This window comes from Nicotiana tabacum, chromosome 12 (assembly GCF_000715075.1).
Source record: "Nicotiana tabacum cultivar K326 chromosome 12, ASM71507v2, whole genome shotgun sequence".
Lineage (NCBI taxonomy): Eukaryota > Viridiplantae > Streptophyta > Magnoliopsida > Solanales > Solanaceae > Nicotiana > Nicotiana tabacum.
The window spans coordinates 17,209,915-17,282,003 of record NC_134091.1 but is presented as its reverse complement, the minus strand read 5'-3'; the positions used below and the strand labels follow the sequence as shown (position 1 = coordinate 17,282,003).

General features: G+C 40.0%; 1 protein-coding gene across 1 annotated transcript; it reads right to left on the bottom strand.

Annotated features, from left to right (window-relative positions):
• Positions 1-41,076: 41,076 nt before the first annotated feature.
• On the bottom strand, positions 41,077-43,111 carry LOC142167025 (uncharacterized). Its single transcript, XM_075227176.1, has 3 exons — positions 42,713-43,111; positions 41,750-42,160; positions 41,077-41,163 (listed from the first exon to the last, which is right to left on the bottom strand). The coding sequence occupies exons 1-3, from the start codon at positions 43,109-43,111 to the stop codon at positions 41,077-41,079; spliced, it is 897 nt and encodes a 298-aa protein (XP_075083277.1).
• Between the last annotated feature and the right edge of the window lie 28,978 nt (positions 43,112-72,089).

The following is a 72,089-nucleotide window of genomic DNA, read 5'->3' as shown; positions in this document are numbered from 1 at the left end:
TGAAATAAAATAAATACATAGTCTCTTTGAAAAGTACATAAATAAAGTCTTATAGATCTAAGGCTACCACGAACAAGAGGCAGCTACAACCGGGACGCAAGTACATCTTCAATATAGCTCCCATCAAGCATAGCAATATCAGCAGCCAACATCTGCACACAAGGTGTAGAAGTGTAGTATGAGTACAACCGACCCAATGTACTCAATAAGTACGAAACCTAATTTTAGGTTGAAAGTAGAGACGAGCTAACACAAAGGTCGAGTCCAACACCAATATTCCACAACAGTTCATAATAACATAATACAGGTAATAAAAGAGGTATCTTAGAAGTAAGATGCTCAGCGCGTTCACAGTTCTAGAATAATGGGCATGCTTTTCAAGTATCTCACTGAAAACTCAAATCTTTTACCGAATATGCCAAAATACGAGTAAGTTTGAAAACTGTGATTTTTCCAAAAAATCTTTTCAACAATAAGTAACATGTTTCATTTTCAGATAGCATGAAGAAAGTACGTCTCTATGCCTACATGTCAAGATACAGGTAAAATCATAAATGTCCCAAAACTAGGTAGTAGAAGGAGATGTATCTCAAGTACGCATATCATATGTGATGCATCTCGATGATGAGCTCATGTACTCACACTCTCATATTACTCAATCTAACAATCTCGCATCTTCTCTCACTATGCTCAATGCTCAGCACACTCAATCACTCAGCGCTGTACAATACCCGCTATGGCGTGCAGCCCGATCCACATATATATAGTCGACTGCGCTCACTGGGGGTGTGCAGACTCCGAAGGGGCTCCTTCAGCCCAAGCGCTATATCGCTGCGGCGTGCAGCCTGATCCCATAAAATATAATCAATATATCGATGCGGCGTGCAGCCCGATCCCATAAAACGTAATCAATATAACATGCTGCAGCGTGCAGCCCGATCCCATAATATCACTATCACTCAGGCCCTCGACCTCACTCTGTCATCAATCTCTTCAGTCTCACTCACGGGCTCACAATGTCATGAAACTAGCCCGACAATAATGATATGATGTATCAGTATCACAAAAGCCCAAAATCCCAACCCGGGCCCGTACCTTGGAACCCGACAAAATTTATAAAATCCAACAACCCATTCAATTACGAGTCCAAACATACTAGTTTTACTCAAATCCGACTCCAATTCAATATTCAAAACTTAAAAATTTATATTATGAAACTTTAGGCCAAAACTCCCAATTTCCTCTTTAAAATTCACAATCCAGTTACCAAAAACGAAGGTAGATTAATAAAATATAATCGAAACCGAGTAGAGAATACTTACCCCAATCCTTGTGATGAAAATTTCTCCAAGAATCGCCTCAATCTGAGCTTGGAAGTGTTAAAATAAAGCCAAAATCGCGAACCCTTGTATTTATCATTCTGCTCAGCACTTTCGCACCTGCGGCACATTAGCCACTTCTGTGGCATCGCTTCTGCGACATAACCTCTACTTCCACGGAATCAGCTGAGGACTCAACCCTCGTACCTGCGGACAACATATGCGCTTCTGCGACATCGCAGGTGCGAGCCACCATCTGCACCTGTGAAATACCTCGCTCTAGCGCTCCATCACCTCGCACCTGCATATCCGCATATGCGCTCAAATCTCCGCTTTTGCGGTCTTTCTCACCCAGCACTCACCTCGCCTCTGCGACGCCTCTGTCGCTTCTGCGGCCATCGCACCTGTGCAAACCAGCCGCAGGTGCGATCACACCAGAACCAACAGCCTTCAGCAATGCACTATGCAACGAATGTGATCCGAACCTCGTCCGAAACTCATCCGAGCAACTCGGGATCCAGTCCGATTATACCAACAAGTCCTATAACATAACACGGACCTACTCGAGGCCTCAAATCACGCATAACAACATCAAAATGATGAATCGCACCTAAAATCAAAAATCTATGAACTTTGAACTTTTAAATTTTATATCTTGTGTCGAAACACATCAAATCAATCCGGAATGACTTGCAATTTCGCACACAAGTCATAAATGACATAATGAAACTATTCCAATTTTTGAAATTGGATACCGGCCCCGATATCAAAAAGTAAACCCCCCGATCAATCTTCCCAAAAGTTCAACTTTCGCCATTTCAAGCCAAATTCCACTACGGACCTCCAAATAATTTTTTGGACACGCTCCTAAGTCCAAAATCACCCAACGTACCTACCAGAACCATCAAAACTCCATTTCGGGTTCAAATTCACAAAAAGTCAAACGTGGTCAACTCACCCAATTTAAAGCTTCAATAATGAAATCCAGTCTTCCAATTCGATTTCGAATAATTTGAAAATCAAAACCGACGATTCACATAAGTCATAATACATCATACGGAGCTACTCATGCCCGTAAACTACCAAGCGAAGTGCAAATGCTCAAAACGACCGGTTGGGTGGTTACAGGGTTAGTATTAAAATAGTTTGGGATTTACTCTTTATTTATTATTTTTATCAGCCAGCTTAAGAACTCCAACTTGATTAGAACTAATATTTAAGCACGTTAGATTTTTTTGCTATTGAACTTGAAGTTTGATACAAATAGTACAGGGTTCACTCAACGAGCGACAAGGGTTGAGTGAAAATCACGTCGTGACAGAATTGTGTGAATGTTCTCGAATTGTGTGAATCTTTATGTTGAACTGAACTGTCTGAAACCAACTATTCAAGATTTGTTGCGTGGAGTGGGGCTGGTCAATATAAAATCTAAACTAATTGTGTGAATTCATAAATTGTGTGATACCAATTCTGTTCAAGAATTGTTGTGTGAGGCAAGACTAGTAAAAAAACATCTGAGACAAAGATTGGATGAATAATATCTGCAATGTAGATGATTTGGGAAGTACAAAATGAGCTCAAATCCGACTATGGTTTGATGTTGGAAAAAAAAACCCGATCATATTTGGTTTGGTTTTAACTAACAAAAGTCAAACCAACACGACATTATATGTATAGAAATTTAAATATATTTAATATATAAAAATATTTATGGCAGTGTAGTTTATAAATATTTCTTAAGGTTTTTCATAGTTTTATTTTTTAACGTATTATTTCAAGCTTGGGCTTATAATTTTTGGATGTTCCAATAAGTTTTATAGTCCATAAATGTTATCAACTCAAATAAATCCTAAGCTAAAATCAAATCAATACTAATGCTAATAAAAGACATTCAATTCAATTGTACTATGAATGAAAATAGTGTTGGATATATTGTTTTTAGTTTTTCCATGGTTTAGATAAAATGTATAACTTATTTTTCTTTTAGTGGTTAGTCATGTAAATAATAGTACTTATTAGTCCTAATTTTAAAATATGTTTGTTTTCATTATGGCTTATAAATAATATTTATTTTATGAGATTTTATTATCTTTATTCTTGAATATTTTAGTACAATGCCATGACTCATCTTATATTTATATTATTTTATTGAAAAACACCTTATATAGTTCTGCCTTACTATGCTTAAAGAAATATTTGGAGCACAAGTTTTACGTTTTGTGCTATGAAGACTTAATGAAAAAAAATGAAAAAATCTGAACACCCGAAAATTCGAGAAAAATCAAGAATAAAAAATTTGACTTTTATTGATTTGGTTTGGTATTTAGATTTAATAACCCGATAAAATTAATTTTGTTTGGTAATTAGAAAATCCTAACCGACTCATGTACACCCCTAGACTTAACCAGCTAAAGAAGCTGGATTTGAAGAGAATGTCAAGACTCGAAAATTCCACCTTCGAGACCGTGATGACGCCTAATATTTTACTTGCTAGGAAAGCCAACATTAGAATAATCTTAACCATTTTTAAACAAATTAAATTAAACAGAATTCCATTATTGAAATATAGTGCGGAAAACCATAACAAACGAATTATCCAAATACATCCCCGAATCGAGTGTCACAAGTACACGAGCTACTAAAATAATACAAATAAAGGTCTGAATAAAATTCATACTATTTGAAAGATAATACTTAGCTAAGATAAGATAGAAGGGGACTTCAAAACTGTGGACACTATGCAGTTATTCTCAAGCCTCCTCTGTTAGCTGAATCCGAGCAAGTCTATGGTACACCGCTGGGAACAACTCCACAATCTGCACAAGAAGTACAGAGTATAGTATGAGTACAAACAACCTCATGTACTCCGTAAGTGTCTAGCCTAACCTCGACGAAGTTGTGACGAGGCTATAACAAAACACGTATGTAAACAACCTGTACAAGTATATACTAATACGAAGCAACAATAATACAATAAATAATAATTTTTAATTTGGGAGGGAGCATGCAAAGGGGGTTGATATGATAATTTCAGCAGGAGAAGTATCACTTAGCAGCCAATTAATTCCTCAACAATAAAATGAGCAACTGATAAAATGAAAATGGCATGGCACCACCCTTCGTGCTTTTACTCTCATTCTGATATCCGAACACTCGTTCTGATATGAGTTCAACAACATATAAATTATCAAATTCCGATGTGAAATGGACCTTCAAATCTTAGATTTCGTTTTCGGAAGATTTTATAAAAATTTAATTTTTCTTCCATAAATTCACGGATTCATGATGCAAATGAGTATGGAATCATGAATTATAATCAATATATGATAATGAACACTTACCCCAATATTTTCCTTCAAACATCTCCTGAAATTCGCCTCACCGGAGCTCTTAAAATCCAAAAATGGATAAAGATGGTCAACCCCTGAATTTATAGGTTCTGCTCAGGGCTTTTTGCACCTGTGACTAATTTAGCCATTTCTGCGGTCAAGCAGTTACTTCTGCGACCTCGGCCTCAACCCATGTCTGGTCACTTCTGCAACCTCGGCCTCAACCCATGCCTGGTCGTGACATCGGACCATCTGCTCGCTTCTGCGACGTCGACCTCAACTCATGCCTGGCCGCGACCTCGGACCATCTGCTCGCTTCCGTGACCTCGGCCTCAACTTATGCCTGGTCGCGACCTCGGCCTCTACCCAAACCTACGAGCTAAATTCTGCAAGTGCGATTGCACCAGAAGGCTAAAATTTCTAAGTCAAAATTTCGATCTGCTAGCCATCTGAAATTGACACGAGTCCCCGGGACCTCAACCAAATACACAAACCAGTCCTAAAACATCATACAAACTTATTCGAAACCTCAAATTACATCAAACAATGCTAAAACCACGAATCATACCCCAATTCAAGCCTAATGAAACTAAGAACTTTCAACTTCTACATTCAATGCCGAACCCCATCAAATCAAGTACGATTGACCTCAAATTTTGTACACAAGTCATAAATGACATAACGGACCTATTCCAATTTTCAGAATCGAATTCCGACCTCGATATCAATAAAGTCAACTATGCCGTCAAACTTTGGAAATTTTTAGCCTTTAGATTTCTAGTTTTGTTAAATGGTGATAATTTGAGCTAGGGACCTCCGAATTCAATTACGAGCATACGCCCAAGTCCAAAATCACGATGCGGACCTACAAGAGCTATCAAAAACACTGATCCGAGTCCGTTTGCTCAAAATGTTGACCAAAGTCAACTCTGTTGAGTTTTAAACCACTATTTCACATTTTAATCTATTTTTCATATAAACATTTTCCGAAAAATTTTCCGAACTGTGCACGCAAGTTGAGGAATGCTGAATAATGATTTTCGAGGTCTCAGAACAAAAGAATGAATATTTAAAATTAAAGATGACATATTGGATCATCACATTATCCACCTCTAAAACAAATGTTTGTCCTCGAACGGAATTAGAAAATTACCTGAACTGGTGAAAAGATGTGGATATTTACTCCGCATGTCCGACTCGGAGTCCCAGGTAGATGCTTCAACTGGTTGACCTCTCCATCGGCCTCGAACTGATGGATAACTCTTAGACCTCAACTGTCGGACCTGTCGCGCTAGAATAGCTACCTGTTCCTCTTCGTAAGTCAAATCCTTGTCTAATTGGACTGAACTGAAATCTAACACATGGGACGGATTGCCATGATATTTCCGGAGCATAAACACATGGAACACCGGATGAACCGCTGATAAACTAGGTGGTAATGCAAGCCTGTAGGCTACTTCGCCCACCCTTTCAAGAATTTCGAAGGGTCCTATATACCTAGGGCTCAACTTGCCCTTCTTTCCGAACCTCATTACACCTTTCATAGGTGAAACCCGGAGCAATACTCTTTCTCCAACCATGAAGGAAACATCACGAACTTTATGATCGGCATAACTCTTTTGCCTAGACTGAGCTGTGCGAAGTCGATCCTAAATAATCTTAACCTTATCCAAGGCATCATGTACCAAAAGGATACCCAACAACCGAGCCTCTCTCGGTTCATACCAGCCAACTGGCGAACGATACCGTATCTCGTATAATGCTTCATATGGAGCCATCTTAATGCTCGATTGGTAGCTGTTATTATAGACAAACTCTGCAAGTGGCAAGAACTGATCCCAAGAACCTCCAAAGTCCATAACACAAGCACGAAGCATATCTTCAAATATCTGAACAGTGCGTTCTGACTGTCCATCTATCTATGGATTAAATGCGGTACTCAACTCAACACGCGTGCCTAACTCATGATGTACAGCTCTCTAGAAGTGCGAGGTGAACTGCGTACCTCGATTCGAAATGATAGACACGGGCACACCGTGAAGGCGTACAATCTCGCAGATGTAAATCTCTCCTAACCGGTCTGAAGAATAGGTAACCGCTACTGGAATGAAATGTGCTGACTTGGTCAACTTGTCCACAATGACCCATGTCGCGTCGAACTTTCTCTGAGTTTGTGGAATCCCAACAACAAAATCCATAGTGATACGCTCCAACTTCCACTCAGAAATTTCTAACTTCTGAAGCAAACCACCAGGTCTTTGATGCTCGTACTTGACTTGCTCGCAATTTAGACACCAAGCTACATATGCAACTATATCCTTCTTCATTCTCCTCCACCAATAATGTTTCCACAAATCTTGATACATTTTTGGCAGCACCTGGATGAATAGAATACAGGGAACTGTGTGCCTCCTCAAGAATTAATTCACGAAGTCCATCCACATTAGGCACACATATATGACCCGACATCTGTAGAACTCCATCTTCCCCCATAGAATCCTGTTTGGCATCACCGTGCCACACCATTTTCTTAAGGATAAGAAAATGATGATCATCATACTACCCCTCTCTGATGCGCTCATATAAAGAAGACCGAGCGATGTGCAAGCTAGAACTCTACAGGGCTCTGAAACATCTAACCTTACGAACTGATTGGCCAAAGTTTGAACATCTACAGTTAACGGCCTCTCACCTACCGGAATATACGCAAGACTGTCCACACTCACAGCCTTTGTACTCAATGCATCGGCTACCACATTAGCCTTTCCGGGGTGATACAAAATGGTTATATCATAGTCCTTCAACAACTCCAACCATCTTCTCTGCCTCAAATTGAGATCTTTTTTCTTGAACAGATACTGTAGGCTACGATGATCAGTGAATACCTCACATGAGACACCGTAAAGGTGATGCCTCCAAATCATCATCACATGAACAATGGCTGCCAATTCTAAGTCATGAAAAAGATAATTCTTCTCGTGACTTTCAACTGCCATGACGTATATGCAATCACCCTGCCATCTTGCATCAATATTGTACCAAGCCCAATGCGAGATGCATCATAATATACCGTATAAGATCCTGAACCTATGGGTAATACCAACACTGGCGTTGTAGTCAAAGCGGTCTTGAGCTTCTGAAAGCTCAACACACACTCGTCTGACCATCTGATTGGGGCACCCTTCTGGGTCAATTTGGTCAATGGAGATGCTATAGATAAAAATCCATCTACAAACCGACGATAATAACCTGCCAAACCCAGGAAACTCCAGATCTCTGTAGCTGAAGTAGGTCTAGGCCAATTCTGAATAGCCTCAATCTTCTTAGGATCCACTTTTATGCCTTCTACCGATACAACATGCCCCAAAAAGGCAACCGAGTCTAACAAAAATTCACATTTTGAAAATTTGGCATACAACTGATTATTTTTCAAAGTCTGAAGCACAATTCTAAGATGATGCTCATGCTCCTTTTGACTACTGGAGTAAATCAAGATATCATCAATGAATACAATCACAAAAGAATACAAATAGGGTTTGAATACACGGTTCATCAAATCTATAAATGTTGCTGGGGAATTTGTTAGCCCAAATGACATCACTAGGAATTCGTAATGCCCATACCGAGTCCGAAAAGATGTCTTTGGGATATAAGAATAAGTAGATCGTGGATCAAATAGAACTGAAGCATCTCTATGGCAAACTGGAACAATACCTGTGATCACTACATTGGATGACTCGGCCTCAGGCCTAGCTGGAAAAACATAAAATCGGGGCTAGGCCCCACCACTCTGAACTGCATCCCTAGGACGGCCTCTAACTGGCTGGCCTCCACATCTAACTGCCTGACCTCCATCTTTAGCTGCCTTACCCCAGCCCCTTGCTGCCTGGGCGGGTGGAAGAACAACTGGTGCTGGAATCATAGCTAGGAACCTTGCTGGTGTGAACTGCCCGATACCCGAGGGAAAAATTTAGTAATGGGTCTCGGATCACCATAAGTATAGCAGGTCCTCGGCTGTTGTGACTGCTGACCCTGGAACTGCTCATGTCGACCAGGATAACCACTCTGATGACTCCAAATCAGAGGTGCATTAATAAGAGTTGGTGGTGCATTGTAAGCTAGCTGGTCGGAATGAGACACATGGGGCCGTGATCACCTGAAGCACTATAGGAAGCCTGGAGCGCTGATTGAAATGGCCTGGGAGGATGGCCTCTACCAAAATTACCTCCTGTCACCAGAGGAGGCACCACTGAACCCACCGAACTAACGAGGCCTCTTATCAGACCCTTGTTCTCTCTCCTATGCAAGAACCATCTCGATCCTCCTCGTAACATTAGCAGCCGCCTGAAAGGAAATCTCACTTCATGTCTCCTTGGCCATCTGAAGCCTGATAGGGTGTGTGAGTCCCTCAATAAACCTCCTCACTCTCTCTACCTCGGTAGGTAGTAAAAGGATAACATGACGGGCTAAATCCACAAAACAGGCCTCGTATTGAGTAATAGTCATACTGCCCTATTGTAGGCACTCAAATTGCCTACGGTAATCCTCTCTCAATGTGATAGGGAGGAAGTTCTTTAGAAATAGCCGTGATAACTTCTCCCAAGTCATTGCAGGCAACCCAGCTGGTTTGGTCAACATATTCTCTCCACCATCTCTTAGCGGATCCCGTCATTTGGAATACAACAAAATCAACCCCATCGGTCTCAACTATGCCCAAGTTTCGCAATACCTCTTGGCAGCGGTCAAGATAATCATGTGGGTCCTCAGAAAGTGTACCGCTGATGTGAACTGGAAAGAGCTTAGTAAACTTATCCAGTCTCAATAAATCCTCAAAAGACATAGTGGGCCTATTACCAGCCTATGTTGCAATAACTGGTTGAACTACCCCAACTGGCGGGGCTACTGGAGCCTAATACTAGGGAGCTATCTGCTCTGGAGCAGTAGTATTGGGAGTTTTTGCTCCTCCCCCATTTTGTGAGACAGCTGGTGCCACTGGAACTGTACCATTTTGGGCCACGCCCTCCATAAGACTTACCAAACATACTAGATCGTCCTGAAGCACTAGAGTAGATATGAATCCTTTCGGAACCTGAACTGGTCCAACCGGTACAGTCCAAACTGGAACCTCCTCCAGAAGATCAACCTGAGGTTCTACAATATGTGCTGCTGCTCGAGCTCTACACTGAGCTCTACCCCTGCCTCTACCTCGACCTCTGGCACGACCTCTACCCCTGGTCATAGTTTCCACCGGGGGCTCTAGTCCCTGTCCATCGGTAGATGTATTATGTGTTCTCACCATCTGCGAGAGAATAAGAATAGAATGGTTCAATCATCGATGATAGAATAAAATAGCACGATAGAGTAAGAAAGAAGTGATATTGTTCCTAAACTTCATAGCCTCTGAAAGATAAGTACAAACGTCTTCGTACCGATCCTTTAGACTATACTAACCTTGCTCGTGACTCGTGAGACCTAGTAACACAATGATATGATATCAACTTGTCACGACCCGAAATTCCCACCTTCGGGACCGTGATGGCGCCTAACATTTCACTTGTTAGGCAAGCCAACATTAGAATATTCTTAGCCATTTTTAAACAAAAGTCCATTACTAAAAGTGCGGAAAACCATAACAATCGAATTATCCAAATACATCCCCTAATCTAGTGTCACAAGTGCACGAACTACTACAATAATACAAATAAAGGTCTGAATAAAGTTCAAGTTGTTTGAAAGATAATACACAGGTAAGATAAGATAGAATGGGACTTCAGAACTCTCAAGTCGCCTCAAGTAGCTGAATCCGAGCAAGTCTATGGTACGCCACTGGGACCAACTCCAAAATCTAGACAAGAAGTGCAGAGTGTAGTATGAGTACAACCAACCCCATGTCCTCCGTAAGTGTCGAGCCTAACCTCGACAAAGTAGTGACGAGGCTATGAAAAAACATGTACATAAATAGCCTGTACAAGTATATACAAAAATGAAGCAACAATAATACAATGAATAACAATTTATAATTTGGGAGGGAACATGCGAAAGGGGTTGATATGATAATTTTAGCATGAGAAGTATCACTTAGCATCTAATTCATTCCTCAACAATAAAATGAGCAACTGATAAAATGAAAATGGCACGGCACCACCCTTCGTGCTTTTACTCTCATTCCTTCCATAATTCGATAAATAATTAACAATAATTAGCACGACATCACCCTTCGTGCTTTAACTCTCTTTTGGCACGGCATCACCCTTCTTGCTTTTATTCTCTCTAAAATTGGCACGGCATCACCCTTCGTGCGTTTACACTCTCTGAAAATGGCACGGCATCACCCTTCGTGCTTTTACACTTTTTCTTATAAAATAATATAAATGGAATAGCATTAACCTTCGTGCTTTCATACTCTTTCTCACCATATTCAACAATAATTAAATCAATAAAAATTTTATGAATAATGATAAAATAATCAATAATAATTACATAGGAATATCTTAATTAAATAAGTAATTATTCAAAATAAAATAAATTTCTCCCGCATGATTTGACTCAACCGCAATGCATAAGTACTCGTCACCTCACATATACATTGTACCCACACGTTAAATCACGTATCAAATAGACAAATAAATCATACTCCCTCAAGTCAAGGTTAACCATGACACTTACCTAGATTTGCAACCAACTCAAGATTCCAATACACCTTTGCTTCGCGAATTCGTGTCCGAAAGCTTCAAATCTAGTCACAAACAATTCAATATATTCAACACGAATCGTAGGAATTAGTTCCATATAAATTTACTAATTTTTCGGATTAAAATCAGAAATTCATTTTAAAAACTCACGAAATCGGATGACCCGTTCTGATACGAGTTCAACCATACAAAAATTATCAAATTCCGATGTCAAATGGACCTTCAAATCTTAGATTTCGTTTTTGGAAGATTTTATAAAAATCTGATTTTTCTTCCATAAATTCAAGGATTCATGATATAAATGAGTATGGAATCATGAATTATAATCAATATAGGATAAAGAACACTTACCCCAATGTTTTGCTTGAAAAAGCTTCTGAAAATCACCCCACCCGAGCTCTTAAAATCCAACAATGGGTAAAAATGGTCAACCCCCGAAATTATATGTTCTGTCCAGAGCTTTTCGCACCTGGGACTAATTTAGCCATTTATGCGGTTGAGCATTCACTTCTACGACCTCGGCCTCAACCCATGTGTAATTATGGCCAATATTTCGGCTAATGGAGTCCATCTCACATAAGCATAAGTATCTTTGCAAAGTGTAGACTTTGTTGGCAGTATTCTTTGGGACCCAAAAATATTGCATTGTGTGGTGGACATCATTTGCACAGGCTGTATCTCTTCTTTTACACCTAAGAGGCCAAGACTTTTTTGCCTATAAAAGGGAAGGCTATTAGTTCATTTTAGATACACCAACAAGACTTGAGTCTTCATTTCTTGTTTCTTCCTTTCCTCCTTTATTAAGAGTGTTTTGTATGAGAGTTAGTGTTGGGAAGCACATGCATGAACACTTTCTTTAGAGTGATCTTGTGAGGTTATTCTCTTAGGGTATTTGGGATTAATTAGAATGTTTACTCTAATTTTGTACTCTCTTTTGTACTCTTATTGTTATAGTAAAATTGCTCCTCTCCGCTGGTGGACGTAGGTCACACTGACCGAACCATATTAAATTGGTGTCTTCTTTATCTGCTTTAATTTCCGTTGTTGTCAACTTCCATTGTCTTTGTTATTGTCATTATATCGTAGTTTAGCTAAATTTTGCACTACTCGGGTTCCTGATCCTAACTAATTGGTATCAGAGCCGGATCTAACCGGGTTAGTTTCAATAGCCAAAATGACTCTAACAAAGACCTATGTTGAGAAATTTGACTGAAGTGCAAACTTCGAAATGTGGCAATTAAAGATGGAAGCTATCCTAATTCAGGATGGCTTAGACTTGGCGTTGCAAGGAAAGGAGAAGAAGCCGAATAAAATGACGGATGAGGAGTTTGCTATCATAGACAAAAGGGCAAAACCAGGTATCATTTTAAATCACTCAAATGAGGTTTTACGTGAAGTTTCTGTAGAAACCACAACCAAAGGCATGTGGGAAAAATTCATAACCTTATATATGAAGAGGACAGTGGAAAATAGACTTTACCTGAAGCAGAAGCTTTATACAATTTGTATGGGTGAAGGTACCTCTATTCTCTCTCATCTTGACACCTTTGATTCCATTCTTTTGGATTTGAGTAATATAGATGCTTAAATTAAAGATGAGGATCAAGTCGTGTTACTGCTTTGTTCTCTACCCCCATCTTATAAGCATATAAGAGATACTATGATTTATGCAAAGGATAATATCTCTTATAAGGATATTAAATCTATCTTAAAATCAAAAAAACATATAGATAGTGATATTACTAGAGAAGCTAGTGGAACTCAAGCGGAAGTTGGCTTGTTTGTTGGGGGAAAATCCGACTCCATATCCAGATACAATAATTTAGAGTGTCGCTATTGTCATAAGAAATGTCACATTATCTCTGAATGCTATAAACAGAAAAATAAAAAAAAATCATAAAGAAAGAAAAAATGAGCACAAAAATACTGACACCGCTGAAGCTAGTGTAGCAACTGATGAGATTGAGGGAACTATATTTTTAGCAACTGAAACTAGTTTCAGATTAGAAAATTAGTGAATTTTAGATTCCGGTTGTTCATGTCATATGTTTCCTATCAAGGACTTGTTTTCTACATATGATTCAGTTCCAGGTGGAGTTGTCCAATTGGGTAACAATGTTACTTGTAACGTTATTGGCAAAGGTACAATTCGGATCAGAATGCACGATGGTGTGGTGAGAACTCTCACTGATGTTAGATATGTTCCTGAGTTGAAGAAAAATCTCATATCTTTGGGAACTTTAGAATCCCTTGGGTGCAAATTCACTGGTGAAGGTGGAGTTCTGGACATTTTTCAAGGTACTATTGTGATCATGAAAGCACACAGATTTGGTTCGTTGTATACTTTATTGGGCTCTAATATTATAGGCTATACTACAGTTTTGGTATCAGACAACTTGTCTGATTTTGATGGCATAAAATTTTGTCATATGTCCATTGCGGCTTTTGCGGAGAAGGTGGAGCAAACTTACTATATCAATCAAAATTAGGCCAAGGTGTGGACTTTGTTGGCAATATTCTTTGGGACCAAAAAATATTACATTGTGTGGCGGACATCATTTGCACAAGCTGTATCTCTTCTTTTACACCTAAGAGGCCAAGACTTTTTTGCCTATAAAAGGGAAGGCTATTAGTTCATTTTAGATACACCAACAAGACTTGAGTCTTCATTTCTTGTTTCTTCCTTTCCTCCTTTATTAAGAGTGTTTTGTATGAGAGTTAGTGTTGGGAAGCACTTGCGTGAACCCTTTCTTTGGAGTGATCTTGTGAGGTTATTCTCTTAGGGTATTTGGGATTAATTAGAATGTTTACTCTAATTTTGTACTCTCTTTTGTACTCTTATTGTTATAGTGAAATTGCTCCTCTCCGCTTGTGGACGTAGGTCACACTGACCGAACCACATTAAATTGGTGTCTTCTTTATCTGCTTTAATTATCGTTGTTATCAACTTTCATTGTCTTTGTTATTGTCATTATACCGTTGTTTGGCTAAATTACGCACTACCCGGGTTCCCGATCATAACACCATGTCTGGTCGCGACCTTCGACCATCTGCTCGCTTCTGCGACCTCAACCTCAACTCATGCCTGGTCGCGACCTCGGACCATCTGCTCGCTTGTGCAACCTCAGCCTCAACTAATGCCTGGTCATGACCTCGGCCTCAACCCAAACCTGCGAGCTAAATTCTGCAGGTGCGATTGCACTAGAAGGCTAAAATTTCCAGTAGTTGTTTAAGTCCAAATTTGGATCCGTTAGCTATCTGAAACTCACCCGAGGCCCCCGAGAACTCAACCAAATACACCAACCAGTTCTAAAACATCAAAAGATGCTAAAACCACGAATCATACCCCAATTCAAGCCTAATGAAACTAAGAACTTTCAACTTCTACATTCAACGCCGAAACCTATCAAATCAAGTCCGATTGATCTCCAATTTTGCACACAAGTCATAAATGACATAACAGACCTATTCCAATTTTCAGAATCGAATTCCAACCTCGATATCAATAAAGTCAACTCCGCGGTCAAACTTTGGAAATTTTTAGCCTTTCGATTTCTAGTTTTCGTTAAATGGCGATAGTTTGAGCTAGAGACCTCCGAATTTAATTCCAGGCATACTCCCAAGTCCAAAATCACGATACGGACCTACCAGAGCTGTTAAAACATTGATCTAAGTCTGTTTGCTCAAAATGTTTACAAAAGTCAACTTAGTTGAGTTTTAAAGATCTATTTCACATTTTAATACATTTTTCACATAAAAACTTTTCAAAAAATTTACTATATGCAATAACCCTACCATCTTGCATCAAAATATACTGTATAAGATCCTGAACTTATGGGTAATACCAACACTGGCGCTGTAATCAAAGCGGTCTTGAGCTTCTGAAAGCTCAACTCATACTCGTTTGACCATCTGAATGGGGCACCCTTCTGGGTCAATTTGGTCAATGGAGATGCTATAGATGAAAACCCCTCCCCAAACCGGCGATAATAACCTGCCAAACCCAGGAAACTCCAGATCTCTATAGCTGAAGTAGGTCTAGGCCAATTCTGAATAGCCTCAATTCCTTTTAGGATCCACTTTTATGCCTTCTACCGATGCAACATACCCAAAAAAGGCAACCGAGTTTAACCAAAATTCACATTCTGAAAATTTGGCATATAATTGATTATTTTTCAAAGTCTGAAGCACAATTCGAAGATGATGCTCATGCTTCTTTCGACTGCTGGAGTAAATCAAGATATCATCAATGAATACAACCACAAAAGAATCCAAATAAGGTTTGAATACCCGGTTCATCAAATCCATAAATGCTGTTGGGGCATTTGTTAGCCTAAATGATATCACTACGAATTCGTAATGTCCATACCGAGTCCGAAATGCTGTCTTAGGGACATTAGTTGCCCTAATTTTCAACTGATGGTAACCAAACCTCAAATCGATATTTGAAAACACCTTGGCACCCTGAGGTTGATCGAATAAGTCATTAATTTTGGGGAACAGATATTTGTTTTTGATAGTGGCCTTGTTCAACTGCCGATAATCTATACACATCCGCATAGAGCCATCGTTGTTTTATACAAATAACACTGGCGCACCCCAGGGTGAGACGCCAGGTCTAATAAATCCCTGATCCAGCAAGTCTTGTAACTGCTCCTTCAATTCTTGCAACTTTGGAGGGGCCATACGATATGGTGGAATAGAAATGGGCTGAGTGCCCGGAGCTAAATCAATACAGAAGTCAATATCTCTTTCCTGGTGGCATGCTCGGCAGATCAACATGAAATAAATCTGGTGATATCATAGTCCTTCAATAGCTCCAACGATCTTCTCTACCTCAAATTGAGATATTTTTGCCTGAACAGATACTGTAGGCTACGATGATCAGTGAATACCTCACACGAGACACCGTAAAGGTAATGCCTCCAAATTTTCAGCACATGAACAATGGTTGCCAAATCTAAGTCATGAACATGATAATTCTTTTCGTGAACTTTCAACTGCCACAACGCATATGCAATAACCCTACCATCTTGCATCAAAATATACTGTATAAGATCCTGAACCTATTGGTAATACCAACATTGGCACTGTAGTCAAAGCGGTCTTGAGCTTTTGAAAGCTCAACTCACACTCATCTGAACATCTGAAAGGGGCACCCTTCTGAGTCAATTTGGTCAATGGAGATGCTATAGACGAAAACCCCTCCCCAAACCGGCGATAATAAACTGCCAAACACAAGAAACTCCAGATCTCTGTAGCTGAAGTAGGTCTAGGCCAATTCTGAATATCCTCAATCTTTTTAGGATCCACTTTTATGCCTTCAACCGATACAACATACCCAAAAAAGGTAACTTAGTCTAACCAAAATTCACATTCTGAAAATTTGGCATATAATTGATTATTTTTCAAAGTCTGAAGCACAATTCGAAGATGATGCTCATGCTTCTCTCGACTGCTGGAGTAAATCAAGATATCATCAATGAATACAACCACAAAAGAATCCAAATAGGGTTTGAATACCCGGTTCATTAAATCCATAAATGTTGCTGGGGCATTTGTTAGCCCAAATGACATCACTATGAATTCGTAATGTCCATACCGAGTCCGAAATGCTGTCTTAGGGACATTATATGCCCTAATTTTCAACTGATGGTAACCAGACCTCAAATCGATATTTAAAAACACCTTGGCACCCTGAGGTTGATCGAATAAGTCATTAATTCTGGGCAACGGATATTTGTTTTCGATAGTGGCCTTGTTCAACTGCCGATAATCTATACACATCCGCATAGAGCCACCATTATTCTATACAAATAACACTGGCGCACCCCAGGGTGAGACGCTAGGTCTAATAAATCCATGGTCCAGCAAGTCTTGTAACTGCTCATTCAATTCTTTCAACTCTGGAGGGGCCATACGATATGGTGGAATAGAAATGGGCTGAGTGCCCGGAGCTAAATCAATACAGAAGTCAATATCTCTTTCCGGTGGCATCCTCAGCAGATCAGCAGGAAATACATCTAGAAATTTACGGACAACTGGAGCTGAATCCAAAGAAGGAACTTCTACGCTGGGATCGCGAATATAAGCCAAATAAGCTAGACACCCCTTCTCTACCCTACATCGAGCTTTCACATAAGAGATAACCTTGCTGATAGAATGGCCAAGACTCCGTTTCCATTATAGCCGAGGTAACCCCAACATGGCTAAGGTCACCGTTTTGGCATGACAATCCAATATAGCATGATAAGGTGACAGCCAATCCATACCCAAGATGACATCAAAATATACCATGACGTTAGAATATCCACGTCAGGTAGAATATCCACGATAGACATGATGTACCATAATAGAATCTCCCACCGGTGTGGACCCACACATAGAAGCACTGAGAGAATCACGAGGCACAACCAGATATGAAGCAAAATAGGAGGACACATAGGAATATGTAGATCCTGGATCAAATAAAACTGAAGCATCTCTATGGCAAACTAGAACAATACATGTGATCACTACATTGGATGACTTGGCCTCAAGCCTGGCTGGAAAAGCATAAAATCGGGGCTAGGCCCTACCACTCTGAATCGCATCCCTGGGACGGCCTCTAACTGGCTGGCCTCCATCTCTAATTGCCTGACCTCCATCTCTAGCTGTCTTACCCCGGCCTTTAGCTGACTGGGCGGGTGGCAGAACAACTGGTGCTGGAATCATAGCAGGTTCTCGGTTGTTGTGACTGTTGACCCTGGAACTGGCCATGTCAACCTGATAACCATTCTGATGACTCCGGATCGGAGGTCCATTAATAGGAGCTGGTGGTGCACTGTAAGCTAGATGGTCAGAATGAGACACAAGAGGGCTGTGACCACCTGAAGCACTGTGGGAAGCCTATAGCGCTGAATGAAATAGCCTGGGAGGGTGGTGTTACATCTTGTGTTTTCCTACGTTAAAGTTTCATCTTCAGATAATCGACGTAGACTCGGGGATGAGATTATCTTGAGATTATAAGCATTTATGTTATTTATAATAGGCGATAATTAAAATTTCGTGAAGGTTAAAGGGTAAATGAATCAAAGAAAAGGAGTTTCATTGAAGATTGTCGATTTGGAAAAAAAATATGGTCCGAGCTAATGTACCCGGTATTTATGGACTAGTGCCATACAAGGTACTACATGACCATGGTAGTAAGGTGTATGAAGTTTGTTAAAATTGAGTAGTATTTTAAGTAATTTGAGATTAGTGGGGGATTATTAAGTTGATTAGGGAAAGGAGTAAACTTTTTGATAAATGTAACACACCCCCAATGTGGCAGCCCAAAGAGGTATTTATAATGAGTCTTAACTCACAAAACAAGGTGGCATGTTAGTGGCCTTTAGGCCAAAGCTTAGTAAACACTTAGTGGGGGCCACACCCCCCAAAGTTTAAAACATCCCTCTAAGTCACTTAAAGAGATGGAATATCTCTGCAATATGAGGGATTAAGACATTAACCAATTCATACAAGGGTTCAGGTGGTAGTAACGTGAATCTCTTGAAACAAAAACTCAAACGAGAATTCTTAGTATCTTAAGCAACGTGAGATTTTGCGATTCAAAGGGAGTACGATGCAATCTTTCTCAACTCCAGGTATTTTAAGGTTAAGCCCTTCCTTCATTTTGGCATGATCTCGTAACTACATGTGTTTGATAACGAGGCATAAAGAGAAGTTCACACTCCCGAATTTATATACATTATCCTAGTCTCATAAGTTACAGCATTCTCTCTTATTGGGACTTTATATTCAATTGAGTACTGTCTTCTTCCAGTCAAGAGAGCAGAGGGTCTAAATATATACACAGTATTATAGTACTTTCACCACCATCGAGCTATAATCAATGGGCAGGCCCCTATTGGGCAACCTCTGATCAGATGGTAAGTTATATATCGAGGCTATTGTGGCCGAGCGTCTATAAGCGAGCCCAGCATGGCCGAGGTACAGAGCCTAGTATGGCCGAGAGCCTATGAGCAAGCCTATTACGGTAGAGTAGTTACATGTTCCGAGCCTTATAGGGCCGGACATCTATTTTATTTACTATATTGAGAGAGTTGAGTCGGTATCAACAGGTAAGTATATCTCTAGATCATCTTTGACTCCTAGTTACTTTCAAATATTATATTATCAGTTCAGTTTCAGCTTTCAGTTATTTTATTGCCTTGCATACTCGGTACGTTATTTCGTAGTGACGTCCCTTTTTCTGGGGACGCTGCATTTCATGCGTGCAGGTTTAGACAGACAGACGGGTAGACCTCCTCAGTAGTGTTGCCTGAGTTCAGCTTTATCAATAAGCTCCATGTCTTTCGGAGTTGCCGGGTCTAGAAGTTTTGTGTACATCTTGTGTATATGTGTATATAGATTATGGGTAGGTTGGGGCCCTATCCCGATCACGGTACATCCATCAGTAGAGGCTTGTAGACATAACCTGTTACTTAGTGTAGTATGTTAGGCTTGTAGGCCATATATATATATATTTTGTTGGTTTGTCAACTGTAGTAGTTATGACGGCCTTGCTGGCCCAGCTTTATATTGATGTTTAGTCAGCATTGGTTTCCATTCAGTTTTATATTTTTCTTCGCAAATTGTCTTGCAATGTGGCCCATGGCTAAAGTATTACATTATATGTTCAGATTCCCCTAGTCGCAAGTTGGTACGCAAGGATAGGTGAGGCACCGGGTGCCGGTCTCGCCCCCCCTCCCCCTAGGTTCAGGGTGTGACAAAAGTGGTATCAGAGCAGTTCTGTCCTAGGGAGTCTACAAGCCGTGTCTAGTAGGGTCTTGTTTATAGATGTGTTGTGCACCACATTATATAAGAAGGGGACTACAGGACATTTAGGAATTGGTTACCCTTTTTTCAAATCTAAATCGTGCTATAGAACTGAGTTATAGGAAATTTGAGTTAAATTTATGTGTTGGCATTTGCATGCACAAATGACGGTGACTAGGAAGACTACGGCTAGTTAGAGGAGAGATACAATAGTAAGTGAGGGGACAGCAGGGTACCCCCAGTAGATGGGGCCCAATTAGAGGCCCAGTGAGAGACCCCTACCCAGCCATTACCGACTCCTCCACCACTTGAGGAGATTCCTAGGGAGACAGCACATCCAGTTCCCCCTCCGCTTGATCGGATTAAGACTTGAGGAGTGCAGTGTATTTGTTTACACAGTTGGTAGCTACCCAGCAACAGGCTAGGGCATCCACTAGTGCAGGATCTTCTGAGGGGTCTGGGAGTTCAAGGGTCCGATAGTTTATTGCTTTGAGTCCCCCGGAGTTCACGGAGACAGATCATAGGGAGGACCCGTAGGATTTCATAGATCAGCTTCACAGGATCTTTCGGGTTATGCATGCCATAAAGAAAAAGGTAGTTGAGCTAGTAGCTTTTCGACTCTGAGATATAGCTATCCTTTGGTATGAGGGATGGGAGAGGTCAAGGGGACGTGATGCACCTCCAACTATTTGGGAGAATTTTTCAGATGCCTTCCTTGACTAGTACTTACTGCGGGAGATCCAACAGGCTCGAATCGATCAGTTTCTAGCCCTCAAGCAGGGCAATATGAGTGTTCGAGAGTATAGTCTCCATTTTGACTCATTGGCGAGATATGCACCATCCATAGTTGCTACTATGCGGGACAATATTCATAGGTTTATAGCAGGGTTAGCCCCAGAGTTGACCGAGGCATGTGCCACCGCTGTATTGCAGGATATTATAGATATCTCCCGGATTCAGGCATTCACCCAGAATATAGAAAGGGGTAGGCGTCGGCAGCAGGGTACAGAGAGGACTGAGTCAGTACAACGTAAGAGGATGAGATTTGCCAGGTCTCAGGAGCAGTCTCAGGGTAGTTATAGGCCCCAGTACTTCGAACGGCCACCTAGGCCTCCGCCACCTCAGTTATAGGGTTACCGGTATGACCGCTATACTCAGTCCGGACCAGGTGAGAGCTCACGGATGTCGGGTTTGTAGCGACTATGAGGTTCAGGGCAGACATGGTCATTTCCGCCGCGGTGTGACACCTGTGGTAGAGGATACTTGGGAAAATACCGAGCCGGTTCCGATGCTTGTTATACATGTGGACGTCCGGGGCATATGATGCGAGATTGCCAAAATAGACATTCGGGGGGTATGGCACAACCAGCGAATTCAGCAATAGGGTCATCTATGTCCATGTATCCTTCAGGGTGGAAGTCTCAGTCTTCGGTGGGTAGAGGTCGAGATAGAGGTAGAGGTTCCAGTTCAGGTGGTAACCAGAATTGTAGATATGCTTTAGCGGGTCGACAAGACTAGGAGTCTTCACCAGACGTTTTGACAAGTATGTTGACCATTTTCTCTCACGATGCTTATGCTTTGATAGACCCAGGATCTACTTTATCGCGTATTACCCCATTTGTCGCGGGGAAGTTTGGCATAGTGTCTGAAATAATAAGTGATCCTTTTGCGGTATCTACACCGGTCGGAGAATCGATTATTGCTAGAAGGGTTTACCAAGGTTGTACGGTGACAGTTTGTAGTCGTCAGACCTCAACCGACCTAGTTGAGATAGAGATGTTGGATTTTGATGCTATCATGGGCATAGGATGGTTGGAAGCTTGCTATCCCACAGTTGATTGTCGAGCAAAGACAGCCAGATTTCATTTTTCGGGTGAGCCAGTCCTTGAATGGGTAGGTAATACAGTGACACCCAGAGGTAGGTTTATTTCCTATCTGAAGGCGAGGAAAATGATTGCAAAAGGGTGAATTTATCTTATTGTGCGAGTTAGAGATGTAGATGCCGAGATACCTACACTTCAGTCTAACCCAGTAGTCAAAGAGTACGCATATGTATTTCTAGATGAACATCCAAGTATTCCTCCAGAGCGAGAGATTGATTTTGGCATCAATTTGATTTCGAAAACTCAACCAATATCCATCCCTCCGTATAGAATGGCACCTGCCGAATTGAAGGAGTTGAAGGAGCAGTTAAAATATTTGCTGGAGAAACGTTTCATCAGGCCTAGTACCTCACCTTAGGGTGCACCGATATTGTTTGTACGGAAGAAAGACGGCTCGCTGAGGATGTGTATCGATTATAGGCAGTTGAACAAGGTAACTATTAAGAATAAGTATCCACTTCCAAGGATAGATGACTTGTTTGATCAGTTACAGGGAGCTAGATGCTTTTTAAAGATAGATTTGAGGTCGGGGTACCACCAGGTCAGAGTTCGGGAGAAAGATATTCCCAAGACAGCTATCAGGACCTGATATGGCCACTTCGAGTTCCTTGTCATGTCCTTCAGGTTGATGAATGCACCTGCCGTATTCATGGACTTGATGAATAGCTTATTCCGGCAATTTTTAGATCTGTTCGTGATAGTATTTATTAATGATATTCTGGTTTATTCACATTCAGAGGATAAGCATGCGGACCACCTGTGAGCGATACTCCAAACCCTCCGTGATAGTAAATTATATGCTAAGTTTTCTAAATGTGAGTTTTGGTTGAAGTCTGTAGCATTCTTGGGGCACATTGTATCCGATGGAGGTATAAAGGCAGACACTCAGAAGATTAAGGCTGTGAAATCCTGGCCTAGACCTACAACTCCGACAGAGGTTCATAGCTTTCTACACTTAGCAGGATACTACCGGAGGTTCGTAGAGGATTTTTCTTCTCTTTCGGCACTATTGACGAAGTTGACGTAGAAAGAAACTATGTTTCAGTGGACAGAGGTTTGGAAGCAGAGTTTCTAAGAGCTTAAGAATAGGTTGACCTCAACGCCAGTTCTAACACTTCCAGAGGGTCCAAATAGTTATGCCATGTATTGTGATGTCTCAGGTATCGGGTGAGGATGTGTCCTAATGCAACATGGGAAGGTAATTGCATATGCTTCAAGGCAGTTAAGGAAGAATGAGCGGAATTATCCAACCCACGACCTCGAGTTAGCTGCAGTTGTCCATGCACTTAAGATATGTCGGCATTATTTATATGGCATTCATGTTGATGTATTTACAGATCATAAAAGACTGCAATATATCTTCAAGCAAAAAGAGTTGAATTTGTGACAGAGGCGATGGCTTGAGCTATTGAAAGATTACGATGTTAACATTCTCTATCATCCAGGCAAAGCTAATGTGGTAGCAGATGCCTTAAGTCACCGATCTATGGGTAGCTTAGCACATGTAGAGGCCGAGAAAAGACAATTAACTAGAGAGATTCATCAATTGGCTTGTTTGGGGGTTCGGTTAGTATACCCTGGCAATAGTGGTGTTGTACTCCAAAATATTGCAAAATCATCTCTCACAGCTGAAGTAAAGGAAAGGCAGTACGAGGACCCAGAGTTTGTCGAGTTAAGAGAGCAAGTTCCACAACAAGTGAAGTCGTTGTTAGAGCTCAAGGGAGATGGGGTTCTTAGATACAAGGGTAGTTTATGTGTTCCAGATGTGGCAGAGCTAAAGACAAGATTATGTCAGAGGCACATTATTCGTGGTACTCCATTCATCCTGGGTCGACGAATATGTATCATGACATTAAGGAAGAAGAACATTGCTGAGTTTGTCGCTCAGTGTCCTAGTTGCCAGCAGGTGAAGGTAGAGTACCAGAAGATGGGAGGGCTAATGCAGACTATAGAGATCCCGACGTGGAAATGGGACACGATAAACATAGACTTTATCAGGGGTTTATCTCGTTCTCATCGTAAGTTTGATTCCATATGGGTGATAGTCGATAGTCTCAAAGGTGTCACCTATGAAGGGCGTGATGAGGTTTGGCAAGAAAGGCAAGCTTAGCCTACGGTATATTGGGCCTTATGGGATCATTCAGAGAGTGGGCCGAGTAGCTTATGAGTTAGAATTGCCCTCGGAATTGGAGTCTATCCATCCAGTTTTTCATATATCTATGTTACGGAAGTGCATTGGCGATCCTACCCGAGTGGTGACCATAGATGATGTACAGATTACAGAGGACTTGTCATACGAGGAAATTTCGGTTGCCATCCTAGACCGATAAATCCGCAAGCTACGGAATAAGGAGGTATCCTCCGTGAAGGTCTTATGGAGAAGCAATAATGTGGAAGAGATGATGTGGGAAGCGGAGGAAGAAATGAAGTCTAAATACCCCCACTTATTTCAAACTGAAGATATGGCTCGAGGTGGGATACCTCAGCACAGCTCTATTCAGGCCAGTAGGTTATTAGGTAAGCTCTTATTTTTGACTTTCAGAATTTATAACGGACAGCTGTGTGAGGCCAAGTGTTTCTATTTATAGACATTGGCCATGTGTGGCATGTATAGTATGTTTTCTGGCTGTGTACAGGTTGATTTTAGTCTAGTGTACGGAAGATACTCTGGCAAAAAAAAAATTCCCAAAGTCTCTAAGAGTAAACATTTGAGGACGAATATTTCTAAGGAGGGAAGGATGTTACATCTCACGTTTTCATACGTTAAAGTTTCGTCTTCAAATAATCGACGTAGACTCGGGGATGAGATTATCTTGAGATTATAAGCATTTATACTATTTATAATAGGCGATAAGTAAAATGCCGTGAAGGTTAAGGGTAAACAAATCAAAGAAAATGAGTTTCGTTGAAGATTGTCGATTTGGAAAAAAAATACGATCCGAGTTATAGTACCCGGTATTTATGGACTAGTGCCATACAAGCTACTACATGACCATGATAGTAAGGTGTATAAAGTGTGTTAAAAGCTTGTAGGATTTTAAGTAATTTGAGATAATTCTTAATTGTGTGGGTAATTGGTTAATTATTGGATTAGTAGAGGATTAATAAGTTGATTAGGGAAAGGAGTGAATTTTTGGATAAATGTAACACCTCCCCTCCCAACGTGGCAGCCAAAAGAGGCATTTATAATGAGTCTTAACTCACAAAACAAGGTGGCATGTTAGGGGCCTTTAGGCCAAAGCTTAGTCAACACTTAGTGGGGGCCACACCCCCCAAAGTTTAAAACATCCCTCTAAATCACTTAAAGAGATGGAATATATCTACAATATGAGGGATTAAGACTTCAACCAATTCATACAAGGGTTCAAGTGGTAGTAACGTGAATCTCTTGAAACAAAAACTCAAACGAGAATTCTTAGTATCTTAAGCAACGTCAGATTTTGCGATTCTAAGGGAGTACGATACAATCTTTCTCAAGAATATCATACGGATTTTTTCCTACTCCATGTATGTTAAGGTTAAGCCCTTCCTTCATTTTGGCTTGATCTCGTAACTACATGTGTTTGATAACGAGGCATAAAGAGAAGTTCATACTCCCGAATTTATATACATTATCCTAGTCTCATAAGTTACAGTATTCTCCCTTATCGGGACTTTATATTTAATTGAGTATTGTCTTCTTCCAGTCAAGAGAGAAAAGGGTATATATATATATATACACAGTTTTACAGTACTTTTACCACCGTCGAGCTATAATCGATGGGCAGGACCCTATTGGGCAACCTCTGATCAGATGGTAAGTTATATATCGAGCCTATTGTGGCCGAGCGCCTATGAGCGAGCCCAGCATGGCCGAGGTACAGAGCCTAGTATGGCCGAGAGCCTATGAGCAAGCCTATTACAGCAGAATAGTTACATGTTCCGAGACTTATAGGGCCGGACATCTATTTTATTTACTATATTGAGAGAGTTGAGTCGGTATCAACAAGTAAGTATATCTCCAGATCATCTTTGACTCCCAGTTACTTTCAGTTATTATATTATCAGTTCAGTTTCAGCTTTCAGTTATTTTATTGCCTTGCATACTCGGTACGTTATTTCGTAGTGACGTCCCTTTTTCTGGGGACGCTGCATTTCATTCGTGCAGGTTCAGACAGACAGACGGGTAGACCTCCTCAGTAGGTGTTGCCCGAGTTCAGCTTTATCGGTAAGCTCTATGTCCTTCTGAGCTGCCGGGTCTAGAAGTTTTGTGTACATCTTGTGTATATATGTATATAGAATATGGGTAGGTCGGGGCCCTATTCTGATCACAGTACATCCATCAGCAGAGGCTTGTAGACATAACCTGTCAGTTAGTGCAGTATGTTAGGCTTGTAGGCCTTGTATGTATATTTTGTTGGTTTGTCAGCTGTAGTAGTTATGGTGGCCTTGCCGGCCCAGCTTTATATTGATGTTTAGTCAGCGTTGGTTTCCAATCAGTTTTATATTTTGCTTCTCAAATTATCTTGCAATGTGGCCCATGGCCAAAGTATGACATTATATGTTCAGATTCCTTTAGTCACAAGTTGGTACGCAAGGATAGGTGAGGCACCAGGTGCCGGTCTCGCCTCCCCTTCCGAGTTTCGGGGCGTGACAAATGGCCTCTACCAAAATTACCCCTGCATCCAGATGAGGCACCACTGAACCCACCGAATTGATGAGGCCTTTTATCAGAACCTTGCTCTCTCTATTATGCAAGAAAAATATCGATCCTCCTCGCAACATTAGCAGCCGCCTGAAAGGAAATCTCACCTCCGGTCTCCTTGGCCATCTAAAGCCTGATAGGGTGAATGAGTCCCTCAATAAATCTCCTCACTCTCTCTTCATTAGTAGGTAGTAAAAGGATAACATGATGGGCTAAATCCACAAAACGGGTCTCGTACTGAGTAACAGTCATACTGCCCTGCTATAGGCGCTCAGATTGCCTGTGGTAATCCTCTCTCAATGTGATAGTGAGGAACTTCTCTAGAAATAGCTGTGAGAATTGCTCCCAAGTCATTGCAGGCAACCCAGCTGGTCTGCTCAACATATAATCTCTCAACCACCTCTTCGCGGATCCCGTCATCTGGAATACAGCAAAATCGACCCTATTGGTCTCAACTATGCCCATGTTCTGCAATACCTCATGGCAGCGGTCAAGATAATCTTGTGGGTCCTCAGAAGGTGTACCACTAAAGTGAACTGGAAAGAGCTTAGTAAACTTATCCAGTATCAATAAATCCTCAGAAGACATGACGGGCCTATCACCGGCCTGTGCCGCAACAACTAGCTGAACTACCCCAACTGGCGGGGCTGCTGGAGCCTGATACTGGGAGCTATCTGCTCCGGAGTGAGAGTAGTGGGAGTTTGTGCTCCTCCCCCAGCCTATGAGACGGTTGTAGAGTGTCCTAAAGCACTAGTTCAATCATCGATGATAGAATAAAATTGCACGACAGAGTAAGAAAGAAGTGATATTGTTCCTAAACTTCATAGCCTCTGAAGGATAAGTACAGACATCTCTGTACCGATCCTTTAGACTCTACTAAGCTTGCTTGTGACTCATGAGACCTAGTAACCTAGTGCTCTGATACCAACTTGTCACGACCCGAAATTTTGACCTTCAGGACCGTGATGGCGCCTAACATTTCACTTGCTAGGAAAGCCAACATTATAATAATCTTAGCCATTTTTAAACAAATTAAATTAAACAAAAGTCCATTACTGAAATAAAGTGCGGAAAACCATAACAAATGAATTATCCAAATAAATCCCCGAATCTGGTGTCACAAGGGCATGAGCTACTAGAATAATACACATCTAAGATAAGATAGAAGGGGACTTCAGAACTGCGGACACTATACAGTTATACCTCAAGTCTCCTCTTGTAGCTGAATTCGAGCAAGTTTATGTACACCGTTGGGACCAACTCCAAAATCTGCACAAGAAGTGCAAAGTGTAGTATGAGTACAACCGACCCCATGTATTCCGTAAGTGTCGAGCCTAACCTCAACGAATTAGTGATGAGGCTATGACAAAACACGTACGTAAACAACCTGTACAAGTATATACAAATACGAAGCAACAATAATACAATAAATAACAATTTAAAATTTGGGAGGGAACATGCAAAAGAGTTTGATATGATAATTTCAGTGGGATAAGTATCACTTAGCAGCCAATTAATTCCTCAACAATAAAATGAGCAATTGATAAAATGAAAATGACACGGCACCACCCTTCGTGCTTTAGTCACATTCCTTCAATAATTCGATAAATAATTAACAACAATTAGCACGGCATCACCCTTCATGCTTTAACTCTCTTTTGTCATGGCATCACCCTTCGTGCTTTTACACTCTCTGAAAATGGCACGTCATCACCCTTCGTGCGTTTACACTCTCTGAAAATGGCACGGCATCACCCTTCGTGCTTTTACACTTTTTCTTATAAATAATATAAATGGAACGGCAACACCCTTCATGCTTTCACACTCTTTCTCACCATATTCAACAATAATTAAATCAATAACAATTTCATGAATAATGATCAAATAATCAATAATAATTACGCAGGATTATCTTAATTAAATAAGAAATTATTCAAAATGAAACAAATTACTCGTGCATTATTTGACTCAACCACAACGCATAAGTACTCCTCACCTCACATATACGTTTTACCCGCACGTTAAATCACGTAGCAAATAGACAAATAAATCCTACTCCCTCAAGTCAAGGTTAACCATGACACTTACCTCGATTTTGCAACCAACTCAAGATTCTAATACACCTTTTCTTCGCGAATTCGTGTCCAAAAGCTTCAAATCTAGTCACAAACAATTCAATATATTCAACACGAATCGTAGGTATTAATTCCATATGAATTTACTAATTTTCTGGATTAAAATCCGAAATTAATTTTAAAAATCGACAATGGAACCCACGTCTCGAATCCCTAAAAAACACATGAAAACCAAACATCCATTCCGATACGAGTTCAACAATATAAAAATTATCAAATTCTGATGTCAAATGGACCTTCAAATCTTAGATTTCGTTTTTAGAAGATTCTATAAAAATCTGATTTTTCTTCCATAAATTCACGGATTCATGATGTAAATTAGTATGGAATCATGAATTATAATCAATATATGATAAGGAACACTTACCCCAATATTTTTCTTGAAATATCTCCTGAAAATCACCTCACCCGAGCTCTTAAAATCCAAAAATGGGTAAAAATGGTCAACCCCTGAATTTATATGTTCTGCTCAGGGCTTTTTGCACCTGCGACTAATTTAGCCATTTCTGTGGTCAAGCAGTTACATCTGCGACCTCGGCCTCAACACATGTCTGGTCGCTTCTGCGACCTCAGCCTCGACACATGCCTGGTCGCGACCTCGGACTATCTGCTCGTTTCTGCAACCTCAACCTCAACTCATGCCTAGTCGCGACCTCGGACCATTTGCTCGCTTCTGTGACCTCGGCGTCAACTCATGCCTGGTTGCGACCTCGGACCATCTGCTCACTTATACGACCTTGGCCTCAACTCATGCCTGGTCGCAACCTCGGCCTCAACCAAAACCTGCGAGCTAAATTTTGCAAGTACGATTGCACCAAAAGGCTAAAATTTCTAGCAGTTGTTTAAGTCCAAATTTTGATCCGTTAGTGTTGGTTCCCCAAGTACACGCAAGTATACGTAGCCGTCAAGTAACAAAGTGACTCAAAAGTCAGATGTCGAACCCACAGAGACTTAGATCAATTGTTAACTAAGCAAACTAAAATCAGCTAATTATCCAAGATAATCCAGAGTGATGTTTTTCTATTAATATACTATTGCGGAAATTAAACAAGTGACATATAATTTATCAAGAATGCAAATGTGTATGATGAGATTGTAATTCAGGGGAGATGAAGATTCCAGGGCTGTGGTTGGTTTATCAATCCTATTAAGTTCAATAATCGCAATTGTTAATCAAGATTATCTATGGTTGCTAATTGACTAGATCGTTTATATGAATAGCATGTTCCCACAATACTACTCGCCTATCCACGATATATCAATCCTATCTTCCTATGGCATTTAGTCTATCATGAACGAATATAATACGGTATTCAATTAAGCAAGACTGTTAGGAATATTCCTATCCAAACCGCGAAATCGTCCCCCGAGCCACGGGTTCAGAAACAAGCTCTCTCTAATTATACTCTAATCTAAACACAGCTTTCCCAAGCATAGCATAGATAGTAGGGTGAATTGGTAGCTACAACAATTCACAAGTTAAAACTAGAATTAAATAAACAACCACAAGATGATAATCCGAATTAACGAAGATGTAATTAATAAACGTTAATAATCGTGTCAACCACAACCCTAGAACTAGAGTGCTTAGCCACTCATGTTCGTAGTAACAATTTTCCAAGTATTTTGCATAAACAAATTACAAAGAAAAGATAAAGGAATGAAGAACTCGATGATTTTCTCCTCCAAAAGTTGTTCCACGTGATGTTCTTGCCTCCGATCGCAAAAACTCCTTTAAAATGGTGTTTAATGACTATTTATATGTGTAGGGAAAAAGTCTAGACGAAATAACCAAGTCCAAAAATAAGAAGGAGACAAAATAGGCTTTAAAACCCGGAACACCCTTGCTATGGCGCGAGCTCTACCGCCCAATGAACCTCGCTGTAAGCCTCGCGCTGTGAGCTATGTCGCATGCTCCACCTCGCTACAACCCTGGTGACACGAGCTCTATCGCGAGCAAAATCCCTCGCTTCGCCTTCTCTAATGCGAGCTTGTTGCCTCGCTTCGCTTGATGCTTCTCTGGTTCAATTCAATTTTGAGGTCTTTTGTTAGTGCTAGTTGCCTAACACTCTCATTTCTTTCCTTTGCATTCTAATTTCATCTCACGTCAATTTGCACACATTATCCTTTAACAATTTTGTCTTCAATCATTATCTAATCATGATGTCATAATATTTTCCATCATCAAATAATCACAAGCCAATCTTGTAGTGCATAAAATACACATAAAATCTCTATTTTTCTCCCAATTTCATCTTCAATGTACCTACACATAAAATAAACTCAATTAAGCATAAATATAATATAGTTTAGTATTAAAGCCCTAAAATGTAAGGTAATTAATGCACTAAAAATATGGAATTATAACCAAACATTACTACCCCACACTTAAACATTGCTCGTCCTCGAGCAATCAAACTACATTTTATATAGACACAACCTTTTTAAACAATTCTCCTAACTCATCACACCAAGAATCTTTAAAATAGACTAAGCACAAGGGTGTAACATCTTCACCTAAAGATTTGACTCGCAAGTACCATGCATTATTCACAACTCACTCACTTACTCTAACATAGAGGTCAATGACATTACCTTTCCTTCGTGAATCAAGTGCCCTCACACAACAAAAGAGATTAGTTCCACACACAATAAAATTTAAGAATAATTAGGACTCAAGATAGGAAGAATTCACTTACTCTCAGAAATAACATTCATATGCACCATAGGCTTGCCCGTAGTGTACTACTCTACTAATCGAGCTCATTCAGTCTAGGATCAAGAAGGACTTTAATTGGTTGTAATGTAGGCTGTGGGTTGGGTAGGATACATTTGGATATAAGAGTGACTAGACCTCCCTAAACACTTTAGTACATACACTTTAACATTTAACCTCATACTTATGTCAAACCATAACTCCACCTTCACATCAATGTATATTAACTCCATACTTCTTTAAGCACAATTACATCAAGAGTCACAACTATCGAGGAATATTTTTCACATCAATTCAACTATATTTTTCTTTTCTTTCTCAATTCAAGTGGCTCTTACTTTTTAAAACAGTGCACCTTTCTCCTTAGTTCATTAATTCCACCCAAAAGCCAAACCAGCCTCCTCACACTTTAACTTTTACAAAGTTCATTACAATTCGAGTGCTCATGAGAGGTTAAAAGGTTCAAATAAATGGTTAATTCAAATAAATAGGTAAGGCTTGTAATGTGGTTGCCAAAGAAATAGGATTACATGCTCAAAGGGTTTCACTATGTTACATAACAATTAGGCGGGTAAACTATATATATATCTGGCTCAACAAAGAAACGCCTATATCACTTTCAAGACTGAACAAAACTACTATTTCGATTTGCAAATACACGGGGCAAGTTCTAGACATCAAATGCAATGCACAAAATAACACACAAGCCTCCCACACACATGGCACATAACTCACTCAGGATTGGATTCATCAAGACACTTTAGTCAAAGCAGTTAAGCAAATTTAAGATTATACAGTTTAAGGTACTTATACAAGAGTCAAAAACTGAGCCTAAGCATCACAACCAAAGTACTCACTATTCTCAAGGCATAACAAAGTCAAGAGATATTGCTTCAATTCAATTTATTTCACAATGGCTCCTACTCCTAAAATAATTAAACTAACTACACCCGGTTCCAACAAAACCCTTGAAAAAGAATCGCGGCACAAAGAAAAACCAAGGGGGAATTACTACACTACATACAAAGAAAATCTTTTTGTCTTTTTTCCTTAGACATAAATCTGTCAAGAAACCTGTCTAGGAGATCCATCGTCGGGAAAAGTCCAATGTTTCTACTTTTTTTTCGATTTTTTTTCATAGCTACTAAAATACTAAAACACTACACAACTACGATAACAAAAATAAGAAGTTAATATTTTTATAACATCCTACTACTAATTATCTATAGAATTCTCCCACCCCACACATAAAAGAGTGAAGTGTCCCCAATGCACAAATAAAGCAAAACAATAACGAGGGTGGATAAAAAAATTCCCTGAAAGGCCAAAAGGCCGAAGCAATAGCGGCTCACGGGGTACTGAGACTTCCCCCCAGGCATGGTCCTTTGTGTGGGCACCCCGCACTTAGTTCTGACCATCTAGCTCGCTTTTGCACTCTTCCAATGGCTTTGCTTCCTATGCTTATACTCCTACAAAACAAAAACAAACACTACAGCAATAATAAGATAAAAATAAAAATAAAAGAAAGAAGTAAAAATGGGTTGCCTCCCAACAAGCGCCTGATTTAACGTCGCGGCACGACACAGAGTCTCGTCTAATCATTGGCAAGTAACACCTTTGACTTCTGACAATCAAAGTATCCCCCATAATAGTGCTTTACTCTTTGTCCGTTCACTAAAAAAGTTCTCCTGCCGCCTAAGACGCGCAACTTAATTGCACCACGTGGAGTGACTCTCACTACCTCAAGCGGGCCCGACCATCTCAATTTGAGCTTCCCCGGAATGAATCTCAATCTTGAATTGAATAAGAGATCCAATTGGCCCGGTTCAAACTCGTGATGGTGGATATGCTTATCATGCCAGCGCTTGGTCTTTTCTTTATATATCTTGGCATTTCATATGCGTGCAAGCAAAACTTATCAAGCTCGTTCAATTGCATCAACCGTTTTCTACCCACTAATTCTACATCAAAGTTCAGCTTCTTTATCGCCCCATAGGCCTTGTGCTGAAGTTCCACCGGTAAATGGCATGCCTTCCCATAAACTAGCTTGTAAGGGGAGGTTTCGATTGGAATTTTGTAGGCAGTCCGGTATGCTCATAGAGCATCATCAAGCTTTGCAGCCCAATCTTTCCTACTTGCACTAACCGTCTTCTCCAGAATCTGATTTATCTCTCTATTTGACACTTCAACTTGTCCACTAGTCTGAGGATGGTAAGCAGTCGCAACCTTATGTTTGACCCCATATTAGGCTAAGACATTGTCCAAGAGCTTGTTATAGAAATAGGTTCCCCCATCACTTATCATCACTCTCGGAGTGCCGAACCTTGTAAAGATATGATTTTTTACAAACTTGACCACAATCTTGGCATCATTGGTAGGAAGAGCTATGGCCTCCACCTACTTTGACACATAGTCAATGGCCACCAAAATATACCTACACCCACTAGACGAGGGAAACAGACCCATAAAATCAATTCCCCAAACATCAAAAATTTCAACCTCCATAATACCGTGCAATGGCATCTCATGCCTTTTCGTAATTATTCTTGTTCTCTGGCACCTATCACATCTCCTCACGAACTCATGGGCGTCTTTAAACACCCTTGGCCAATAGAAACCTGATTGCAATAACTTAGTTGTTTTTTTTTCACCCGCATGATGACCACCATAAGGCGACGCATGACAGTCATGTAACATAGCATTTATTTCAGATTCGGGCGCACATCTTCTCATTAACTGATCAATACAAGATTTGAACATAAATGACTCATCCCACACATATGACCTCACATCTCGCAAGAACTTCTTTTTAGCATATGGTTCAAGATCAGGCGGCATCTCTCCACTTGCCAAATAGTTCACAAAATCTGCATACCAAGGCACCTACCCAGCAGTAATGGCCAACAATTGCTCATCCGAGAATGTTTCCTTGATGACATCTTCCTCAGCTACATGATTTCGAGTTTCTAACCTGGATAAGTAATTAGCCACTTGATTCTCTATTCCTTTACGGTCTCGGATCTACAAATCAAATTCCTGAAAAAGTAAAACCCAACGGATCAGCCTTGGTTTAGCATCTTTCTTTTCAAACAAATACATGATGGCTGCATGGTTTTTTTAGATGACGACTTTGGTGCCAACCAAATAGGCCCGAAATTTATCGACCGCCCACACTACAGCAAGAAACTCCTTTTCTGTCACAATATAATTTATTTGAGCGGGAGTGAGAGTCTTGCTTGTATAGTAAATGGAGTAAAATATTTTTCTCCTCCACTGGCCCAATACGGCCCCAATTGCACCATCACTGGCATCACACATCAGTTCAGATGACTCGTTCCAGTCAGGAGCCACCATGATTGGTGCACTCACTAACTTCTTTTTCAGCTCCTCGAATGCTTTTAGACAAGCATCGTCAATTGCTTTTAAAGGAGAAGAAATGTTTGAGAAATCCTTTATAAATCGGCGATAAAAACCTTCATGTCCTAGAACACTCTTAACTCCTTTCACTAAAATCGGTGGTGGCAAATTTTCAATTGCTTCCACCTTAACCCTGTCAACTTTTAGTCCATCTTTGGACATTTTGTGACCCAGCACTATACCTTCACGTACCAGAAAATGGCACTTTTCCCAATTTAGCACCAGATTAGTCTCCTCACACCTGGCAAGCACTTTAGCAAAATTGGTCAAGCATTCATCAAAAGAAGGACCAAACACAGAAAAATCATCCAAAAAAACCTCCACAAACCATTCCACCATATCGGTGAAAATAGCCATCATACACCTTTGAAAAGTTGCATGTGCATTATACAACCTGAATGGCATTTTCTTAAATGCATAAGTGCCATAAGGGCATGTAAAAGTGGTCTTTTTTTAATCTTCCAGGGCAATAGCAATTTCATTATACCCCGAATAGCCGTCAAGGAAACAATAGTATTCCTGTCCAGCTAACCTGTCAAGCATTTGATTAATGTAGGGGAGAGGGAAGTGATCTTTTCGTGTAGCATTATTCAACTTCCTATAGTCTATGCATATTCGCCAACCAGTCACCGTCCTAGTTGGATTAATTCATTTTGTTCATTTACTACAACAGTCATACCCCCCTTTAGGTACACATTGAACAGGGCTTACCCACTTGCTATCGGAGATAGGAAATACTATACCTGCGTCAAGCAACTTAATTACTTCTTTTCTTACCACCTCTTTCATGATTGGATTTAGGCGGCGTTGATGCTCCACGCTAGGCTTGTGTCCCTCCTCCATGAATATTTTGTGCATGAAAAATGCAAGGCTAATACCTTTCATATCAGACATTGTCCAACCAATGGCATGCTTGTGCTCCCTCAGCACCCTTAATATCTTTTCTTCCTGTAATTTAGACAAACGAGAAGAAACAATCACAGGTAAAGTGTTAGAATTTCCCAAATATGCATAATGAAGATGAGAAGGTAAGCGTTTAAGTTCTAATTTTGGGGCCTCCTCAACTGAGGGTTTAGGAGGCAGGCCAATTGGCCTATCCAGAGGCTCAAATTGGGTTCTTTCTAGTATGTATTCGCACGATGCATCAAGAATTTGCAAAATCTCCTCAACCTCTTCTTCAAGTTCCAAGTGATTGAACAACATCAATGCCTTTTCTAGTGCATCTTCTTTAAACGCACTTGGCTCTACGGCTAGTTCATTTATCTCCACCATCAAAATCATGGCCAAGTCCTCGTAATAATGAGGCAACTGAATGGCTCGATATACATTGAAAGACTGCTTCTTCATTGTCCACCCTCGGGATCATCTTACCTTCTCAGACTTTCATTAATTGAATCTCCAGTGACCAAAAGAGGTCATCCCAAGATGATAGGAACTAACTCATCAGCCATGTAATCTAGGATGATAAAATCTGCAGGAAAAATAAACTTCCCAATCTGCAGCAAGATGTCCTCAATTACACCCTCTTTTTTGTTTCTCTCATCTACCTCTACAGGTTTTGGCACTCTTTCTTATTCGAGCCCAGACTGCTCTTTTTTCTTCTTACGCACCTCTACCAACTCTCTCCCATTTCTCAGCGTCACTGCATTGACTTGAGGATTTTTCTCTGTATAGCTTGGAAGAGCTCCAGCAGGTCTAGTATTCTGATTGTTAGCCATTTGCCCAAACTGCCTCTCTAGGTTTCTGAATTTTGTGTGCAATTGTTGATTCTCAGACCTAACTTGTTGATTCTCAGCCATAACTTTCTGATTTTCTATCAAGAGTTTTTTCATCATGTCAGTCAAACTCTCCTCTGCTTGCTGTAGAGGTTGAGGTGGATGATTGTAATTCGCTTGAGGTCTGATATTCTGATTTCCACCCCAAGAGAAGTTAGGATGATTCCTCCAGTTCAGATTGTATGTGTTACCATATTGAGCATGTTGATTCATCGTCCCTGTAGCTTGTTACCCCACGTAGTAGATTGATTCAGGATTCACGGGACATATGTCACTTGTGTGACCTTCACCACATAACTCGCAGCAAGTAGACATCTAATGCACATGTTGCATCTGTTGTGTGTGGTGCATTGTCATTTTATTCATCTGATTCGCCAATCTCGCTATATCTGCCCTCATTGCTGAGAAATCATCAAGCTCGACCACACCTGCTGCCTTTTGTTTAAGTACTCTTCGTGGTTCCCCATCTCCTTGCCAATTATTATCATTAGCAGTGAAATTGTTTAGCAGGATCTGGATCTCACTATACGGTCTTGCCATGCAACTACCCCTATATGCTGAGTCAAGATTCATCTTTGATGGCTCGTCCAACCCATCAACGAAAGTGTGACCCAACACCTCATCAGTCCGACAATGGTGTGGGCAGTCTCTGAGTAGCTTCTTGTATCTTTCCCAAGCTTGTTGAAGAGTCTCACCATCTCGTTGTTGAAACCCAAGAATCTGGCTCCTCAGCGACTTTGTCTTCTTCGTGGGAAAAAAATTGATTAAGAATTTCCTTGCTAGATCATCCCAATTGTGGATTGAGTTCGTGGGCTCCTTTTGTAACCATTCCTTAGCTTCCACCATTAGTGAAAAGGGAAAAAGTGTCAGTCTGACATAGTCCTTAGAAACGTTCGGATAATTTGTAAGTGTATAATTTTCAGGAAGTTTTGAATATGCCTCTGCGGGTCTTCATGAGATAGACCCACATATTGCCCTGTGGATTGAATCAGTTGTACCATGTACTGTTTGAGTTCAAAGTGACTCGTAATATCAGGCTTCACAATCTCCTGAGTCATAAAAGCCAGATTAGGCCTTACAGTCTCTATCACCGGACGCTCTTCATTACCCGCCATCTCTATTGGTTGTGGTTGAACTACGATGTCCAACTCTCTTTCAATTCTAGTTTTAGCTTCGACATCCCTCCTCACTCTATAAAGTGTTCATTCGATTTCAGGATCAAGAGGAAGGAGATTGTTTGCGCTTCTACTCCTCCGCATTCAAGAGAAGAGCCTGCATTATCATAAATAAAGCAAACTAAAAATTAAAACTTGAACAAATAACGAAAAAAAGCTTGACTTAACTAAACAATCAATAACTAAGTCCCCAGCAACGATGCTAAAAACTTGTCGGTTCCCCAAGTACATGCAAGTATACGTGACCGTCAAGTAATAAAGTGACTCGAAAGTCGAATGTCGAACCCACAGAGACTTAGATCAATTGTTAACTAAGAAAACTAAAATCAGCTAATTGTCCAAGATAATCAAGAGTGATGTTTTTCTATTAATATACTATTGCGGAAATTAAACAAGTAACAACTAATTTATCAAGAATGCAAATGTGTATGATGAGATTGTAATTCAGAGGAGATGAAGATTCCAGGGCTGTAGTTGATTTATCAATCCTATTAAGTTCAATAATCGCAATTGTTAACCCAGATTATCTATGGTTGCTAATTGACTGGATCGTTTATATGAATAGCATGTTCCCACAATACTACTCGCCTATCCACGATATATCAATCCTATATTCCTATGGCATTTAGTCTATCATGAACGAGTATAATACGATATTCAATTAAGCAAGACTGTTAGGTATATTCCTATCCTAACCGCGAAATCGTTCCCCGAGCCACGGGTTCAGAAACAAGTTCTCTCTGATTCTACTCTAATCTAAACACATCTTTCCCAAGCATAGCATAGATGGTAGGGTGAATTGGTAGCTACAACAATTCACAAGTTAAAACTAGAATTAAAGAAACAACCACAAGATGATAATCTGAATTAACGAAGATGTAATTAATAAACGTTAATAATCATATCAACCACAACTCTAGAACTAGAGTGCTTAGCCACTCATGTTCGTAGTAATAATTTTCCAAGTATTTTGCATAAACAAGTTACAAAGAAAATATAAAGCAATGAAGAACTCGATGATTTTCTCCTCCAAAAGTTGTTCCACGTGACGTTCTTGCCTCTGGTCGCAAAAACTCCTCTAAAAATGGTGTTTAATGATTATTTATATGTGTAGGGAAAAAGCCTAGACGAAATAACAAAGTCCAAAACCAAAAAGGAAACAAAAAGGGCTTTAAAACCCGGAAAACCCTCGCTATAGACCGTGCGACGCGAGCTCTGTCGTGAGCAAAATCCCTCGCTTCGCCTGCTCTAACGCGAGCTTATTGGTTCGCTTTGCCTGATGCTTCTTTGTTTCAATTTAATTTTGAGGTCTTTTGTTAGCACTCAATGCCTAACATTCTCAGTTCTTTCCTTTGCTTTCCAATTTCATCTCACGTCAATTTGCACACATTATTCTTTAACAATTTTGTCTTCAATCATTATCTAATCATGATATCATAATATTTTCCATCATCAAATAATCACAAGCCATTCTTGTAGTACATAAAATACACATAAAATCTCTACTTTTCTCATAATTTCGTCTTCAACGTACCTACACATAAAATAAACTCAATTAAGCATAAATATAGTATAGTTTAGCATTAAACCCCCAAAATGTAAGGTAAGTAATGCGCTAAAAATATGAAATTATAGCAAAACATCAGTTAGCCATTTGTAACTCACCCGAGGTCCCCGGGACCTCAACCAAATACACCAACCAGTCCTAAAACATCATACAAACTTAGTTGCAATCTCAAATCACATTAAACAATGCTAAAATCATGAATCATACCCCAATTCAAGCCTAATGAAACTAAGAACTTTTAACTTCTCCATTCAACGCTGAAACCTATCAAATCAAGTCCGATTTACCTCAAATTTTGCATACAAGTCATAAATGATATAACGGACCTATTTCAATTTTAAAAATCGAATTCCGACCCTGATATCAATAAAGTCAACTCCGCGGTCAAATTTTGGAAATTTTTAGCCTTTAGATTTCTAGTTTTTGTTAAATGGCGATAATTTGAGCTAGAAACCTCCGAATTCAATTCCGGGCATACGCCTAAGACCCAAATCATGATACGGACCTACCGGAGCTGTCAAAACACTGATCCGAGTATGTTTACTCAAAATGTTGACCAAAGTCAACTTAATTGAGTTTTAAAGCTCTATTTCACATTTTAATCCATTTTTCACATAAAAACTTTCCGGAATATTTTACGGACTGCGCACAAAAGTTGAGAAATGCTGAATAGTGATTTTTGAGGTTTCAGAACACAGAAATAAATATTTAAAATAAAAAATAACATATTAGGTCATCACAGAGAAACACTTCTCCTACGCAATGTCGCTAATTTCACTTAGCGGTGTTACATTATTGAATATTTAAACAATTTGAAGCTTTGGGGAGGAATACCCGCAGTCGCTTGAGCAATTTCCTACATCAGTATTTGAGAATGATCCAAATCTATGTAATACGCGTTCCTCATAATGCACCTAGACTCCCACTAATCCAGTTATCACAACTCCCCCTAATTTAGTAACAACAGACAAGATTCCTAGTTTAGTAACAATTATGTCATGTCCTTAGTCGTTAACTAAGTACACATGCGGCACTTAACAACTCGCTCACGATCTTGTACAACTTGCTCATATTCTTGCTATGATAAGTCAACCTTACTACACTCAAGATCGCTAAGAGAATGGTAGAAAGAACATAAGAGAATTGTTAAAGGAAGCTTTGTATTAGAGAGAACTTGAATTGTTTGCTTGGTGAATAACAAATGAATGGCCCCCTTTATATACTAGTCTCCTAGGGCTAGTGTGTAAATATTAATTGTTACACAAGTCCTTAATATTTACAAGATAAGGGCTTTCTCTATAATTCTCTACAAGCCTAGAAGATTTCAAGGAATTTCCTAGCAAATCCATAGGGATTTAGGGTCTTTAAAAGGAAATGTCCATACTTTTCTAGAATCTTCTCAAAATGCTAGCCTTCCTCCTATGTAAGCTTCCACATAGCTTTAATATATGCCAAATGATACCTATGTGGCATGATGACATGGCGGGTCATCACACTCTCCCCCACCTAATGTTGCGATGACCGCTTCGCAATGCTGCTGCATAAACTCTCGGATCTTATCTTTGAATTACCATAAGTCTTCATATCATTCCCATGTAGCTTCCTCCGGTGATTGCCCTTTCCAATGGACGAGGAACATAGCGATGGCTTTTTTCCCTTGTTTTCGCCTTGCCTGGTAATCCATGATAGCCTCAATCTCCTTTTTAATGCGAGGAGGTGATAGTCATAGGCGCTCGACTTGATTGGCCCCTACTCGGATCATCTCTATCTTCATGATATGGCTTAAGCATGCTGGCATGGAAGACATGGTAGATCTTAAGATACGATGACATGTCAATCTTGTACGAGATCTTGCCTACCTTGGTGATTATTTTAAATGGCCCCTCATACTTTTGAATCAGATTCTGATGCATGCCCCGTAGTGCCTTGAACTGTCTTGGGTTAAACTTCACCATGACCATGTCCCCAACTCTATAGTCCGTGGGACGCTGCTTACGGCCCATAAACTTCTTCATCTTCTTAGCTGCCCTATCCAAGTAGGACATAGCAGTGTGAAGCTGCTCCTCCCATCCTTTCGCCTTATGATAAGCCCCCAAACTCTTTCCCTCGAATGCGGATGGTAATGAATGTGGAGTTTGTTGTTGTTGGCCTGTGGCTAGCTCAAATGGTGTCCGCCCCGTGGACTCATTCAACTGTAAGTTATAAGAGAATTGGGCGATGCCTAGGAGCCTTCCCCAATCTTTTTGATGCGCGCTTACATAATGCCTTAAGTAGCATTCTAGTAAGGCATTGACCCGTTCCGTTTGTCCATCTATCTCTGAGTGGAAACTAGTGAAAAAGTGCAGTTCCGTGCCAAGTATGTCAAATAACTCTCTCCAAAAGTTCCCAGTAATACGTGGGTCTGGATCATTGATAATATGCCTCGGTAAGCCCCAATACTTCACCACATTCTTAAAGAATAACTTGGCGGCTTCCTTAGCAGTGCAACCTAGTGAGGCGGGCATGAAGGTGGAATATTTGGAAAACCTATCCACCACCACCATAATAGTACCATAATCGTTGGACTTCGGTAGGCAAGTCATAAAGTCCATAGTCACGCTCTCCCATGGACGTTCTGCAACAGGTAGTGGCTCCAAAAGTCCTCCTGGTTTTTGTTTCTCAACCTTGTCCTGTTGACAGACAAGACAAGTCTGAACATAACACTCTATGTCATCTCGCATGTGTGCCCAATAGTAGACTAACTCAACCAAGGCCCTAATGCGACGTTGGCCTGGATGACCAGCCCGCATTGTGTCATGACTCTCCCTTATGATCCGCTGTCTAATGTCTCCAAACTTAGGCACGTAGACCCACCGACCTGTGGTAAGTAGTAGGCCGTCTTCGACCGAAAAATGTCTCGTATTGCCCTGGTTGGCTAACTCGATAAGTTATTTGGCTGGTGGATAATGTTGCATGCCTTCTTTTATAGCCTTACAAATGTCCCATCTTGTTGATGTGATTGCAGCAAGCTCGGCTTTCCGATTCAAGGCATCAGCTACAACTTTACCTTTGCCCGACTTATACTCAAGCACATAATCAGATTCAGTCAAGAAATCCTGCCACCGAGCCTGTTATGGTGTGAGCTTCTTCTGCGTCTGAAAGTAACTAGTAGCTACATTGTCGGTCTTCACCACGAACCTCGACCCTAGCAAATAATGTCGCCATGTACGAAGGCAATGCACAATAGCAGTCATATCCTTCTCTTGCACTATGTAACGCCGCTTTGTCATATTTAACTTGAGGCTCTCAAATGCTATGGGATACTTATCCTGCATCAAGACATCCCCAATGGCAAAATTTGAGGCATCTGTATGCACCTCAAATATCTTGGAAAAGTTAGGTAATGCCAAGACTGGCTCTTCTGTTACAACTGCCTTGAGGTCTTCAAACACCTTTTGACAATGCTCCGTCCAAACCCATGGCTTGTTCTTATTTAGCAACTCAGTCAATGGTGCGGCCTTTGTTGAATAGCCAATGATGAACCAACGATAGTAGTTAACAAGGCCAAGGAAGGATCTCAACACAATTACCTTTATAGATTCCTCCCACTCCTGGATAGCACGTACCTTAGCCTCGTCCATACGTAGCTCGCCATTACCAATAACGTGGTCTAAGAAGTGCACCTTTGATTGCGCAAACTCACATTTCCCCCTCTTGATGTATAGCTCGTTCTTCCGCAAGACTTGGAGAACCTTCCTTAAGTGATCCATATTCTCCTCCAAGGTGTTTTTGTAGATGACTATGTCGTCTAGGTAGACTGCCACGAATTGATCAAGGTATGGATGAAAAATCTTGTTCATAAGGGTGCAAAATGTGGCCGGTGCATTGGTTAAGCTGAAGGGCATCACCAACCACTCTAAGGCTCCATATATCGTCACATATGTTGTCTTTGGTTCATCCCCTTCTGCAATACGAACCTGGTAGTAGCCCTTGTGAAGATTCACCTTGGTAAAGTACTTGGCTTGCCCAAGTCTATCGAACAAGTCAGTAATGAGGGGGATCGGATACTTATTCTTTACTGTGACCTTATTATGTGCTCGGTATTCTATGCACAAGCGCATCGATCCATCCTTCTTTTTATGGTACAATACTGGTGCATCGAAAGGTGCCTTTGATGGGCGAATGTGACCAGCATCTAGCAACTCTTTCAATTGTTTCCTGAGCTCCTCTAGCTCAGGCGGTGCCATATGATATGGAGCAAATGCGGGTGGCTTAGCCCCCGGCTCCAACTCAATCTTGTGATCCACCTCTTGCCTAGGCGGCAAGTGCTTAGGCAACTCCTCGGGCATGACGTCTTTGTTTTCCTCAAGAACCTTCTCTATGTAAGGCGGCGGTGTCTCTTGAAAACTCTTGTCTTCCTCCAAGACTTGCGATGATTGCCACGAACATCGGTTCCCCCTTCTTGATCCCCTTGACAACCTGCATAGCTGAGAGTTGTGCTTAGATCTGTCCGTGTGGCATAGTCACTGTAAGTACCATGCAAGCTCCTTCTTGCTCCATAACCAAGAGATGTTAGAGGTAGGGGTTGATCAAATTATGACAATGTCTAAAGAACTCTTGCCCCAATATGATGTCAAAGATATCCATAGCAGTTACGGTAAAGTTTGTCATACCTTTACAAGTTTCCAATTTGACACTAACTCCATTAGCTACCCCATGAGCATTCTGTACCTCGGCATTCACAGTCTTGATGCGAGAGTTGGTTGGAGCAAGCTTCAATTCTAGTCTCTTTGCGGAAGCCTCAGTCAAGAAATTATGAGTTGCTCCAGTGTCCACCATTGCACGAGCAAGTTCATTGTTGATGGTGAGTTCGACATACTGATTGCCATTTTCGGTAGGTTGGATACCTTGCTTCGTGACAGCACCACATAATCTGATCATACCCAACAATGTGGTTCCCAAACTCTCTCCTTGTGGCTGCTCCTTCCGTTCACGGACCATGGCACTGAGGCTCTTTAGGTCGGGACAATTCCTGAAGCTGTGTGACCCTCCGCATATGTAACATCCATTCTTTTAGGCTTGCGCCTTCTTCTCGGCGTAGCCCTGACAGCCACTCTACTTTTTTGAATCTTGAGTCTTGTAGTATTGTTGTTGTATCTCCTTGCCTTTGCCATGGTCTCCCCAACCTTTGACATTGTTAAACTTTGTTTCTTTGCCTTTGCCTTTTTCATGCTTGTCATTCCTGAAATCCATCAATGATTCAGCCTCCACTATGGCTTGGTCTATATCCACGACTTGACGGCATTGCAACTCTTGCTTAGCCCAATTTTGCAACTTGTCCATGAAGTGGAACAACAAGTCATCATTGGTCAGGTTGGGGATTTGAAGCATAAGGGTAGTGAACTCCTTGACATTGACACGTATGCTCCCTGATTTCTTCAACTCCCTAAGCTTGCGCCTCACCTCGTACAAGACATAATTTGGAAATAACTGTCTCTTGAACTCGGGTTTGAACTGATCCTACATGCTAATAGTACATAGACCTTTATCCATATCGGCCATCTTCCTTCTCCACCATAGCATGGCAGTCTCTAATAGGTACAACACTGCAGTGTTGATCATGGCCTCATCGTCCCTCATTTTGTCATGCGTGAAGTAGTTCTCCAAGTGCCAAAGGAAGTTTTTCACTTCTTGTGTGTCACGGACACCTTTGAACACCGGGGGTTTGGGAGCGTCGATCTTGGCCTCCCTTGTCACCACAACATTGCTGGTTGCCTCGGTCACGCCAGCACTAACATGCTTCTCGAGTGACTCTATCTTTGCCTTTATAGCATCGATAGTACTCAAAGCCTCCATGAGTCTGCACTCTAAGGCAGTGATGGTTTGCCTTAGTTCCATCTCAGTCTGTGTACGTCCCTCCAAGTCATTGTGGATACTCTCAATCTCTTCAAGAGTGTGCCCCTCAAGAACGCTAAGGGTGCCTTCCACCTTCCCGAAGCGTTGGCCAATGATCTGCACAGCATCCATCCCCACGTTCATCTTCATCACCCACTCTTTATTGAGCGAGACGTCCTCGGGCAGGACCTCCACTTCATCCTCGCTCGCCTCAGCCCTTCGTTTGACACAACCTCGGGTGGAACCTCCTGGCTCTTATTGGTGGCATTCCTCTTTTGTTACGGCCACTCTTGCCAGCAGCATCTTGGATGACGTTGGCTTAGGTGTTGGTAGCGTTAATTTCTCTGTCATTCGACATTCCCTTAGTTGCAACCTTTGCTCTGATACCACGTTGTCACGTCCTTAGTCGTTAACCAAGTACATGTGCGGCACTTGACAACTCGCTCACGATCTTGCACAACTTGCTCACGTTCTTGCTATGCCAAGTCAGCCTTACTACACTCAAGATCACTAAGAGTATGGTAGAAAGAACACAAGAGAATTGTTAAAGGAAGCTTTGTATTAGAGAGAACTTGAATTGTTTGCTTGGTGAATTACAAATGAATGGCCCCCTTTATATACTAGTCTCCTAGGGCTAGTGTGTAAATATTAATTGTTATACAAGTCCTTAATATTTACAAGATAAGGGCTTTTTCTATAATTCTCTACAAGCCTAGAAGATTCCAAAGACTTTCCTAGCAAAACCATAGGGATTTAGGGTCTTCCAAAGGAAATGTCCATACTTTTCTAGAATCTTTTCACAAATGCTAGTTTTTCTCCTATGTAAGCTTCCACATGACTTTAATATATGCCAAATAACACCTATGTGGCATGATGACATGGCGGGTCATCACAATTAGATGGAATAAGACAAATACATCAGCAACAATCATATTAGTCATCGTTGGTCTTCTTGTATTGGTTGGCCTCTGTTTGCACCGGAATCCGATTATTAACGATATATAGTTGAGCTCCCAGTTTTTAACAATTAAACTGATCACGAGTTTTAACAATCATATTAGTCATCATGAGGTTTTGCCGTTTGGTATTCACAAGACTAGGATTGTTCAAAAATTTTCTATTTTATTTAACCGATAAATCGCTCAATAATCGTAAATACGATACCACTCCGCCCGTTATCTTATTGGATGACTAACGGATTATTATATTTATAATTCGATAACCGATAAGCCGAACCGTTAAGCTTAATTATCCGTCCGATCTGCCCGATAAGCACCCCTACCCGCCTTGGAGTTCAATTAACTCCTGATTCGCGTCGAAAAGTCCGACAGGGAGGAATAAAGTGATGCGTAACTGTCACGACCCAAAATTCATTATAGGTCGTGAGGGCACCTAACGCCGCCGTCCGGCAAGCCAACGGTAATTTACCAATTGAATTACTCATTTTAGTATTTTTGAAATCGTAATTTCCCTTAATTAAACAGTGTAAAATAGAATTTACGGAGTAAATAAAAATAATTGCATGAACCACAATAATGAATAACCTGGAGGAAGCCCCAAAACCCGGTGTCACAAGTACATGAGCATCAACTAGAGAATATGATAAAATGCAACATCTGTCTAGGATACAAATTAGACAGGAGAATGTAAATAACTCTGATGGAGACTCTATATACTGCGGACCGTAACATGGAATGCAGCTCACCGTAAGTCCCCACGATAGCCACGCCTCTGCGCCTAAAAGACCACTAGACATATATGTACCTGCACAAAATGTGCAACAAGTGTAGCATGAGTACATAAATCAACGCGTACCCAGTAAGTATCAAGTTTAGCCTCAAAGAAGTAGTGACGAGAAGTCATCATCGACACTTACTAAAAGTCCAATAAAGCAATATAATAAAAGCGTAAGCAGGTATGAAGCATACGAAAATAGTGAAGTAAATCTGTAATTTCATAATTCTTCCAATTATTCCTTTTTAAAGCATAAATTATTTTTCTCAGTCTCGTGTTATATCTTAATATCTTGTAACATACCTGGTTTCCATACCAAATAAATAATATATGCCATGAAATGCCAGGCATCGATGAAAAAAAACTAGCTCGTGAATATTCGGCTACTAGCAGTATAACGCACGATTCTGCCGAGGTCGTTCGGCCCGATCTAGAATAACGTGTACACTGCCGAGGGACGTGCGACATGATCCATAGATGCATCTATACTGCCGAGGCGATCGTCCCGCTCCATAAGAAAGAAGGACACTTTATAAACCTCTGGAATGAGAAGCTATCACAAGGCTAACACATAAGGATGTACAATTTCTATTAACGGTCGAGTAACTCGCACAAGAATTCAAGTTCGTGAAATTTTGGTCTTTTACTATTTTCTCTAACAATTTGCAATATGATTTAAGTACTTCAATTAACAAAGGATGCAAATATTATAAGAAATTCATGATTTGGGTCCTAAACTACCCATACATAAGCATAATTAGTAGCTACACAGGGACTCTAGTCACCTCGTGCATACGCAGCCCCCACAATTAGAAGCATTCATTGATTTAATTCACCTATGGGGTAAATTCCCTCTTACAAGGTTAGACAAGAGTCTTACCTCGCTCCGAAGTTTCATAGCTGGCTTCAACGCCACTCTAACACCTCAAACCGATGCTTGTCGATCCAAAACTACGCAAACAATGTGCAATTCAATCAATATGTGTTTTAATACCCATAACTAATCAATTTAAATAATTTCCAACTCCACTCAAAAATTTGGAAGTGGGCCCACGTCTTGGAACCCAACAAAACTCACAAAATCTGACAACCCATCCAATTATGAGTTCAACCATACTAATTTCACTCAAATCCGACTCCGAATCGGTATTCAAAACTCAAAAATACGTTTTATGAAATTATAAATATTTCTTTCAATTTCTCTTGAAGATCCGATAATAATACCCCAAAAATGAAGATTAATTCATGAAATATAATTACAAGGGGTTCAAGAACACTTACCCCAAGTTGTGTGGTGAAATTCCTCTCAAAGGTTGCCCAAACCGAGCTCCAAAATCCGAAAAATGAGTGAAAATATCGAACCCTCGAACTTAAAGGGTTCTGCCCAGTCATTTCCACTTTTGTGGATACAAGAGCCACTTCTGCGGCGTCGCTTCTGTGACACGAGCTCCGCTTCTGCAGAATCCACTAGCCAGTCGACCCCTCGCACCTATGGATCTTCATCCCCTTCTGCGCAACTGCAGATGCGAAGCCAAACATGCTTCTGCGCTCCGTATCGCTTTTGCGCCCAAGGCCCTCACTTCTGTAGGGCCGCAGATGCGCCTAAATTTTCGCTTCTACGATCCTCCCCAGCCAAGCCTACTTGCGCTTCTATGATTAACTGTCTGCATTTGTGGACTCACATCTGTACTCATTCTTCTGCAGATGCAGAAAAACCAGAACCAGCATACCTACAGCAATGCAACATGAAACGAAAATGATCTGAACCTCGTCTAATCACACAAACCAGTCCCAATACATAACACATACCTGCTTGGGACCTCAAATCACATCGAACAACATCGAAACTACGAATCGCACCCCAATTCAAGCCTAATGAACTTTAGAACTTCAAACTTCTACATTCGACGACAAAACTTATCAAATCAAGTCCGATTGATCTCAAATTTTACGCACAAGTCATAATTGACATTACGGACTTACTCCCACTTTCAGAATCGGAATCCGGCCTCGATATCAAAAAATCCATTCCCGGTCAAACTTCTCAAAAATCATCCAAATTTCCAACTTTCGCCAATTGACGCTGAAATGACCTACGGACCTCCAAATCAATATCCGATGTCACGACCCGAAATTTCCCACTGACGTGACCGTGATAGCGCCAAACATTTCACTTGCAAGGCAAGACAACGTTAGAGAATCATTAACCAATTCCTTATTTCCATTCAGTAATTAACAATAATTAACTAAGATGAAATATAATAAGTGCGGAATATCATAAAACTGTATTAATTACTACCACCCGGATCTGGAGTCACAATTCATGAGCATTCTAGGATTTACTACAAGTAATAATCTGAAATAAATACAACTGTCTGAATGAGAGAAACACTAGAACGGAAAAGATAGATGGGCACTTCAAGGTCTATGAACGCCGACAAATCTAATTTGAGTATCCGGACAGCGGACCAATAGCAAAATCTCGATCAACCTGAACCGGTATCAAAATCTGCACAGAAAGTGCAGAGTGCAGTATCAGTACAACCGACCCCATGTACTGGTAAGTGTCGAGCCTAACCTCGGCGAAGTAGTGACGAGGCTAGAACAAGACACCCACATATATTCTGAACAGTATAATCATGCTAGTGGCAACAACAGTAAAAAAAGAAATAACGCAGGAATAATGGGAGGGGAACATACAGTGGGGGAATACAACATAAAGACTAAGAATAATCAAAAGACAGAATTAAACCGGAAATCCTTAAACGAATTAAGCAATTAAAACAGCAAGGAAAACTGCACGACATCACCCTTCATGCTTTTACTCTCAACCTCACCAAATAATAAATAAGACTGCACGGCATCACCCTTCATGCTTTTACTCTCTTTCTCACAATATAAATAATTCATGCACGGCATCACCCTTCGTGCTTTACACTCTTCCTCACCATATAAATAAATCACGCACGGCATCACCCTTCGTGCTTTACACGCTTCTTCACAATATTAATAAATCATGCACGACATCACCCTTCGTGCTTTACACTCTCCCTCACAATTCACAGAATCAATAACAACAGATAGAGAGAAGTTTCACAAAGAAATCAATATTTCATCAATGATTACTTTCACAATTTAACATCTCAACCTTGAATCAATATTCACAATTTTATCAACCTTGGCAGAACCGAATACAAGTCTCCCAAAATTTCAATAACAACAATAAGTATGGATAACAAGATTTAAGACTACAAATTTGCAAAAATGGAATTTCACTCGCATGCTATGACTCGACCACAATGCATAGATGCTCGTCACCTCAACAATACATCGTATTCAACAACCAAACACGTAGCAAATACTCACACAACACCTATTCCCTCAAGCCAAAGTTAGACACAACACTTACTTCGCTTCGAAGGCCACTTAATTCTCAATCACAGCTTTTCCTTTGGAATTCACCTCCAAACCACTCGTATCTATTCAAAAATGACTCAATAATATCAAATATTGCTAAAGGAATCAATTATATTTCATAAATTAAATTTCCCAAATTTTCCACCAAAAAGTCGAAACAATCGACCCCGACCCCACTTGGTCAAAGCCTGAGGTTCGGACCAAAATCTTTTTATCAATTCACCCCCGAGCCCGAATATGTAATTTGTTTTGGAATTCGCCCTCAAATTGTGGTCTAAATTCTCAAATTTTCGAAATCCCTAGTTTCTACCCTAACCCCTAATTCTACCATTAAAACTCTAGATTTTAGGTTGATAATTCATAAAATATAATGGGTAATTTAAAGAAAATGGTTTAGAATCACTTACCAACACTTTGGGGAAGAAAATGACTCTTGAAAATCACCTCTACCCGTTTGGTTCTTGAAAAGTGTTTAAGAAATGGCTTAAACCTGTGTTTGGAGTCTGTTTTAAGTCACTGGACAGGCCTTCATCGCGATTGCGAGAGGCCTGTCGCGATCGCGATGCACAGCGGCCTAAGGTGACCTTTTGGGTCATCACATTCTCCACCTCTAAAACCACCGTTCATCCTCGAACGGACATAAAAAAGTACCTGGGCTGGTGAAAAGGTGGGGATATCTACTATGCATATCGGACTCGGACTCCCAAGTAATTGTCTAAATAGGCTGACCTCTCCACTGCACTCGAACTGAAGGGTAACTCTTTGATCTCATCTGGCGAACTTGCCGAGCTAGAATTGCCACCGGCTCCTCCTCGTAAGTCAAATCCTTGTCCACTTGGACTGAGCGGAAATCTAACACATGGGACGGATCACCATGATATTTTTGGAGCATAGACACATGGAACACCGGATGAACCGCTGATAAACTAGGTGGTAATGCAAGACTGTAGGCTACTTCACCCACCCTTTCAAGAATTTCAAAAGGTTCGATATACCTAGGGCTCAACTTGCCCTTCTTCCCGAACCTCATTACACCTTTCATATGTGAAATCCAGAGCAATATTATTTCTCTAACCATGAATGAAATATCATGAACTTTTCGGTCGGCATAACTCTTTTGTCTAGACTGAGCTGTGCGAAGTCGATCCTGAATAATCTTGACCTTATCCAAGGCATCATGTACCAAATCGGTACCCAACAACCGAGCCTCCCCAGGTTCAAACCAACCAACTGGCGATCGGCATCGCCTTCCGTATAATGCCTCATATGGAGCTATCTAAATGCTCGACTGATAGCTATTATTATAAGCAAACTCCGCAAGTGGCAAGATATAATCCCAAGAACCTCAAAGTCTATAACGCAAGCGCGGAACATATCTTCCAATATTTGAATAGTGCGCTCTGACTGACTGTCTGTCTGTGGATGAAATATTGTACTCAACTCCACCCGCTTGCCTAACTCACGTTGTACAGTCCCCCAGAAATGTGAGGTAAACTGCGTACCTCGATCTGAAACAATAGACACGGGCACACCATTAAGTCGGACAATCTCATGAATGTAAATTTTAGCTAACCTCATTGAAGAATAAGTAACTGCCATTGGAATGAAATGTGCTGACTTGGTCAACCTGTCCACAATGACCCAAACTGCATCAAATTTTCTCTGAGTCTGTGGGAGCCCAACAACAAAATCCATAGTGATACGCTCCCACTTCCACTCAGGAATTTCTAACTTCGAAGCAAACCACCAGGTCTCTGATGCTCGCACTTAAGTTGTTGACAATTCAGACACCGAGCTACATATGCAACTATATCCTTTTTCATTCTCCTCCACCAATAATGTTTCCGCAAATCTTGATACATTTTGGCGGTACTTGGATGAATAGAATACCTAGAACTGTGTGCTTATTCAAGAACTAATTCACGAAGTCCATCCACATTAGCACACAAATACGACCTTGCATCCTCAAAACTCCGTCATTTCCAACAGTAACCTGATTGGCACCACCGTGCCACACTGTATCTCTAAGGACAAGTAAATAAGGATCATCATACTGCATCTCTCTGATGCACTCATATAAATAAGACCGAGCGACTGTACAAGCTAGAACCCGACTGGGTTCTGAAACATCTAACCTTACGAACCGATTAGCCAAAGTCTGAACATCTGCAGCTAATGGCCTCTCACCAACCGGAATATATGCAAGACTGCCCATACTCACAGCCTTTCTACTCAAAGCATCGGCCACCACATTGGCCTTTCCGGGGTGATACAAAATGGTGATATCATAGTCTTTCAACAACTCCAACCATCTTCTCTGCCTCAAATTAAAATCTTTTTGTTTGAACAGATACTGAAGGCTACGATGATAAGTAAATACCTCACACGAGACATCGTAGAGGTAATGCCTCCAAATCTTCAGCGCATGAACAATAGCTGCCAATTCTAAGTCATGAAAAGGATAATTCTTCTCATGAACTTTCAACTTCCGCAACGCATATGCAATTACCTTGCCATCTTGCATTAATACTGCACCAAGCCCAATGTGAGATGCGTCACAATATATGTATACGATCCTGAACCTATGGGTAATACCAACACTGGCGCCGTAGTCAAAGCGGTCTTGAGCTTCTGAAAGCTCAACTCACACTCGTCTGACCATCTGAATGGGACACCTTTCTGGGTCAATCTGGTCAATCTGGTCAATGGCCTTGCTATAGATGGAAACCCTTCCACGAACTGATGATAATAATCTGCTAAACCCAGGAAACTCCGGATCTCTATAACTGAAGTAGGTCTAGGCCAATTCTGAACAACCTCAATCTTCTTAGGATCCACCTTTATGCCTACGGCCGATACAACATGCCCCAAAAAGGTAACTGAGTCTAACCAAAACTCACATTTTGAAAATTTGGCATATAACTGATTATTCTTCAAAGTATAAAGCACACTCCGAAGATGCTGCTTATGCTCCTCTCGACTGCTGGAGCAAATCAAGATATCATCAATGAATACCACCACAAAAGATTCCAAATAGGGCTTGAATACCCGATTCATCAAATTGATAATTGTTGCTGGGGCATTTGTCAACCCAAATGACATCACTAGGAATTCGTAATACCCATACCGAGTCCGAAAAGCTATTTTAGGGACATCAGATGCCGTAATCTTCAACTGATGGCAACCAGACTTCAAATCGATCTTCGAAAATACCTTGGCATCCCTGAAGCTAATCAAATAAGTCATCAATTCGTGGAAGCGGATATTTGTTCTTAATAGTTGTTCTTGATTGATTACTGAATTGCCAATTAACCTCATGTTTACAAAAATCTCATTTCAAACCTTCACAATACTAATAACGAGATGCAGGGCATGAAGACCTTATAATTATTTACCCGAATTAACGAGTCACATTTAACGCCATCTGGGCGGGCACCTACCTCGTAGGTTACAACTCAATATTACAACACGAATTTGGCAAGTATGCACAGAGAATTTCATACAAAATTTATTCAAATAAGCCTAGCAGGCATGACTCCCTATTAGTACTAACAAACAAATTTAATCTCACAGAGGAGAATTTAAACACAAGAATTTTTATCACAAGGATCTCGTCCTTATATAACTTCTACCACAGCTCATAGCCCAGTTTAAACATATCAATTTATTTTAAAATGTGAGGACCTCGGCCTTAATTCTGAATCACTAATAATATGCACATCTTGCCAATCGAAACTTTCCATTTTATCCTTTTAAATAACTTTCGTTAACCAAAATCACAACACATAATGAACCCCACACTAGTATGGCATATAATTCATAATTTGTAATTAATTATCCGTAAATTACATCAAAACTTACCGAAATGAGTATTAGAAAGCCACATTTGGCCTCACAGCTCTTATTAGTGACCATCATGGAATAAGAGGCGTAGTTATCTCCATAGAATCTCCCAACAGGAGTAAACACATAAGTAAATTATAGAATTACTAAGCTTTCTCGTGAGTGGAGCACAATAGGAGGACTCGTCTTGATACTCAGAACCAAATCAAGTTAAGGAAATTATTCCTTTATTTTAAATCGAGGTGGTACCCATAACGACACCATCTGATGTAACGACCTCCGCCATACCATAAAACAAATATAACAACGGCTGGGTCTCCACCTCTAGGACGCCTTCTACCCGCCTGTCCTCCACCTCTAACGGTCTGACCTTAACCTCTAACGTTCTGACCTCCACCTCTAGGTACCTGACCCCTGCCATAAGTTCTCCTGCCTCCACCAAACTGACGAGGCCTCTTATCTAACCTCTACCCTCTCTCTTGTGCAAGAACCATCTCGATCCTCCTCACAACATTAGCAGCCACCTGAAAAGAAATCTCACTTCCGGTGTCCTTGGCCATCTGAAGCCTGAATAGGCTGAGTGAGTCCCTCCATAAACCCCCCTCAGTCTCTCTCCCACATTAGGTAGTAAAAGGAGAGCATGACGGCCAAATCCACAAAACGGGACTCATACCGAGTAACAGTCATGCTTCCCTATTCATAGGCTTGCCACATACACCTGTGGAGAATTATCTCTCACAAGGCCAATTTCTTCTTTTGTTATGCTGACTCAACACTGTTGAGCTGAACCATTTCTTAACATACTCTTCGAATCTTCTTTGGGGTAACCCTTACCCACATTTATATACAACGATCACAAAAGTAGAGCTCCATGCCGGCAAATCTTGGCACGAACCACATAGTCCAGAATCTCGTCAACCACTGTACTTCTTTGGTACTGAAGTATACATTCTATAGATTTAAAGTTGTTTCTCTAACTCCTTTGGTACTGAAGTATAGGATTATTAAGTAGGCGGACATACCGCAAGTCTCAACCTTATCCTCTACAAAATCTCAGGACTTAAACAGGTGTAAATTTGGGGAACCTTTCAGTACCACATATATACATTTCAGGTCAAAACTGATATAACACATGACCCCGCAATCCATCCATTGATAACGGACTTCCCCCCACTCGGCGCGAAGTCATAGTTCACTACATCCAATGATCCATAATAATAACCTTCACAGCTCGTATAAATCAACCAGATGCCAAGGTCCGTTGCACCACTCACATGATTCACTGGTTGATCTCTCAATACGTCTGATTCTTCAGTCGGAACCACACGTTGAGGCAATGTTGAGCATCTATGGGTCTCTCGTAATCCATCTGCGACATCACGAACCGTCGACGCACAACTGATACCGAGTGCACAATGTCATACACGAGTGAATACAAAGGAACATGAGATATATGTTTCAAGCTAAATCAATGCAGCACGATAAGGAATGAAAGAGGTGATATTGTTCCTAAACTTCATAGCCTCTGAAAGATAAGCACAGACGTCTCCGTATCGATCCTCCAGACTCTACTAAGCTTGCTCGTGAATCGTGAAACCTAGGTAACCTAGTGCTCTAATACCAACTGTCACGACCCGAAATTTTCCACCGATGGCACCATGATTGCGCCTAACATTTCACTTGCTAGGCAAGCCAACGTTAGAGAATCGTTAACCAATTCCTTATTTTCATTCAGTAATTAACAATAAATAACTAAGATGAAATATAATAAGTGCAGAATATCATAAAACTGTATTAATTACTACCACCCGGATCTAGAGTCACAATTCACGAGCATTCTAGAATTTGCTACAAGTAATAGTCAGAAAGAAATACAATTGTCTGAATGAAAGAAACAGTAGAACAGAAAAGATAGACAGGGACTTCAAGGTCTGTGAACGCCGACAGATCTACCTTGAGTCTCCGGACAGCGGACCAATAGCAAAATCTCGATCAACCCGAACCAATATCAAAATCTGCACAGAATGTGCAGAGTGTAGTATCAGTACAACCGACCCCATGTACTGGTAAGTGTCGAGCCTAACCTCGGCGAAGTAGTGACAAGGCTAGGACAAGACACCCACATATAACCTGAACAGTATAATCATACTAGTGGCAACAACAGTAAATAAAGAAATAATGCAGGAATAATGGGAAAGGAACATACAGTGGGGGAATACAATATAAAGAGTGAGAATAATAAAAAGACAGAATTAAACCGAAAATCCTTAAACGATTTGAGCAATTAAAACATCAAGGAAAACTGCACGGCATCACCCTTCGTGCTTTTACTCTCTTCCTCACAATATAAATAATTCATGCACGGCATCACCCTTCGTGCTTTACACTCTTCCTCACCATATAAATAAATCACGCACGGCATCACCCTTCGTGCATTACACTCTTCCTCACAATATAAATAAATTATGCACGGCATCACCCTTCGTGCTTTACACTCTCCCTCACAATTCACAAAATCAATAACAACGGATAGGGAGAAGTGTCACAAAGAAATAAATATTTCATCAATGATTCACAAAGAAATCAATATTTAACATCTTAACCTCGAATCAATATTCACAATTTTATGAACCTTGGTAGAACCGGATACAAGTCTCCCAACATTTCAATAACAACAATTAGTATGGATAACAAGATTTAAGACTACAAATTTGCAAGAATGGAATTTCACTCGCATGCTATGACTCGACCACAACGCATAGATGCTCGTCTCCTCAACTATATATCGTATTCAACAACCAAACACGTATCAAATACTCACACAATACCTATTCCCTCAAGCCAAAGTTAGATACAACACTTACCTCGCTCTGAAGGCCACTTAATTCTCAATCACAACTTTTCCTTTGGAATTCACCTCCAAACCACTCGTATCTATTCAAAAATGACTTAATAATATCAAATGTGTCTAAAGGAATCAATTATATTTCATAAATTAAATTTTCCTCCAAAAAGTAAAAAAAAATCGATCCCGGGCCCGCTTGGTCAAAGCCCGAGGTTCGGACCAAAATCTTTTTACCCATTCACCCCCGAGCCCGAATATGTAATGAGTTTTGGAATCCGACATCAAATTGGGGTCTAAATACTTAAATTTCCGAAATCCTAATTTCTACTCTAACCCCTAATTCTATCATGAAAACTCTAGATTTTAGGTTGATAATTCATAAAATATAATGGGTAATTGAAAGAAAATGGTTTAGAATCACTTACCAACACTTTGGGGAAGAAAATGACTCTTGAAAATCGCCTTTACCCGTTTGATTCTTGAAAAATGTTGAAGAAATGGCTTAAACCCGTGTTTAGAGTCTGTTTTAAGTCACTGGACAGGCCTTCATCGCGTTCGCGAGAGGCCTGTCGCGTTCGCTAAGCTTTCTATGTGTTCGCATAAGGCATCTCCCCCAAGCCTTCGCATTCGCGACCTAGTGGACACGTTCGCGTAGAAGAACATGACCCCCTCCCCCAGGTCCCTTAAACTATCGCATTCGCGTGAGACAGATCGCGTTCGCGAAGGGTACCACCCCCAACGCTTCGCGATCGCGACCAGTCATTCTCGTTCATGAAGAAGAAAATTCCCCTGCCCCCATTTTACCTTTCGCGTTCGCGACACTACCTACGCGAACGCGAAGAAGGGCACACCAGATGCTGAAGCAAAAATTTCAGATTCTCTAAGTGCAAATCACCCCGTAGCCTATCTAAAACTCACCCGAGCCCTCGGGGCTCCAAACCAAACATGTACATAAGTCTAAAAATATCATACGGACCTGCTCGCGTGATCAAATCGCCAAAATAAAACCTAGAACTATGAATTTAGCACCAAATCAAATAAAATTCTCAAGAACACTTTAAAATTCATATCTTCTCAACTGGACGTCCGAATCATGTCAAATCAATTCCGTTTCTCACTAAATTTCACAAATAAATCTTAAATTTCATAATGAACCTGTACCGGGCTCCGGAACCAAAATACGGACCCGATATTAACAATGCCAAATATCAATCAATTCTTAAAAACAAATATTTTCCAGATTTTTAATTTTCATCAAAAATTCATAACTCAAGATAGGGACCTTCGAATTCGATTTCGGGCATACGCCCAGGTCCCATGATTTTATATGGACCTATCGGGACCGTCAAAGTACAGATCCAGGCCCTTTTACTAAAAATATTGACCAAAGTCAACAAAAAATTAACTTTTAAGGTAAAAATTCTTATTTTCATCAGTTTTCAACATAAAAGCTTTTCGGAAACATGCTCGAACTACGCACGCAAATTGAGGAGGGTAAAAATAATATTTTTAAGTCTTAAGAGCGTAGATTCGAGTTCTAAAATATAAGATGACCTTTTGGGTCATCACATCCGAAAATGCTCCTAAGACCAAAATCACCATACAAAACTATTCACAGGCTCGAAATCCAAAACGGACATCGATAACATCAAAATCCACTTCAACCCAAACTTAGGAAATTATTAATCCTTCAAAATGCCAATCATCTGTAATAGGTGCCGAAATATTCCCGGGCCACCCGATACTCGACCCGAACATACGCCCAAGTCTGAAATCATCATAAGTACCTATTGGAACCTTAAATTCCTGATTCTGAGGCCGTTTACTATAAATCCAAACCTTAGTTAATTCTTCCAACTTAAAACTTTCGAATTTAGAATTTTCTTCGCAAATCAACTCCAAACCTCCCGAAATTTGATTTCGGCCATACGTACAGGTCATAATACCTGAAGTGAAGCTAATCAAGGCCTCTGTCACGACCCCAAATTCCCTCTGTAGGATGTGGTGATGGGACCTAGTCTCTAAGACTAGGTAAGCCTATCAATGCGGAATAATAATAAATATCTGAAATAAATAAACTACAATTCAAATAATTTCAACTCCCAAAACCCGGTAGAAATAAGTCACAAGCTTCTAAGAATTTAATCTCAATGTCTCTATATGTCAAGGTCTAAATAAAATATAAGGAAGCAACATAAAATGATAGAAGGGGACTCCGGAGTCTGCGGACGCTGGCAGATATACCTCGAAGTCTTCGTGCGCAGGTAACTCACTGACGTCTAGGCTAGTAAAAATGTACCTGGATCTGCACAAAAAGATGTGCAGAAGCGTAGTATGAGTACACCACAGCGGTACCCAGTAAGTGCCAAGCCTAACCTCGGTAGAGTAGTGACGAGGTCAGGAGAGGCCCTATTGTAATATAATAATGCCATGGTAAAATGTTTATCAATGTAGTAAAATAAAATGACATTGAAAATGAATCAAATAGTATGTCACATTTAATGACACCAAATAATATCTCGTGGAATCAAAACAGAATTTTCTTGAACTTTATAAAAATCACAACAATTAATCGAAAGCAACTATGGCCATAAATCAATATCAACAAGGGCACTACCGAGGTACCGCCTCGTAGTCCCAAGTTATAAATAATTTCACAATATCTCATTTCCTTATATCAACGCGGGAGCCTTCACAAATTATTTAAAGAAAATATTTTTTTCCCGAAATAGCATCCCGCGTTTTAGCCACCCTTATCACACCGCATGACTTCTAGTAGTCACCCCTACTAGCCACGCGTATCAAGCCACCCTTATCTCACCGCATGCATTTCAACACCCAGACCTTATACCACCTCATGCGTATCAATATCATAATATATCACAATTTGTACCTCAAGTGCTCAAATAATTTAACTTGCCAAAATAATTCAACAACAATATTTTTCCACAATAAAGAGCTCACGGCTCATGCCAAAATAAATCATCAATAATAGTTTGCCACAATAAAGAGCTCACAGCTCATGTCAAAATAATTCATCAATAATATTTTTCCACAATAAAGAGCTCACGGCTCATGTCAAAATAATTCAACAATAATATTTTTCCACAATAAAGAGCTCACGGCTCATGTCAAAATAATTCAATAGTAATATTCTTCCACAATAAAGAGCTCACGGCTCCCTCACAATGAGTATAAAAATATTCAGGAGTAAATAATTTAGGAAAATAATATTTTAAAATCTTTACTACGTTGCTTCAATATCAAGTTTAAAAATGTCAAATACTTCATATTAATAATATTTAATTTAAAGAAAATCAACCTTCAAATAATGCACAGAATAAAAGAAACCAAGTTTCAACTAAACAGGTAAAACAATTAGTAAGAAAAGATCAAACAAATTTGAAGTATATATCTCATATCAATGATGAAGAATATAACAAGATAAAATAATTTAATAAATACGCAACAATGATCTACACAATTTAAATATATAATCTTTCGCAATTTAGCCCGTGTACACACTCGTCACCTCGTACACACAACTTTCAACACATTTCAATAATCACATCAATATCAATCCTAGGGGAAATTTCCCCAACACAAGATTAGACAAGTCACTTACCTTGACTTGCTCCAATTTAATCAAGTATTATGCTTTTTCCTCGATTTTCCGACTCCGATCGATTCGTATCTAGTCATAATTAATTCGATACAGTCAACAAAAATTATAATAATCAATTTCATAAGAAAATATTACATTTTCATTAAAATCCGAAATTAGCTCAAAATTTGCCCGTGGGGCCCACATCTCGGAATCTGTCGAAACTTATAAAATCCGATAACTCATTCAATTACGAGTCCACCCATACCAATTTTACCAAAATCCGATAACAACTCGACCTCCAAATCTTAAATTTTCGTTTTTGGAAGATTTTGCAAAAATCTTGATTTTTCTTACATAAATTCACGGATTCATGATGTAAATAAGTATGGAATCATGAAATATAATCAATATAGGATAAGGAATACTTACCCCAATGTTTTCCCGCGAAAATCGCCCAAGAACCGTGCTCCAAAAATCCAAAATGAAATGAATGAAATAACCATTTTTGGTCCTTAAGTTTCTGCCAATCCGTCACTAAAAGTCCATTTTCCGTCACTAAAAGTCCATTTTTCGTCACTAAAAGTCCACCAGAAACTGTCTACCAGCCTTCCTTCAATAGATCATAACTTCATGTACAAATGTTCAAATGATAAATGGTTTAACTTTCTGGAAAGTATACTTCAACGAATACAACTATCATGTTTTGAAATGTTCTGATTCCTTATGCATTCCGAGATATAAGCTTCCAAAGTCCGCTCCACGCATTAGAAATTTCTGGCAAAATTTCTGGCTAAACTGCTCTACCAGCATTCATTCAATGCGTCATAAATTTCTGTACAAATATCCAAATAATGAATGGTTTAATTTTCTGAAAACTATAATCAAACGATTACAACTTTAATGTTTTGAAAATATTCTGATTCTTTCTGAATTGTGAGATATAAGCTTCCAAATTCGGCTCCACGCATCAGAAATTTCTGGCGAAACTACTCTACCAGCCTTCATTCAATCTGTCATAACTTTCTGTACAAATGTCCAAATAATGAATGGTTTAACTTTCTAGAAACGATAATCAAACGACTACAACTTTTATGTTTTAAAAATATTTTGATTCCTTATGTATTACGAGATATAAGCTTCCAAAATCCACCCGAGACCCTCAGGACCTTAACCAGTTATTCCAACATGTCCAAAAATACCATACGAACTTAGTCGAGGTTCAAAACTATATCAAACAACATCAAAATGATGAATCGCACCTCAAATCAAAATCAATGAACTTTGAACTTTCAAATTCTATATCTTGTGTCGAAAAATATCAAATCAATTCGGAATGACTTCAAATTTTGTACACAAGTCATAAATAACATAACTGAGCTATAAAAATTTTCAGAATCGGATTTCGACCCCAATATTAAAAAGTCAACGCCCCGGTCAAACTTTCCAAAAATTCAACTTTTGGCATTTCAAGCCTAATTCCACTACGGACTTTCAAAAAAAAATTCGATCATGCTCCTAAGTCCAAAATCACCATAAGGAGCTGTTGGAATCATCAAAATTCTATTCCGGGGTCGTTTGCATATAATTTGACATCCGGTCACTATTTGAACTTAAACTTTTAATTTTTCATCAAAATTCCATATCTCGGGCTAGGGACCTCGGAAATTGATTCCGGGCATACGCCTAAGTCCCAAATCACGATAGGGACCTACCAAAACTATCAAAATACTGATCCGAGTCCGTTTGCTTAAAATATTAATCAAAGTCAACTCAATTGAGTTTTAATGCTCTAATTCACATTTTAATTCATTTTGCACCTGAAAACTTTTCGAAAATTTTTTACGGACTTCACACGCAAGTCGAGTAATGGTAAATTATGCTTAGATCACATAATTAATCATTAAATTTAAAGATGACATTTTGGGTCATCACAGCCTCAAACCGCCGAACGACGCGCTAGAGCTCAAAACGACCGGTCGGGTCATTATAGTAACTTCATATTCAAGACTAAAATTGTAATATTTAATTAAGGATGAAGGAGTATTTTACCATTCGACCACAACCCTTGTCGCCCATAAAGTTAACTTTCAATCAAATGGATCGACTTGCTAATTTATTCATTATAAATCTATAGGTAATGCCGTTACTTTGGTAGAATTATCGAGTCATCGATTTTTTCCACAAAAAATGTTTTAAGAAATCAATTAAATTAACTCTAGCCAGGCTTATTTATTTCTAGTAATCATATATATGTATATATAATATATGTACTCCTATGTAATTCTCATCCCCAATATTGCAGGAAATTGCGCAAGCGACTCGACTATTTATCCCCTAAAAGTTCACATTGTTTGATAAATTTATAAACAATGTACCGCTGCTAAGTGAATGTAACGATTGTGCGCCGAAAAGATATTCCATTCAAGATAAAAAAAATATCCAACTTCTTTAGGTGGTTGATTTGAATTTTGTCTTTCAAATTTGTTAAAAGAAAGACTCGAAGGCCCTCCACAAAAATGAGTGATGAAGGAAATTGATCATGAAAATGATTGTGCCCCGGAATAACATGGTGAGTAGGAATGACAATGGAGCAGTGCGGGGCAGGTTTGAATATTAACGGGGCGGTGCGGTTTTGAGAGTTTACGATTACGGGCGGGGCGGGGCGGGTTCAATTTTTAAATTAAAAAAATAACGCGGGGCGGGAATAGTCATGGGTTGGGGATTTAATTTTTTAAACTAACAGACATAAAAGACTCTCATTCTCACTCTCTTGTGACTTCCTGTAGTTTGTTGATATAAAGTATTCACAATGCTTTATAGAATGAGGAAACTGCTTGTCCATCAGTACAGACGTAAAGATGAAGTAATTGCTAAATAGCCAATTAGCATTTGAATCTGAATTGGTCTGATTGCTAATTTGCTATCAGCCCTTCAAAAGTTAAAATAATTAGTATATACAATGAAGATCTTCTTTTATCCTAGGTTGATCTGACCCCAATTCTTATCAAAGACAATTCTGCTTCCTAATCTAAAAACTATATATTTAATTATGTCCGTTTGAACTCATACATTGTGCACTGAAAAGCAATGACAAGCAAAAAGGCTACATCAAAAAAGGTAAGTATATGAAAGAGAGAGAGAACAATTTGGATATAATTAATTATTTTGTTAAAAAAATCAGATTTAAGTCTAGCTTTCTGAAAAAGAAAGAATTTTTATTAAAAAGATTTGCGGGGCAAGGCGGGGCGGGTGAATGCGGGTTTAAATCCTATGCGGGACGAGCGAGTTTAAATTATACGGGTTCAAACATAACCCGTCCCGCTCCCGCACTGCCCGCCCCGCCTGTCATTCCTAGGGTGAGTGCGTTTAGATCACACATAAGAGACCTTAAACCCAAATTTTAATAATAGGCCTAAAAAATTTTAATAGAATTACATGTTGTTTATAGTGTAGTATTATAAGACATATCATTGATAAAGTTCAATACAAGTTAATAAGATGTTAGCTATATATTTGCAATATACTACCTTAGATTTTGTTATAAAAAACTTTATTTAGTAAGTAATATGAAAATTTGAATTGTTTAATTTAAAGTTCTAATATATTTTTAGTATTCAAAATTAAGCGGTCTTCTTTCTTTCTATTTGTATAATAAGATTTTGTACTATTTTTTTTTTTTACAAACTTCAATTTTGTCAAATGAAAATAAAATAAATATTTATGAGGCTTGAAATAGGGCCTAAAACAAAGGCTTTAATAGTCTCGCCTTTGTGCTTCTCCTGACCCTCATTAATCATCGGATGCTTTGATTCCAACTCTAACCTAAACCAGCGGGCTGGTAGCCATAGGTGCTTAATCTTTATTTTTGTCGCAATGTTAAGGTGTACAAATATATATATAATTTGATTGTGTTGATATTTTCTTATGTAAGTTTGTTAAAAACACATTCGATCTGATCTTAAGATGATCTTCAGAAGTAAGATAAAAACTTTCATGATTGTAGGCCTAAAATTATGCTGCAAAATCACCCATGTAGAATGTAGCTGCTACTTTTTATTTAACCCCCTATGCCTTTATCAAATGTCCATAAAAGGACTTCTGCCCATTCTTCAAAAAGTTGTTTCTTCTTTTTGTTTTTAATTCAGGGTATATTATCCGTTTTGAGGTTAGATTAAATTATGATTCGCACTAAAAATCTCACATTGAGGGATAAAATGTTGCCTAACTTAATACCCATTATATGAATTAAAATTGTAACATTTGGTTAAAAATAAAACAATACCTATAATTCCACTACAACTCATACATGCCGGCCATAAAGTTAATGTTTCAATCAAACAAAAATGGATCGACTTGCTAGTTTATTCATTATAAATCTCTAGGGACTGCCATTACTTTGTTAGATATCGTGTCATCGATATTTCCACAAAAAGCTTTCAAGGAATCAATTAAATTAACATTTATAGTTTATATCAGGCTTATTTTAATGTGATATATAGTCTAATATATTTATATCCCGAATCTTTCACGCTAGTTGAACCTAAGTATACACCAACTTCAAGATGTAACATTTTCCTATCCGATACGCACAATCCCTCCCTTAATTTGTACGTACGTCACTGTTGTTTTCACCAAAAATAAAACAAAGAAATTCATTCATATCGTAGCCTACAATTCTTTTACTTCATTCCTCTTCTTATTTCCACTTTTTTATCAAGTTCAGCGTGAAGCACAAGTGTTCAAAGATACTGAAAGATCTTCAAAAGTTTAAAAGCATCTAATCAAAAGAGAATTAAGACTATTATAGTTACTTTTTAACCTGATGTAGTTTGCGCTAATATACATTCATCCTACTAATAATTAGTTAAAGGAAGAAGGAAACAGTTAAAGAAAGAATAAATTCTTAATCTTTATCCAAGTAAAAACATTCGCACAGAAAATGACTTATCACGGAATATAAGCTGGCCTTTTATATATATGAAGCGTCCCTTGTTGGAAATTTATCCACCACTTTCCTTATATTCCTAAGGAGACAAAGAAAAAGTATACCAAAAATGAAAGAAAAAATGCCCTGGTTCAATCCTAGAGGTGCGAGTCACCCACTAACTGAAGAGCAAGTGAAAGGTATGCTAAGGAAATATGATAAGAATGGAGATGGGAAACTTAGCAAGCAAGAACTCAGGTTAGCTTTTAAAGAGATGGGTTTGCATTTTTGCCCTTGGAAAGCTGGAAAAGCCCTTCGTTTTTCAGATAAAAATGGAGATGGATATATTAACGAAGATGAGATTAGTGAGTTCGTCCGATATGCTTCCAAATGGGGTTTTAGGATCTCATAGGCTTGTAATTGTTTTTCTTAGGCTTCTATATATTTTGCCTCTTGATCTGTATCTTGTTTTGTTGTTGCTAGCTGCTTTTGTGTTGTCGTGTTTTGTTTTGTTTGAGAACCAAACATCCTTGTAATATTTGGAAGAAAGGGTCTTCTGATTGTATAAAATATATGTACTACTATGTAACTGTCTATATGTTCCATGTTTTCTATGTAACTTTTGTTCTAGTAAGCCAAATCATGATATAAGCTATCTTCCACATTTTAATTTCTTTGAGATTAATTATCTGCTCTTCTTTATGACTCGTCTGATCGTTCTAGATGTTGTTCTACGCACATGAAAAAATATAATTAACCTTATCTTTCAATAAAACTTTAGAATATATCGATATGTCTTCAAGATAATTATCCAAGATATTAAACGATGTTATACTAGAACCTTCTTTCTGAAAATTTATGATATTTTAAAAAAATGACTTTACTTTTTCACAACCGTGTAAGTCACTATTTTAGAGGAAGGAGGGTATATAAACTACTTTTAAGCATCCCATTCACAAGCTCACCCTAAAGAAAACATAGCCGAGCCATGTCAAAGAGATATGAATAATTGAACCCGGTTCCAACTTGTATACGGGTAGAACCGAGCTCGATGCATGATCGAGCATCTGGAATAATAGACCAGGCTCGGCATATCTATAAAAGATCGAAGTTACAAATGAAACCCAGCTCGATATCGAGGTTCGAAATTCGACAAGACCATCAGATTTGCCCTCAAGTTTACCGAAGCCATGACCGATCCTGCTTCTAACGGCCTCGAAGAAGAGCTTTGTCAACTCATCTGACAATGATCCGTGATTCTCGCCATTAATCAATCATTGTGACGGAAATTACGGGATTAAGTCAAAAAAGGAGCTAACGGTCTTCATAATTCCTTATAAAATAATGTCTTAAAAGTTATCTCCCTGGATATAAAAAGGGAACTGAGTAATTCATGAGGTGGGGGGTCACATACTTAGAAGAACAATATACTATTTTTCTCAGCTTTTTTCATATTATTCTTGCTTTAATAATATCATATCTAAATTCGAAGGAAGTTAACCTTGCGAGGCTTAAGTTGTTCAATCTGCGTGGTTTGCATTTATTTTTCTATTTATTCTTCCATATTAAATCTGATTTCTCACTTTGTATCAAATTAGATCACATATCCTTTAAACCGCATATAAATTCAATTGTTATCCGATTTTGAGGGTAAACAAGTTGGCGCCCACCGTGGGGCTAAGGATAATAGTGGTTATTTAATGCAAATCACCATAACACACACTGCTTTACACTTGCTCTTTGAAGTGTCTTTAATTTCAGGCTAAAAATGACAAACTCTCAATTAGCACCTCTACATATCGACAACGAGTTCGGTCATCAAGGTGAGAATAACAACATAGCGCCCAGTAACACAAGGGCACCCGCTATGTTGTTGGAATTCGGATCGCGGATGCGATTGATGTAAATTCACATTATGCCATCGAATCAAACTTGTTTTCCGACCCTGAAAATAGCGTATGTGGTGGAGCCCGATCGGCAGCTCGAAACACATAAAACATTGAAAAAGACGGGATCAGCCTACGTATGATCTTCGAAATGTTGCAAGCTCAACAGGTGGCGATAGCTCAGTTGCAGAGCCAAACCCAAGCACCGAGCAGGGTTGAACTCGATCCGCCCCAAGAAGTCACTCGCAGAATAGAACCGGCCATGATAAGATCGAATGAACGAGAATCGGGGACTAACCCCAAAAATATAAAAATGCTCGAGGAGCTGACAAAGTGAGCAGAATCAGGGGAAAAGAAGATCGAAGCAAATGATAAGAAGGTCGAAACATATAATTCTAGAGTAGATCAAATCCCAGGAGCACCCCCGATATTGAAGGGACGGGATTCTAGGAAGTTCGTGTAAAAACCTTTTCCTCCTAGCGCGGCCCCAAAATCAATCCCCAAGAATTTCGTATGCCCGAAATACCTAAGTACAACGGAACGATCGATCCAAACGAGCATGTGACCTCTTATACATGTGCCATTAAAGGAAATGACTTGGAAGACGACAAAATCAAGCCCGTTTTGCTGAAAATAATTGGGGAGACCCTGTCGAAGGGAGCCATGATATGGTATCACAACTTTCCTCCTAATTTTATTAACTCATTTGCAATGCTTGCACACTCTTTCGTAAAAGCACATGCCGGTGCCATCAAGGTCGAAACCAGGAAATCGGACCTTTTCAAAGTCAAACAGAAGGAGAAGGAGATACTTAGGGAGTTCGTGTCCCGTTTTCAAATGGAACGAATGGATCTGCCTCCGGTAGCTGGTGATTGGGCTGTTCATGCTTTCACTCAGTGACTCAATATTCGAAGCTCGCTGGCTTCGCAGCAATTAAAGCAAAACCTAATAGAATACCTTGTCGTTACCTAGGCCGATGTACACAATCGGTATCAATTGAAAATCAGAGTCGAAGATGATCAACTCAGGGCACCTTCGGAGTCTATATATCCCGCCAGGACCCTCGATAGACCCAAGAAGGACATCGATCGTGAACCAGGATCAAACAGGGATCGATATCGACCCAATAATGGATTACGGAGAAACAGTGGGTCGGAGCGGAACCCCATAAGAAACGAAAGAAGAAATGACCAAGGTCGAAACAACCGGGAGCTAATGAGCAAAAAACGATTTTGACAGGCCCATTGGGCCTAAAGAATCGCTGAGGCTATCAAAGTACAATTTTAACATCGATGCAGCTGCCATCATATCAGCCATTGAGCGAATCAAGGATACCAAATGGCCTCGAGCTGTGCAATCCGATCTGGCTCAAAGAGATCCTAACCAGGTATGCAAGTATTATGGAATTCACGGTCATAGAACGGAAGACTGTCGACAACTGAGAGGAGAAGTAGCCTGACTATTCAACAATGGGCACCTTCGAGAGTTCTTGAGCGACCGGGTTAAGAATCATTTCAGGAACAAGGATTCTAATAGAATGACGGAACAAGAAGATACCGAACCTCAACACGTAATTAATATGATCATTGGTGGAGTCGATATCCCATAGGAGCCAATGTTGAAACACACCAGAATTTCCATCACCAGGGAGAAACGAACTCGAGATTACATACCGGAAGGAGTCTTATCCTTCAGCGATGAGGATGCGAAAGGGATCATACAACCTCACAATGATACGGTTGGTAATATCTATACTCGTAAATTAAACTAGAATTAAACGTGTGTTAATTGATCTAGGTAGCTCGGCCAACATTATTCGGTTGAAGGTCGTAGAACAACTCGGTCTACAAGAGAGGATCGTGCCAGCAATCTAAGTCCTAAACGTGTTCAACATGGCATGTGAAACTACCAAAGGAGAGATAACGTTACCAGTCAATACCGTCGGATTCGTACGAGAGGCCAACTTTTGTGTAATCTAAGGAGACATGAGGTACTACGCCCTTCTCAGAAGGCCATGGATCCACCACATGAGGGCAGTACCCTCAAATCTTCACCAAGTGCTAAAATTCCCAGTCCCGGGGGGGATCAAGACAATCTATAGGGAGCAACCGGCAGCAAAAGAGATGTTTGCCATCGAAGAAGTGATTCTGATATCAACGCTCACAACACAGAAGGAACTGAATTATGGCGCCGACCCAAAGGCCAAATAGCAATTACCGATTTCGGTCACGATCCAATCAGATAAGCAAAAGACTTACGAAGATGATGATTACGGGGTTCCCCGATCTTTTATAATCCCCGATGAATCTGACGAAACCAAATTGAATGTCAAAGAGCCGGAACAGGTTATATTACTCAAGCATTTGCCCGATCGAAAGGTATACCTTGGCAGGGAAATAACTCCCGAGATCAGGAAAATATTTATTCAATTTCTTATAGTTAATATAGATTGTTTTGCTTGGTCCCATCTTGATTTGATAGGGATCCCACCAGAAATAACCACTCACAAACTAAGCATGGACCCAAAAATTAATCCGGTCAAGCAGAAGAGGAGGCCCCAGTCCGAGGTCAAACATGCTTTCTTCAAGGACGATGCATATAAACTCCTAAAAATAGTGTCCATTCGAGAGGTTAAATACCCGGATTGGTTAGCAAACGTAGTGGTAGTCCCTAAAAAGGGGGATAAACTAAGAATGTGTGTAAATTACAAAGATTTGAATAAAGCATGCCCTAAAGACTCTTTTCCTTTGACCAACATCGATCGTATGATCGATGCCATGGCCGACCACGAGATCCTTAGTTTTCTCGATACCTATTCTGGTTACAACCAAATACGGATGAACCCGGGTGATCAGGAAAAAACCTCTTTTTTCACTAAAAAGGGCAAAAATTGTTATAATGTCATGTCATTTGGATTAGAAAATGCCGGTGGCACATACCAATGCCTAGTAAATTAGATGTTCGAAAACAAATAGGAAAATTGATGGAAGTTTACATTGACGATATGTTGGTTAAATCCCTACGAGCAGAGGACCATTTAAATCATTTGCAGGAAACCTTCAGTGTATTAAATAAGTACAACATGAAGCTGAATCCGAAAAAATGTGCGTTCGGAGCCGGATCAGGTAGATTTCTCGGGTTTATGGTATCCAACCGAGGAATCGAGATCAACCCCGATAAGATCAAATCTATCGAAGATATCACGGCAGTGGACAACGTGAATGCTATACAAAGGCTAACCGGGCGCATTGCCGCCCTGGGGCGATTCATCTCGAGGTCCTCCGATTAGAGTCATCGATTTTTCTCGTTGCTGAAGAAGAAAAACAACTTCACATGGACCCCAAAATGTCAACGGGCCGTGGAAAAACTTAAGCGGTATTTATCGAGTTCGTCATTGCTTCTCACACCGAGGGCAGACGAACAACTATACTTATATATGGCAGTGTCGGAGATAGCGGTAAGTAGAGTCCTAGTTCGGGAAGAACAAGGTACGCAATTTTTTATTTATTATGTTAGCCAGACCTTGGGTGAGGCCGAAACTAGATACCCCTACTTGGAAAAATTGGCGCTCACTTTGCTAAGTGCCTCTAGGAAGCTAAAACCATACTTCCAAAGTCACCCCATATCTGTCGTAACTACTTACCCGTTAAGTAGCGTTATGCATAAACCCGTACTCTCTGGCCGATTGGCCAAATGGGCCATGGAAGTAAGTGGGTATGATATTGAATATTGACCTCGGACTGCCATTAAGTCCCAAATATTGGCATACTTCGTGGCCGACTTTACACCGGACCTGATACCTGAGGTCGAAAGAGAGTTATTGGTTAACTTAGGGACATCAACAGGTAATATAATCAGACAATCTATTAAGACTGTGAAATTGACTAACAATGAGGCCGAATATGAGGCCATGATTGCAGGCCTTGAATTAGCCAAAAGCTTGGGAGCAGAGGTGATCAAATCCAAGTGCGACTTCCTCCTTGTGGTAAACCAAGTTAACGGAACATTCGAGGTCAGAGAAGAACGAATGCAGAGATACTTAGACAAGTTACAGGTGACATTACAATGGTTCACATAATGGAATTTGCAACACGTACATCGGGATCAAAACTGCGAAGCCAATGCCCTCGCTAACTTGGGATCATCGGTTGAAGATAAGGAGTTCAATTCAGGAGAAGCCATGCAGCTTATGAGATCGGTGGCGGAAGAAGGCCACGCCGAGATCAACTCGACGAGCCTAACTTATGACTGGAGGAACAAGTACGTGGAGAATCTCAGGACCGGAAATATTCCGTCGGACACAAAATAATCGAGGGCCCTGCGTACAAAAGCAGCTCGATTTAGCCTGGTCGAAGATGGAACCTTGTTTAGAAGAAAATTTGATGGTCCACTTGCAAAATGTCTAGGGCCGGGGGATACTGAGTACATTATGAGGGAAATCCACGAGGGTACTTGTGGTAATCATTCG

Coding starts and splice junctions, on each gene's coding strand:
- LOC142167025 (XM_075227176.1), bottom strand. CDS start 43,111: ATGGACGAGGCTAAGGTACGTGCTATCCAGGAGTGGGAGGAATCTATA. Junction 42,161..42,712: donor AGAAGGATATGACTGCTATT/GTGCATTGCCTT, acceptor GTCTGTCAACAG/GACAAGGTTGAGAAACAAAA. Junction 41,164..41,749: donor AATGCTACTTAAGGCATTAT/GTAAGCGCGCAT, acceptor ATGGATTACCAG/GCAAGGCGAAAACAAGGGAA.